The following is a 72,089-nucleotide window of genomic DNA, read 5'->3' as shown; positions in this document are numbered from 1 at the left end:
CGTACGTCATGCTATTCTCCTTAATATATATAGTCGTAAATTTGTGCTGCCTAGTTGCATATTATCAATAATTTATTTATCTAACGCTCCTATGTATGTTAGTAACAAGCAGTCGTCTTTGTTGTGGGCTTAGGGCAATCCTAAAAAACACATTGTGCAGCTGACTCGCGCTGATGCTTTTCCGGAGATATCCATTACTTTTCTTACCGAGGCTCCAAATGAACCACTCGTCCAGGAAATAAAACAGAAGGTACTGTACTGTATAAAACAGAAGGCTCCAAACATGAGGGCTAATAGATGAGCTAATTTATTAGCCAAGTCTTCAACTAGTTGTTAGCCAACTATAGCTAATTTAAGTGATTTTTTCTCTCCAACTAGTAACTAGTCATGTGCATCCAAACAGGCCCTGTATGTGGCAACTCATCAAACCTTTCTGCTCTCATTGATGCAATCATAGATTTCCCTTGCTCATGTACTTCGATTATTTTGAGCACGGGATGAATTTAATTTTCTGATTTATGTCATGTCGTACTGTATGCACAGGTGAGAGAATGTGAGATTATTTTGAGCTTCCTTGAGACCGTCCATCAAGACACTGTTGAATGACGCTGCTAAAGGAAACTCAGCGTGTGACAAGAACAAGTGCAGTGGAGACACACAGCTTGGGCGATGTCTTCGTATCATTCATCTGGTGACATGTATATGTTCCAGTGTTCCGCTTGCAGACACTTATGTTTGGGCTTCGATTATGTTGAGCAGCTTTTGTTAGGGCCTAGCTGCTGCATGCTTCCTTAATTTATCTTGTTCAGTCTTCGTTTCAGCTCTTTCAATTGTTGTCCTGTGGTCGTGTCCAGGCTTAGAGGTGGCCTGCGTAACTTGTTCACTCTCATGCATGTTCGTAATAATGATGTCAAAAGTGTTCACTTCTGTGAATCGGTGTGCCCCCTCTTCTAGTCAATCTTCTTATGTTGAAGTAACCTTTCTCCATCATTTACTGGAATATGATGCATGGGCCCAGCTGCCATTAGCTAGGATGTGTGCAGATATCTTTCCCATGTTGCTTTGCCGGAGTACAAACTCCCCTCCTCTTGCCTCCTAAATACGACTGTTTGATGAGATTTTGTACCACCATATGAGCTATGTATGTTAATATGGATCATGTGTGTCATATCTCTAAGCAAGAAGGAGAAAAGAAGCAAGAAAAAGAGAAAAAGCTAGCAAGCTCGTGGGTTTCATATTCATATGCATGCACGTGACAGCTAATGTGAATGTGGCGTCCTGATACGTGAACAAAATCAAGATAGAGTACATGCGTGTTCATGTACGTACTCGCTCGTGGCTTATAGTCTTGGTCCACCGGCCAGCCTGCTGCCCTGCTGCCATACGAAGATGGAATCCCACGGTCGAAGAGGATTCACTCAACATGCGTCCGCAAAAACGACGACGAGTATGAGTATCTCTTTTGGATGGATATCCCTCCGCAACGACTTCCACGCTGCTCCCGTGAAATAAGCCAACGCTCAACAGAGTCTCGGCGGCGCTCGATACGCGGCCAGGCCTCGGCCCCTGCCCTATCTGCTGCCTGTAAAAAGCCATCACCTCTTCTCGTTAAGGGGACTTCTTTTTTGGGCTGGAGGAGGTTCCCATGGAGGAAAGGAAAGAGTCCGGCCATCAGGATGACGGCGTCGACGCAGAGGAAGAAAGCAGCAGTCACACGAGACCCGGTGCACCGAGGGGCCCTCCTTTTTCCATCGGAGAGGAGCCGGGCGAAGGAGCTGGGGCGAGGCGCGCCCCAGTCAGCCAATCTCCATCGGAGATGCCGACGCCGTGCACCTCCTGCTCGCCTTGACGAGTGGAGGAGATCAAGGAGCTCACGCTGGTGCACGGAGGAGCCAGGAGAGACGTGCTCATCCTCTCCGCATCCATCGTTGCCAAGCCGCCGGCACCAGGGATGAAGTCCTCGCGTAGGAGCAAAGGCAGCAGCACGGCGCCTCCGGCTAGATCGCCGTCGACATCCACTTGCTCGTTGTGGACGACCACTTCGGCTCGACTGTTGGCGGAGCTGCGGCACCTCTCGTCCTCAGTCCTCACATCCACCTGCTCGTCGTCGACGACCAGCTTGGCTCGGCTGCCGGCGGAGCGCCCTCGTCGTCGACATCCACCCGTGCTCATCGTCCTCGCGCCCACCACGTCAAGCACGTAGACGAGGTTTCCGAGATTGGATTGAACGGCACGTGAAGCAAGGAAGGAGAGAGACGGCCAAGAAGCCAGCCATGGTCCCATCGCCATCAAGATGCTGCCGCCGCGGGCCGACGCAGCATGACAACGACAACGCCGGCCAACGCACCTAGACGTCGTGCCATACAAGACGGGCTGCCGAGCAAGCTTGGCGCCGCCAACACCGACACATCCACACTATACCCGGAGTTCATGTATACGAGATCATTGTCGATGACGGCTATCTTGCGGATCTACTACGTGTTCACGACCAACCACTACTACAAAAAACATTAACCGAGGCGGGCAAAAACGCTTAACCGATGCATTTTTGACAACCGCCTCGGAGATCGTCACAGTAAATAAACCATTTTCCGAGGCGGTTGCTTGCCCGCCTCGGTTAATCAAATAAAAAAACAAAAAAAAGCCTGTGGACAGGCCCGCCGAGCCCATCCACAGGCCCGCCAAGCCCATCCACAGGGAGGCCTGCCGCCGCCGCCCCGCTGCTGCCGGGGAGGGCCCCCTCCGCGCCCTGCTAGGCCGGATCCGCCGCGCCGCCGCCGGGGAGGGCCTCCTCCGGGCCCTGCTCGGCCGGATCCGCCGCGCCGCCGCTGGGGAGGGCCTGCTCCGCGCCCTGCTCGGCCGGATCCGCCGTGCCTCCTCAACGACGAGGGCCGAGGCCACGCCGGAGGAGGCCGGAGGAGGCTGCCCGTGGCGGATCCGGCCCTGCCACGCCGAGGACCGGGGCCCCGCCACGCCGTGCCCCCTCCACGCCGTCCACGCAGGGGCGCTGCGCCGGCGGGTCCACACCATGCTGCGAGAGGGAGAGGGGAGAGAGAGGGAGGGAGAGAGGGAGAGGGAGGCGGTGGAATGAGGGGAGTACCGGAGACCTAGGGTTATGTTTGTTTTATACTCTTTTTCAGGTATTGGGCTCATATGGGCCGCATTTGGGCTTGATCTATTAACCGAGGCGGACTATTGTAAGGTGACCGCCTCTGAAAATAGAACTATTAACCGAGGTGGTTACTTTAATGTTGACCGCCTCGGTTACTCTATTTTGCGATGCGGTTTTTTCTGACCGCTTCGGTTAATAAAGAATGACCACCTCGGTTAATAGAAGGCATTAACCGAGGCGGTTTTTTAATGTGCCTGCCTCCGAGGCCTATTTTAAGTGCCTCGCAAAATGGAATTCTGTAGTAGTGAACTCGACCACGACAAGCTGATGAGGCATGTGATTCGGTCCAACTCCCGGCCATGCATCTTCAATCTACTACTACAACTGCTCTGCCGTTCGAGACCGACGAGGCCGAACGACACGAGTGGGCGCCGCTGATGTTCCAGCTGCGCTACACCAGCTCATGGACACTGACAAGGCAATGGATGACCCTGACGCCCACATCTACACCACCACCACCATCATGCATGGTGAACGTGAAGCGAAGACCGAAGACAACGACCACAGCAGCAGAATCGGAGGTACTCCAGCAAGCCAATCTTGCGGAGGTAATTAACCGGAAGCTTTCAAGGCTCCGAGAACCAGAAGACCACATCGCCCAAGTTAGATCTGCCCAACGGCAGGCTATGGAGCGCACATACATATAAGGGAACTGGTATTTGTATTTTCTAAAATATGAATACGAGACATTCTCACTATACCCGGAGTTCATGTATATGAGACAACGCCGGCCAACACAGCTAGACGTCGTGCCATACAAGAGGGGCTGCCGAGCAAGCTTGGCGCCGCCAACACCGAAACATCCGCACTATACCCGGAGTTCATGTATACGAGATCATTGTCATCCGCGTCAAGCACCTCCCGGTCGACTACGAGATCATTGTCATCCGCTGCTCCATTCCCCCTCTAGATCCCCTCCATTGCAGCACCAATACTTCGAAAGAAGCAGCAAAATGGATCAAGGAGGAAGAGAGGATCGAGGAGATGTGCAAGATCGGTATTTCCCTGACCTTCCCTTGCGGATTCTCATGGGGAAACCCTAGGTGAGGCTTGAGTCCGACTGGACATTTGCTTTGAGGTTGCTTGGGCGTGGTAGTTCATGGTAGGGAAGGGTTCGGTGTGAAGGGTTAGTGGTAGATCTTGAATTGATGTTTGTCAGGAGTTTCTTGACTGGGGAGAGGTAATTTCGTGGCTATTTAGGACTGTGTATTGGAGGATAAAATTATAAAAAAATTATATTATGGTAGTAGACTCGAGTATCTTTCTTTTGATACAAAAATCGTGTTTATGGCTGCTGGAAGTTTTGGTCGATTTTTTTTTGTGACCCAGCTTTTCTGACAAATTTCTGGACAATTTAAGATCTATTCCATTTGAGCCACTTTATGGGCATAATTGGTTCACACAATGAATACCAAAGTTGTAGAGAATTTAGTAATCTTACTAAAGTGTGTCTATTTGCAATTTTTGGTGGAGTAGAACTCGACATATAGCAGGATTATTGTGTCTGTTCATGTTTGCCCAGCAGATCTAGCAGTCTGTTCATTGGTGTTTTTCATCTAGTAAATGGCCTAATTGTGTTATGGTCGTCCAAGTCTATCGGAGGAGCCTAAGCCCAGCCACATCCAGACGCTCACACTACTTGTAGTTAGTTACTTTTGCATTTGAATTCTGTAATCAGCAGTTGTCCTATGACTACAAAAGCATGTACTGAATGTTAATGAAGTAAGCTTGGAGATCAATCTGATCTCTCGGGCCTCTTGTGTCCAACTTCCTCTCTGCAACACGCTCCTTGCTCGCCGCCGGCCGCCAGGACGGTGCTGCAACCTCGCCGCCGCCGCCGGGACGCGAGTCCCCGTCCTCCAGTCACCCACGAATACAACCTGAGGTACATCAATCCTAACAAATTGGCTCTTCCTAATGTGAAGACTTTTGTAGAGGGATAAAATTTCTTACTTCCAGAAAAATTTCATATTTGTTTATGGTATAATATAGGAGATATGATTATTTTAAATGTTGGTGCCTGGGCTGTTAGGTAGTTTGGAAAGCGCTGTTTTGAACTGTATATTAGGTGACCTTAGAGATATGATAAAATTATGATCTTGCTTCCAAAGTTGTAGTTTATTCTCTCTAGTTTCCAAATATATATTTATTTGGTACTTCATCCTTGGTATAAAAATAGACACGAAAAAGAGAAGCATTGCTGCTCTTTACCAATGTTGTTGACAAGGAATGCAGTTTGTCTATTCTTATTCATATTGGGTTTGGAGCATAGTAACACTTCATATTACCATATGAGAGTCTATTCTGGAGTGGTTATGCTAATACATGAGTGGTTTAGCAGGTGCTATTGCTTCGAGGCGTGTATGCCATATCAACATGGTCGGTAAAGGCAAGTGAACATAGCTGTTGCATTGCTACAGCTTTAACATTCTATTTATACTGCCTCCACGTATAAAATACAGAACTCATATTTATATGTGATAATACAAAAGTTTAGACATGACTTATAAAATACAGAACTCATATTTATATGTGATAAGTCTAGATGTGGTATGGCTTTTTACTTCAGCATGGGTGGATAGATAAATGAAATGGTCTATCTGTGGTAAATTTTGAATTTATGGTTGGGGATTAAAGTAAATTTACATATGACATATACTTGGTGATTTATCCTATGACATGTTCTCTTGTGAGTAAAATCTATGTAATCCTTGGCAGTTTACTAGTGAGTGGGCTTGTTTAGTAGAGGTACATTAATCTTGGTGTATGAAAAACTCTGTGGCATTTATGCTACTTTATGTCTCCTAGTGCTATCATGTGTGGATAAATTGGAGTTTGGATTACGAGTAAGGTCCGAAGTAGTTTCCTACTATTCTTTGGTATAGGTGTTCAGATTTATGATTTGAATCTCAGGTTGACTAATTCTACTTAGAAATATTTTTATATGATAGATATGCTTGGAGCTTGGATTATAGAATTATTCATCTATATGTTTAAATTGATAATGGCTACACACTATCCTACTTCTGTTAAGACTAAGGAGATCTATAGATCTGATGGTATGAATAACTGTTTGATTGATATTTGCAACATATGATTATTCAGTCTTGGTTGGTGCGGTTTATGTTGAAGAAGTATTGTTTGCATCTCTTGCATTAACTATCAAGGATTATTCTCTTTTTTTTCCAACATGGAGTACCTGGTATTTGAATTTGGAGTATATGATATCTGACTTTTGGAGATCATGTTGCATTGCATTGCATTGCACTGCACTACATGGCATTTGGAGTTATGTCGCGAACCTATGGCATTTGGGCATAACAATGCAGCTTCATACCTTGTCGGGTATGAAGGCAGAAGTTCATATGTATCCATATGCATATAGCATCATTGGTTTGGTATAATGTTGCAGCTTCATACCTTGATGGGTATGAAGGCAGGTGTTCATCATGGGCATTGCTATGCTTTTTTTTTGTGGCTTAAGGTTGGATGTGGTGGAGATATGTCGTTACATACATATACTGTGCTCTTATGGTGACACGCACTAAGATGTGGCTTATACCATATGTATGCCTCTTATATTCATTTGTTTTATTGTGTTGATGTTTGGCTATTGGTTGATATGGGTGTAATGAAATTAATTTGATTGTGATGCTTCTCCATGGTGATAGGCATTTTGTATGACTTACTGGATTGTGGAGATGTTGTAGGTGTTGTTTCCTTGCATTCCTTTGCACCTTAATCGTATTACAAATATTATTCCATTTTTCTTATAATATGATCAACACATTGCTACTTTTGTTTCTAGTTACTATGGAGACCTATATGTTATGGTTGTGTTAAGGGTTGCTTACTATCGATCTATTCAGATCTTATATTATTCATTATTAGTAGCTCTAAATCAAAATAATATTATTTTATCCCAGTTATGCTCTTGGTACATCTGGCGAATGGTGGAGCTATCTTTTGATACTTGCTACTTTGTCAAATGATTAATTAATCTATTGCAGTTTAAATAGTGTGCTAAAGTAGTTCACTTGTTGAGATTATTCAATCTCACCCTTGTTTATCCATCCCCAGGTTATCCTTTGAAGCTAGCATGAAGGAAAGTGGGTTAGTTGCATGCCGCACACTTCTATGGGATCTCATAATGATGCGGTGTTTAACTTTGAGTTTGATAGATCTTTTAGTGCCCTTTCTAATAATAGTAAGGATGTAGAGATGACTTGTGTAGCATTCTAGGGTTGCGTGATACTTGGAGTGTTACATCCATCCACATCAACATGCAAGCATGTGCAGAGCGTCACTACGTGTGCGCCTGAGTACGAGCTACCACAAGCTAGCTCGCTAGCTAAAGCTTTCACGGATGGAGTCTTCCCATCTGCAATTCGACGACGGCTATCTTGCAGATCTACGTGTTCACGACCAACTCGACGACGACAAGCTAATGAGGCGTCTGGTTCGGACCAACTCCCGACCATGCATCTTCAATCTACTACTACGACTGCTCCGCCGTTCGAGACCGACGAGGCCGAACGACACGGACGGGTGCCGCTGATGTTCCAGCTGCGTTACACCACCTCATGGACACCGACGAGGCCATGGATGACGCCGACGCCCACATCTACACCACCACCACCATCATGCATGGAGAACGTGAAGCGAAGACCGAAGACAATGACCACATCAGCAGAATCGAGGTACTCCAGCAAGCCAATCTTGCGGAGGTAATTAATCGGAAGCTTTTCGAGGCTCCGGAAACCAGAAGACCACATCGCCCAAGTCAGATTTGCCCAGCGGCGGGCTATGGAGCGCACATACATATAAGGGAACCGGTATTTGTATTTTCTAAAATATGAATAAAGTTTGTGTTCCCTTAATCTTTTTTGTCTATTTATTTTTGTGTACTTGGTAGACTGGCACAGCCGCACTCTTTATTTCCCTCACAGAGAAATCCCCAGCGTGTGTGATTTTTCTCTCATCAAACAACGACTAGCAAGTTGCCCCGCGCAAATATCGTAGGCATCTCGTTTGCAAATAGTTTTATTCATTTATTTGATTATAATTGTTTTATCTCGATGCATCTTTACTTCATCTATTGGCATGAACTCCATCTTTGACTTGGAATGTGCTTGGTTGTGTTTTTGAAATGTGCCTGCGGTAAAAAAGTAGAAAGCCAACCAAACATGTAAAACCCGAAGCTTCTTTTTGCAGAAGCAGCTATTTTCCCGTAGTACAATTTTGAAAGCAGTTGCTTTCTCATAGTACAATGTTGAGCAGCTTTTGTTACAGTAGGGCCCAGCTGCTGCATGCTTCTTTAATTTATCTTGTTCAGTCTTCGTTTCAGCTCTTTCAACTGTTGTCCCGTGGTCGTGTCCAGGCTTAGAGTTGTGTAACTTGATCCCTCTCTCATGCATGTTCGTAATAATAATAATCTATATCTATTTATTCTATACTGTCCAACCTAATTTTTTCAACCTATATCAGGACCTTTACATGACTCAATATCTTTATTGGGATGGCGGATCCCAACAGAATAGAAAAGCAAGCGGATCTCGGCCCGCCGAAGGCTGACTCTCGGAGATCCAGCCTTCGGCGAGTCGGGCATGATTGTAGAGGCAATACTCTTCTTGGGAATAAAGCAAGGTAATCTCTGATTTTATTGGGGTTTGAGTCCCCTTTTTATAGGGTACAGTTTGCCAACTGGGGAATATTCGCTCATCCACGAGCTTTTCTTTGGACGGGTTAAGATAAATGCAGGGGAGGGCAATGCAAAGTTGCTTGGGATGAAGTCAGTCTCCCAAATGACAAAGGTGGCCTTGGTGTCGCTGATTTGGCCAAACGAAACAAAAACTTACTTAAGAAGTTCCTCTTCAAATTCCATTGCGCTCCCCCCGCACCGTGGATTGATTGGCTCCGTCAGAATTATGGGTGGAATGACAACTTTGATTTTGGCGACGACACTATGGCCATTACTCCTCTATCTTTTTTTTTTGAAACTTGGCAATCTCATTACTTGTCTGACAAATCGTCAGGGACAATTACATGGACATCTCTAGGGACAGAACTAGTGATTAGCTCATCCCCTTCGACGCACTCAGAACCCAAGGTGGCCATGACGTTTGGCTGGGCGAGATTCCTTTGAGACTTGAATTTCCCAAGCTCTTTAACTATGCAACTACCCGCTCTGCGACAATTGCAGAGTATTGGGCGGGGGGTGAATGGATTATCCCATTCCGTCGTACCTTTGGAGCTGATGACTTAGTTGCCTGGGAACAGCTAATGGACAAACTTAGGGGTGTTAGGCTACAAGGGAGCAAAGATTACCCTATATGGATACTAGAGAAGTCAGGCTGCTACTCAACCAGGTCAATGTACCGGTTCCTCTCTCATAGGGGTGTGATCAACAAAAGAATGGAGCGACTCTGGAAATCTAAACTGCCGCTAAAACTCAAAATATTTATGTGGCTAGCCATTCAGGGGAGGATTCAGACTGGGGTGGCTCTAAAACAAAAAAACTGGAAGGGTGATGTTAACTGTAACCTTTGTGCTTCACCAGAAACAGTAAATCATGTTCTCTTTCAGTGTGTGATGGCCCGCTTTGTTTGGGCTAGCTTCAAAGAAGCTTTGGGGTGGGATAGAGTTCCTACTAGCTTAATGGATATATTCGATCACTGGATTCCTTTGGGGTGCAAAGATTATGAGCTTAAACTCTTTACCTTTGTGATTATTGCTTGGGCTCTTTGGGCGTCGAGAAATAAAATCAGAATCCAAAAATGCTTTCCTGATTCTCCAATCTCGATCCTTTATAAAACCAAGTTCTTCATGCAGAGGTGGGCGGTGCTACTGCGGGCTACTGATCGGGAGAAACTGGCGACATGCTATTCAAGCTTGGAGACCTGGGTGAAGAGCTTCGAAGAATTAAGGCCTCATTGCTCGGAGGATTGGTGGAGTTAATTTTTGTTCCTAGTCAGGCTGCGCCCTGACCTCGTTTTGTCATGCTTTATTTTAGCTTGTCGCTGTTTCTTCGCTTTTGCCTAGCTACTGTAAGTTGGTGTCCCCAACGTTGGCCTGTAAACAACCTCTTATATGCTTTCTATAAAAGCAGGTGATCCTCTTTTCAAAAAAAAAAGACCCAAGGCGGCCAAAGCATGGGCAGCCTTATTGCCAACTCTACTCAGAAAATTACACTTGAAATCAGAAAAATTCACACGCACTAAAAACTTTAGCTCCTCCAGAGTAACACCTTCAGCCATCGCATCAAAAGCATCCGAATTCATTGCTTGTACTATCATCAGTGCATCGGTTTCCAAAAGAAGCCGGCCAATTCCCAAGTTCAGCGCTGCCTGAACGCCTTGCATGCAGGCAATCAGCTCCACTTGAAAAGCACTCAGCACGTGATTCAGTCTTCCCCTCCCCGTGTGAACTACGTCTCCATCATGGTCTCTGATGATAAATCCCCAACCCCCTGTGTTTTCATCAGCTCTGAAGGAAGCATCACAATTCAGTTTTAGAACACCTTCAGGAGGCCTGCACCACTTTACGTTGGCCTGGGATCTCTGAACATTGGGCGCCCCTTGGTTTAGAAGCAGCTCATGGCAATATGATTTGATTCCACATGCTAATTCAGAACCACTTCTGCCCCTCCCCTCATGTCTGATGGCATTTGTATTTGTCCAGAGAAACCACAAAGTGACTACTGCATGAGTTCTGATCGGTTCCTTCTCTTTCAGAATGATGGCCACTGTATCATGTGCAGAAGCTTGGGCAGCGAGGTTCTGACGGAGCCCTTCCATGGACTTCAGCTCCCAGACTTGCTTGGCCGCTTTGCACTTGAAAAATAAATGACCACCATCTTCACCCATCCGTCCACAGACCGGGCAATTAATATCTATCTTCATGCCTCATCTAGCCAGGTTGCATCGCAATGGATGGCTGTTGTGAGCAAACCTCCAGCGAAAGTGCTTTATCTTGTTTGGACACTGAATCTTCCAAAGTTGGTTCCAACAAGTATCAGTGTTTTGTCCACTCCCACCCTGGCTTGCATCAATACTGCGCCGCCTGAGAGTATCATCCCGACAGACCCTATAAGCACTTTTGACACAGAACTTCCCGTGTTTATCATAGTGCCAAGCCAAAGAGTTTTCACGGCCTTCAGACACAGGTAGAGCCAGGATCAACTTGTAGTCCTCCTCCCAGAAGATGTCGCGTATTAACTCTTCATCCCATGTGCCCATCACGAGATTGATCAGTTCATCCACATCTGTGATTAGGTTCATACCTCTTGGAGTGATCGGTCTTCTGGAATGATTTCTCGGTAGCCAGGGATCAGTCCAAATCTTCAGTCCCCTTCCATCACCCGCACGCCACATAATCCCCTTTTTCATCACCTCAGCTCCCCTCAGGATGCTCCTCCAAGTATAAGACATGCCCTGTTTCGGCTGGGCCTCAAGAATAGTAGAAGATCTATAATATTTCGCCTTTAAGATTTGCGCCAAAAGCGAGTTCGGATACTGCCACAGTCGCCACGCCTGCTTTGCCAACATTGCTAGATTGAAGGAATGTATGTCCCTAAAACCCAGTCCTCCCTCTGCCTTCGGTTTCATTAACACATCCTGGTGAAGCCAATGAATTTTGTGCTTCCCTTCTTGCTGATTCCACCAATATCTACTCACCACAGCACTCACTTGGTCACAAAAAGTCTTTGTAAGATCAAAGCAACCCATGGCATAGGTGGGGATTGCCTGCACCACGGCTTTGATGAGGATTTCCTTCCCAGCCCAAGATAAGAATTTTTCCCTCCACCCTTGGATGCGCTTCCAAATTCTATCCTTAATATAAGCAAAAGTCCCGGCTTTGGATTTACTAACTTGTGCTGGGAGCCCTAAATATTTCTCATTCATCGTCTCCTTTGTGATTTGCAATCTGGTGCACACCTCGCTCCTTTTCTCAGCACCTGTATTCTTACTAAACAGCACAGCTGACTTTGATTTATTAATCATTTGCCCAGAGCAGTTTTCATATAGATCCAGAATGTCCTGAAGCTGATTAGCGTACCCCTTTGTTGCTCGAATCATAATAAGAGAATCATTGGCAAACAAAAGGTGTGAGACACTAGGTGCTTGATGACAAACCTTCACTCCAGCCAACCGCCCCTCCTGCTCCACCCGCTGAAGAAGAGCCGAAAAGCCCTCCACACAAAGAAGAAATAAGTATGGTGATAATGGATCTCCTTGCCGTAGGCCGCGCTCTGGAACAAAACTCTCAGTCAAATCCCCATTCACTTTTATTCTGTATGTGACTGTTGTCACACAACCCATGATCAGATTTATCCATTGCTCCGAGAACCCCATTCTCGCCATCATGTCCCTCAAAAACTGCCACTCCACTCTATCATAAGCCTTGCTCATGTCCAGTTTAATGGCAGCATACCCCACCTCCCCACCCCTTTTATTCAGCAGAAAGTGCGTTAACTCATAAGCAACAAGGATCTTGTATGAAATTAGGTGCCCAGGTACAAAAGCACTCTGAAACGGGGAGATGAAATCAGGTAGCACATCTCTCAACCTGCTGGATAACACCTTGGACACAACCTTGTACACAACATTACACAAGCTGATGGGGCGTAGATCAGTCACCTTCTCTGGTGTGTCGACCTTCAGGATCAAGGAAATAATTGTTTCATTCCATCCTTCCGGCATGGGTCCCCCATGAAGCACCCCCATCACCTCATCAGTCAATTTCCGTCCAACCACATCCCAGAATTTATTGAAGAAAACTAACGGCATTCCATCAGGGCCAGGTGCCTTCAAGTCACCTATGGAGTCCAATGCCCTCTTTATCTCCTCCTCCGAGAACTCAGCAGTGAGATGATCATCATGGCATCCGTGACACGAGGCTCCACAGCTTCAAGGACTTGTTGTTTCTGTGCTTCAACATCTGCAATTCCTGCTGTGAAAAGCTGCATGAAATGATTAGTTACAAAAGCTTTTTTCTCCTCTTCACCTTCCACCCAACTCCCATCCTCCTTCTTTAATTTTCCTATTCTATTTCTCCTCTTCCTCTCCGAACACGCATTATGAAAAAAGCTTGTGTTCCTATCTCCAAACTGCAACCAATTTATATGGGCACGTTGTCTCCAATACGTGTCGATTTGCTCCTCCAACCGATCCACCTTGAAACTCCACACCACCTCCCTTCCAACTGATTCATCACAAATAGGAGCCCTTCTCCACCACTCCCGCTCCGTCTTCGCCTGTTTGAGACACTTCTCAAGGCCCCCTAGCACGTTGGAACTCCAGTCTTTCAAGCTGCATGCTACGCCTCTCAAATGTGAGCTAAGATTTCCCACTCCATCAACTCATGAGCTCCAAGCTTCCTCCACCACTCCCCTACAATCCTCCTCATTCAGCCAGTTCGCCTCAAACTTAAAAGAATTTGAACCGCTCGCCCTCCTAGGATTTTGCCATGTTTCTGTGAGAACAATGACTGGGTAGGGATCACTACCCAGCCTGTTAGAACATTTTGGATCGCCTAGGAGTAGATCGAGTGGGTAAAATGTTAACTGTGGAGAAATACCTTGTCACTGTTGTCACCATCGAGGGTTCCGGCACGATCTCGTTCGTCGATGGAGGCAGCGCACAGGCAGCGACGGGCGGTGTAGATGCGTGGCTCAGGGACGGCAGGCTTCCCGTCGCTTCCTGCACCACCTCGGTCGGTCGGTGGGAGTGGGGGCGACTCTCTTGGCGTGCATGCCTTTGCGCCCCCCACCTCCTCTATATAGCGCCGGCGCGACAGGGGCCCACAACCCAATTGGGTTGGGCTCCCCCGACCAGGGAGCCAAGTCAAGGGCCCAACTCGGTCATTGGACCGAGTCGGTGGAGATCAATACTAACATTCTCCCCCTTGATCTCACCTTTATACTTTAAACTTCTCAATTTGAACTTAACTCTTTACTTTTTCTTTAGTTGCTTTGCTATTGGCCTCATCTTATTGCAGATCAGTACGTAGAGCGTGCCTCATCATGACGATTATTAGTTACCGTCAGACTTAACAGCCACAATGTATCTTTCTGTATTGAAACAAGACCTTAATCTTTCTTTGGGCCCTTTAGTAATCCAGAAATCGTAGGCCTCCCGTAAAACCCATGTCGACTTGGGTGGTAGGCCTTTTGGTAAGCGGATCCGCAAGCACTTGCTTGATACTTTGGTGCTCCATGATTTTATATGATTCTGGATTTTCTCCATTGCAACATATAACCCATTGTCAATGTGTTTGGCAGCACACTTGACATGTTGCCATAGGAGTGAAAACAATCGAATGGTATATTGTTGTTGTCTACCATTATCAATTCCGGGTAATGGTTTCCTTAACCATTTTGCATGTCCTGTAGCCTCATATAATACTAAACTTTGGGTACACGACCCACAATATCACAACTATTTTGCTTTGGAGCTTTTCCACAATAAAACTCCAAACTCGAGTGTTAGCTACTACTGTGGGCTTCACTAAACTCGCCAAAACTTGATTCTTTTTACTCACAACATTTTGAGAGTAAATGTTTCTTTCTTACTTAGCATGAGGCTGACAATATTTTATAAAATTGCAAAACATTCTATAACTCCATTCCAGTGATCTATTGCTGGACTGGACTTCTACCAAAATGTCCCGGATACTTGCACTATGTCAGGGTAAATTCTTTTGAGCACTAATTTTGCTTACAACAGCTGAAGCACATAGAACCTTTTCTTTTGATCGATCATATAATGGTTCCTGAAATTCTAAAAATTCCAAACCTATTACCCTTGACAATAGGACAGGCGTAGGCTTACTCGCATGCATACTATGTATCTTTTAGAACTCTTTTCTAAGTATGCTCTCTGCGATAGTTCTGATACCCCATTTTTCTTTTATCCCGGTGAATTTCCTTTCCTAGAGCGAATGACTCTTCACCGAGATTATTCTTATCAAAACTAGAGGTCAAAATAACCTTCTTTGAACTTTGCGGCAAAAGGAATTTCCCAACATTGAACTTTGCATATTTGCAATTTGTCATCTTGAGCTTTACTTAAAACCCAAAACTTTCTTTGTTCTTATAAACATCAGATGGTATTCCGATGTTTTTTTCTTTCCACAACAAAAAACCATTTGGTTATGTCATGTATATACTTTCTTGTGCAAATCTCCGTCGGGGATATTGCTCCAACATCCATCTGATGCGATTCTAAAAGCAGTATGCCATCAATTGCATTATAATTCTAAAAGAATCATTTCATGAGGCTGAATAAAATGTCTCATTATAACTTATTCTTTTCTTTGCACAAAATATTTTTCCATAAGTCGTGCTTAGCAACTTTTCATGCTCCCTCCGGAGTCACGTTTCAATCTTGTAGACCCATGATAGCCTACTGTCTTGGCTCCATTAGGAACTTATTCTATGTTCCAAAATAAATTTGGAACTTTTAGGTCTCATTATATCTTCCATGGCTTCTCGCCACGTCGATGCATGAGACAACTCAATTTATGACATTCATACAACGTCAAAACATATGTTGAGACAATTTCAGTGCATGAATCATATGAGTGAACATACAGTCCCACTTCTCTTCAAGCCTTAGTTCTCGGAATACTATACTCCCCCAGATTATCCCATCTATTGCAAAGATGGAATATCTTCAAACTTTGGGTTTGTTCTTTACAAGCCTCAAAGGATGCTTTAAGCACCACCTTTTTCTTTCAGTTGCTTTGAGACTCAACTATCTTTTCTTCCTATTGGAGCTGAAAAACTCTAGGAATTTCACTTATTTTTGTGATTAGGGTATCAATGTTATGACTGTTGTACTCCCTTTTCGGTTATATTCTACTTTAATAGATCATTCTTGCTTTAAAATGCATCGCATTTAATTATGACCGTTGTACTCCTTTTTCGGTCATATTCTTTTTTAATAGATCATTTTTGCTTTAAAATGCATCGCATTTAATTTTGCAGGGAATTTCTTTCTAAATGTCAATCTTTCTTGTCTTTCTAATCTTTCTCCCCCTCGAAATATGGCAGAAACTTTGCTGCCATAATTTTGAAACTATTTTTAACCCTTGTGAACGAGGAGCCTTTTCATTACTTGAACTTTATTCATATGACCAAATCATGCAAAATAATGGGAGTACCATTTCCTCGTTCCTTTTCAAGAGCTCCTCAGAGTTCTTCATTTGTTGCACTTTTAAGAACTCATCAAGTTGTTCATTTTGTTATACTTTTGCAAGTTATGCTTGCAATCTTGGTTCGTGTACATCTTTCCTTTTGTCCTTCGACTCTTTTCAAGTCACTATCCAACATGCCACTATAGTAGTGCACGGGAATTGCTGGGATAGCTTTAAAAAACTCCCCTAGACTTCTTCACTTTTATGTGATACTCAAGTAGCACATGAGTCATCACAAAACTTTCCCTGCCATGCAGGATATGAATGGCACAAGTGCCAAAAACTTTTTCGACATGCGGTATAAAACTTTAAAGGCATTGGTAACACATGTTTAATTCAACGTTGGTCAAATTGAACATGCGTCTGACTCATTTCAACTAGTATCTTTACTGTTGAAGGACAAAGAAAAACACTTTATAGTGATAACACTTTAGTCACAATGACTAAAACATGCACGTATACTTTCTTTTCTGATTAAATCTTCCCGTTGGTTCCGATTTAATTAGAAAATTTAATAAATTACAATATCATGAAAAGTTTAGTGAGAGAAAAACCAAAGACTTTTCGAAACATTTGCGTCTCTTTTCCTTATCAACTAAAAGGTCAAAATGACTCAAGCACTTTTCTTTCTTAGCCTCAACTATACAGCTGAGTAAGCACAAAACTTTATCTGTAGCGTTGATCGAAATCAACTTTGTCTACAGATTTCTCTCTAGTGGGAAGAATTGAATGTCTTAATTTAACGTTGGTCAAAATTAAAATATACAACTTTCTTATACTTTCAATTCTGTATCACCGTTGGGCAAAAATAGAACAAATAACTAGAATAAAGATTATAATATTGCCATCATCAATGTTGGTCAGAAAATGACAACATCATAATTAACTTTAAAATTTCTTTTCTTTTAAAAGCAAACTAATGCTCAACTTGACACTTACAATGGTAAAATGGTGCCAAAACACCCTTTCTTTGACATACAACAGCGGAAGCTTTTCTTAACCTTAAACTTAAAGGCTCCTTTTTCCCACAGGGAAAAAATTTATCTGAGCTTATCTTTCTTTATTGCAGCGGAAAACTTTTCTTTTCAGAAGCAACTCTTTGTCTTTCTCTATTTTCTGAAAAATTGATCATATTGATGCAAAATTTGTCAGAGATTTAACCTTGAACTTTAAACTCACAATAAAATTATAATATTGTTATCATCAACGTTGGTCAGAAGATAACAATACCATAATTTAACTTCAAATCAATATCATTCTACTCCTCTATTTAAATTTTCCCATTGGTTCCAATTTAAATAGAGGATGAGACTTTTACTTTGCAGCGAAAACATGAAAATTCAATATTCAGAAGCATTATTGTACTCTATATTCTCTAAACAATATACACGTTGGTGCAAAAAAATGAATAGAGGTCAAAATATAATCAAATTCATCAAGACATTATTCAAAAAGCTTCTGAAACAATGAAACGTCTAAAACTTTCATTACTGTGCTTTTGTGGCCCGGCTAATCAATTCGGCCTGCAGCGCTCGGCTCGGCCCGCTCGAGCGTGCGCGGCCCACGGCCCGCTCCTTCGCCTGCAGCCCACTTGCGCGCACTGCGCGTGCGCCCACTCTTCTGGGCCGGAACGACAGCCCGTTTTGGTGCCAACAGTTCCTGGCCGTCGATGGCGGAGCGTGCTTATCGCAGGGACAAAATCCCTGGCCGGTCATTCCTCCCCCAAACCCTAGGTGATTGCTCCTCCTTCCTTCCCGATCCAAGCCGCCGCCACCGCCGCCACCGCTTGGCAGGCCAGGGGCGGCGGCGGCGCAGAGCCCTTTGCCAGCCGCGCGCTCGCCCGCGGCCCAGCGGGTGCTAGCGCCCTTCTATCTCCTCTTTCTTTCTCTCATCCACAAGTGGCGGCTCCCATCACTGGAGGCTGGAGGGGATGGCGGCGCCGCCGTGGGCCCCCTTGCCGGTGAGCGTGTCCACCGGAGTGTGAGCGCGCCGCCGTCGAATTGCTCCACGTCGGTGCTCTACTCCCCGCACGCCGGGGTCATCGTTCCGAGCGGTGGTTCGGTTCTTTCCCTTGCGACGGTGGTCGTGCGCCGGCGAGCCGGTGCCTCTGGGGTCTTTCCCATGCGGCACCGGCCGACGGTGGTGCGAGCAGGTACATCCCGCTGCCTCTTTTCATTATTCTTTTCCCCATCCGATTCGATTAGGGTAAGGTTAGCTTGGGTTTGTGTTTCTTCTTCGATTTGCATCGAATTGTTTCGATCTGTTCTCTGATCCTTTCGATTCGAGTTCGAATCCATCTTTTCCCATGTCGATCTACTCACTAGATCGGCTCTGGTACCATTGTTAGAACATTTTGGATCGCCTAGGAGTAGATCGAGTGGGTAAAACATTAACTGTGGAGAAATACCCTGTCACTGTTGTCGCCATCGAGGGTTCCGGCACGATCTCATTCATCGATGGAGGCAGCGCACAGGCAGCGACGGGTGGTGTAGATGCGTGGCTCAGGGGCGGCGGGCTTCGCGTCACTTCCGGCACCACCTCGGTCGGTCGGTGGGAGTGGGGGCGACTCTCTTGGCGTCCGTGCCTCTGCACCCCCCACCTCCTCTATATAGCGCTGGCACGACAGGGGCCCACAACCCAATTGGGTTGGGCTCCCCCGACCAGGGAGCCAAGTCAAGGGCCCAACTCGGTCGTTGGACTGAGTCGGTGGAGATCAATACTAACACAGCCGACTCCCACTACTTCCACTCCCTGATCCTCCTAAACCCCGTCCCCGAGTGCTCCTCCACGGGAGTTGAGATCGCGGCTCACCACCCCTCTTCCACTGCTCACTGAATCTCTTCTTTTCCGGTATGAAACGCAATGCCTTACTGAACTGCTGCGGTGTTCCCTTCTCCCAAGGGATCGTACAGTTGCGATCCGTATGACCAATGAAGCCACATGTATAGCAGGAGTCCGGCAGATACTCATACATGATCGGGCACCACTTCTTTTTTTCTTCCTTCTCATCGCCAAGATCTAACATCACACCCCGCATGAGTGGCTTGCAAATATCTAGTTTGATCTTTATCCTCATGTACTGCCCTATCGCCATATCATCATCGTCCGCATCAACCTCCATCACCTCACCAATCAGTGCCCCTATCACTTCACCCGCCGCCTTATTCATGAGGCCCAAAGGCATCTTCAAAATCCTCACCCAAATTGGTATGAAATTGAATTCGATCTTGTCAATTGTCTTTTCCCCATCAAATTCTGCCACCACCACCAAATCCTTCCCAAACATCCATGGACCATCCTCTAGTGCCCTCCTTTTCCCGGATCCTTGTAGAAACGTGAACAGGATGCGGTTATCTCGCAAATCCTTGCACTCGACCCCTTTGAGGGGACACCAGATTCGTCCGAGAGACATTTCCAGTGCCTCCACCTGCACAGGCTTCTCAGCAAGGATCTTTCCCACCGCCTGCGGATCCATCCCCCGGCGAAATCATACCTTATCGCCCCCGATCTTCACACTTCTCCTTTCATTCTCCGACAAATTCATCTTCTCCAACATCCCGAACACCTTATCAGCTTTTGGATCCATGGTGACATCCAAAACAAATGACTTCTAGAACCCTAGACTCTACTGCCCCTCGCTCGGTACCCCACGTCTCAGCAGGAAGAGATGAGAAGGCCCCGAGCGGTGGGACTTGAAGTGGACACGAGGTTGGAGGTGGAGAGGTGGGTGTGGACTCGAGATCGGATTCCTGGGAGGGAGTCAGATCATTGACAAGGAAGAAGACAAAACCCTAGACTCCGCCTGGGACACTTTCTTGAGTCGCCCTGGAGGCGCCGAGACCCATTACTCCTCTATCTGGAAGGATATATATGTGTGCAACTGCCGTCATTCAGAGCGCTGAGACAAGAGTGTCTATTGGTAATGGGCCAATGACAGTGTTTTGGGCTGACCTTTAATTTGGTTTGGTTCTCAGACCTTAGCTCTTACTTTTCCTGCCTTGTTCTCGCACACTCTTCGGCCAAATGCAGTTGTGGCCCGAGTCCTTTCGACACTGGATTTACTTCTCTCCCTCCGCCCCGACTAACCAATGTTGCAACAAATGAACTATTGGAGCTTCAATCACTAATGGCGTTGGTCACTCTTGATCCCGACAGAGCAGATACACTGGTTCTTCGAAGCACTGGGAAATTAAATTTCCCACGGCAAGGGACCATTACTTTCTTTCTTTTGAATCCTACCCAGATGGCCCTTTTTCCAAAACAATCTGGAGGAGCTATCCCCCCAGAAGTGCAAATTCTTTCTTTGGCTACTTCACAAGCGAAGGCTCAGTACAAATTCCAGGCTGCATCACTGCCACATGCACCCAACAGGGCAATGCCCTTTCTGCAATGCCCAACACGCACTACTACAAAAAGAGCTATAGGCACCGGTTGAAAAGAGTCTTAAGTACCGGTTCTACATCCGGTACCCGGAAACCGCGACCAATGGAGTCTGTCTTTGGCCTATGACCTCCTTTAGTACAGGTTGGAATACCAACCGGTACAAGGGCTGCTACGCTGTTCGCTTGCATCCTCCCCCCGTTCCCCGCATCCTCTCTCCATTCCAGCGATTCATTCAAAACAATCAAACACAGAATATTGAATTGATGAACACACAATACACATAGATCCCACAAATTATTCAAAAAATTGTTCACAAGATAGATGCAATCCATACAACATACATCTCTATTTCAGAAATCAGAAAAGTAAAAAAAAAATCCCACGGCCACGGCCGGCTCCCGGCAAAGAAGCCGCCCCTCCTTCGCGGCCACCGCAGGTTCCACCCGCCGCCCCTGGCCGCGCGCACTAGCCGCAGTTCCTTCTGGTTCTTGTCCCCAGGGGCCGCGCTTCCTTCTGGTTCTACGTCAGAGAGAGAGAGAGAGAGAAAAGTCAAATCAGGAGAGGGTTCGGGGGGAGGAAGGGAAGGGGTCGGACTGATACCGTAGTGCTCCTCGGGGTGGTAGTCCAGGATTCGGAGGTTGTGGAAGATGCGGTCGAACGGCGGAGGGAGCTTGCCATGGTGGATCTGGTGGGAGAGGAGGTGGATGAGCTCCAGCTCCGTGGGCACGAAGCGGCTTCACCCGTGCCTCGTCAAGGACCCGTCTGCTATCGCCGACGACTTCTGCGTGCGAGGTCATCTCGTCGAGGTGAGCCCAGTCGTCGGAGAGGGAAGTTGAGGGAGGATCTGTTGGACAGGAGTTGAAGCCGTCGCGGCAGAGAGGAGAGGTCCCCTGCTCCGCCTCCGGGACCTCGCCGGTGGATGTGCTGCGGCGAGCAGGGCCGGAGCAGGGGAGGGGCGGCGCGGAGGGAGCAGGGGAGGCCGCTCCTCGGCACTGCCCCTCCGCCGCCGGCCCATGCGTGGTGGCGAACTCCAGGAGATGAGAGAGATGAGAGTTAGAGAAATGAGGGGTAGAGAGATGAGAGCTCCGTTACCGACGGCCAGGGACTTTAAAATATTGCGACAAGGCATGCATTGGCACCGGGTCATGACTGGACCCGGTGCTAATGTCTGCTTCAAAGGCACCGGTTCGTGCCATTATCCGGTGCCATTCATGCTTGGGCCAATCGGAACCGGCTCATGGTATTAACCGGTATCTTTGATATTCAATTGGTACCGGTTTCTGACGCGGTGCAATTTTCCGGCGCTTGGCGCAGGCCAAGAGTACCGGCTATTGTTTCAACCGGTACCAATGCCTAGTATCAATACCGGTTGCAACATGAGCTGGTACCTTTGGCCTGGACCTTTGATGCACCCAACAGGGCATTGCCCAACAGGTCTATTCGTTTCTTGTGTCCTCGTAGTGACAGCTTCTGGTCATTCACCGACCTCCAACCTGGTTCACTAAAGCAGCCCATGGTTGCGGACCAAATTTGGACGGAAAACCCCATCGAGGAACCTTGCCCAAGAATTCGAAGCACGGTTATCACTTGCATCCTCTGGAGCATATGGAAATGTAGGAATGCGAAAATTTTCAGGCATGAGGATGAAACAAACTTGACGATATCTAGAAGATGTAGGGATGATCTGACTTTGTGAGCAAATAGATGTTCTTTCCCTTCTGCTAAGGCGAAGTTGCTAGCTCTTGGAGTAATTTTTTCCCCATGTAATTAGGTCTAGTAGTTTTTATTTACTCCTGTCCCCACCTTTCCCCACTTTTCTGAACCTTTTGTAAAACAGTTGTATTTATCTGTCTCGGAATTAATAAAGATCAGGCATCGTGCTCCAGGGTTGCCGTAGTTCTTCCTTTCCAAAAAAAAAAACGAATGAGCTGACAACCGAGAGTCACATGCATGCATGAGTCTGATGACAACTTTATCCTTTATTCCGTTGCGTGCTCATACGTCTATCTATAGTAGTATTTTCCAGTGAGAAATTATATACATATTGTTTCTGCATGCCATGCGTGCCCTTTACCAGCGTACCGCAGCGTGCATGGCGGCTAGCGCGCGCGCTTTGTCTAAACATAACGCTGTTTCGACCTTACTTTAATTTCTCTCCCATGCAGGCATGCAAAGGCTCCCGGCCTGCCTAAAAAGGCGAGTGTGTACGCTAGCTTTCGCTAAATTCAATCCAATCCAATGCTGTTGCTGCTAGTTGTCTCTACACTAATTTTGTGCCCATAAGCTTTCACGTGTGCTCGCATCCATTAACATCGGAGGTTACTATGTATGTTTGTCTAGCTATATATATAAGCTAGCGGAGCAGTAGCCGGAAGTATGTAAGAGATAAGTGCAAGGTCTACACCGCCACCGTCGTCGCTGCTTCCTACTCATTCGAGTCAAGTAGTGTCACGCATGGCGCAAGAACAACAAGGTACATATGCATGTATAGTAGAATATAATGCTAGCTATCTCCATGTATTCATAAATTATACATTTTTATTTGTACAGCATGCACTACATAACATTTATATACCTGTCTAGATACATAATAAAAATTATACATCTAGATTTGCCAAAACCATCTACAATTTGGAACAAATGGGGTAGCATATATTCTTGTTGAGTATTTTGGTTTTATTATCATTTCTACAGTTACTCTTTTGCATGCATTGAGGTTTGTATGGACAAACATGTTTTCCAAGTGCTGGCACACCACCCAGCCCACTTAGCAACAGCTCACATTTAATGCAAGCAGGGGAAACCTGTTCTCCATGCTGTGGGTTGTTTAGAGGTGTGTGGGTGGAATAAATTTATCCAAACAAGCCTACTACTGGGGCATATATATATACACACACACACACACACACACATATATATATATATATATATAGGTTAATTAGTTGGATTATATGATCGGGAAGTTCGGGTATTTCACTCTCAGCCGGTGAGCTAATTAACATTTTGTAATCTTGTTTCAAATATTTTGACCATTAAATGATCAATGAAAAAAATTAGCTACAAAGTTTTAGATCTTGTCAAGAAATACATCTTTGGTATATAGCCCGTCTACATCAGAAAATGTTCGAAATTTTTGAAAAATCAATCTCAAAATATGAGAACTTAAAATGAATATTTGGAACTTTTCAACTACGAAATTGTAGATCACTTCGACCACTGCAAATTAAGTATTCATTACCATGTCAACATTCAAGATCGATCATTTGAAAATTAAATTTTTTTAATTTTCAATCTAAGAATTTCAATCATATTTTGGCAACTCCATAAAAACTTTGGTATAGACTATGTGTACATCTTACATTTCAAATTCTAAGAAATTAAAATGAAAATTTGGGACTATTAAAACATTTCTAACAAAAACTTGTCAACTAAAATAATTTTGGTATAAAGTTCATCTTCATCAAATTTCATATAAAAAAGTTAAAAATTATGTTTGATGTAAATATTTCTAAAGGCGGTCCATTTAATAGTGCCGCCTCTATTAATCGATATCTAGAGGCGGTATCCTTGAATGCCCACCTCTATTAATAGACATTTTTTGGAGGTGGATATATTAAGATGTTCATTTCTATATCTCTGTAAATAATCGATTAACATAGACGATCTCCTTAAAATGGCCACATTAGAGGCGGGTGTTTGCCTGAAACCCACCTGACAATTTATAGAGACGTCTCCTAAAATGTCCGCCTCTGCTAATCAAGGGTATATCTCCTAGAATCTCTTTTGCAGTACTGGCCGTGGAATCCCACACATGTATATAGCTAAACTAATATATATATATATATATATATATATATATATATATACATATATATATATACATATATATACATATATATATACATACATACTCGCGTGTAGCTACTCTCACCATCAGTATACTATCATATGTATGTCCACATACTCATTTATCACTTTGAGTATGTTCGCATACTATTTCTAAGATACTTCAAAGGGATATGTATGAAAAATTTCAAAGCATCCCTATTTTTTAAATATATTAAAATTATACCTTAGTATTAGTATATAAAAATAAGTATGTCCATATACCCTACGTATAGTCACATACCCAACGTATATACCATCATAGATATTCTAGTATGATCACATACTTCATGTACATACTCTTCATTGGATCAGATACGTCCTATATCATGAGATACACATATAGGAGTAACTACAAGCGAGTGTAGAAAGGAATTTTCCAAATTGTTCTCGTTATTACTGAAGACAAAATTGTATACGTCCTATATATATGACTAATAACTGAAAACAAAATTGTTCTCGTTATTACTTAGCAACCTATGGTCTCATGTTTTTGAGGGTTTCATTGTATCTGTGCATATTTTAGCACACCTCTGTTGGTTGTGTTTTAATGAAACACTTATGATGATCCATTATATAAACGATGCACGATTTTCACATTTTTGTTTATATATTGTTCAAAATGCACTCAAATCTGAAGGGGTAAACTTGCTGATGTGATCAACTTTAGGTTTCTTGACCATTGTTTTCTTGACAGTTGCTGATATGATTAAAAAGTAGGGACCTAGAGTAAAAAAAATCTACTCTAGTAGGGTCCCTACTTGAGTCCCTAAAGTAGGGAGCATCCCAAATCCACCCCTTGAGCCCATCATCTCCTATGGGTGGCTAGAGAGGTCCCTAATTTTATTTTATTTTATTACTATTTCTCTCCCTTGCGCGCTTGCAAACTGCCGCCCCGTGCTGCCACCACCCTGAGCTTGACCGCCCCCCAGCCTCCAGAGCTGTGGCACCAGCATCACCGCCACCCCTAAGCTTAAGCACACTGCCACTCCCCGAGCTGCAGCACCCACGTCGCCGCCCCTGACCTCAAGCACCCCATCGTCCCCTGAGCTGCAGCAATCCCACCCTGCCCTAAACCTCCAACACCCCCCGCCCCATCCCTACATACGGGTTTGACCATGTCGTGGCCCTCTCGCCCCGATCCCGATCCGACCGGAGCCTCACCAGGCAGCTATCCTGCCATTTATCGCTTGCCTCACTGAGCCAAAGCCCTCTCCTTTCCCGCCACCAGGCTCCGCGGCGAGATTCCTCAAAAACTCGAGCTGGACCAGCGCCACCGAGCCAAGTCTGCTGGCCACCAAGGGAGCTCGAGTGTCACCACCTAGGTTCGCTCTGAGCCTCATTCGCTACAACCCGAGCTCGATTCGCCACGCCGCCCCCCTCCTTCACACCAGTGCTCGAGCTTCTGCCGCGGCAGACATGAAGGAGTTGCAACGCCCCTCTTGATCCGCCGGTGGAAGGCTAGATCTTGTCGGCCTGAGCGGTTGCAACCGGCACCCCTCCTCTCCCGCTGAATTTGCCCCGCTCGTGGCCCCTTCGGCGAAACAATAGGCTGCCCAGGTGCTGCGGAGTCTGCGGCAGAGGGGAAGGAGAGAGAGAAGGGAAAGAGGAGGAGATAAGCTAGCTTTGACTACCGACCCCACATGCCATAATAGAAAGGGTGGACAATAGATTGGTAGGTGGCTCCCACTTGCACTACTGGAAATCAAAATTTCTGTGTGTGCCAACAAACGCCAGAAATATAGGGGAAAATTTTTCTGACGGCCAACCAATAGGCAAATCCCGACAGGGATAAAATGACAGAAATTAAATTTGCCTGTCGGTCTCCCGATAGAAATAATTTGCCTGTCCGTCTCCCGACAAAAATATTTTCTCTGACGGGATTTTCCTGAGGGCCGCCTCACAGAGAAATTAGCATCTGTCAGGTTTAGGAAATCATCCAAAATCATTACCCTGTGGGTCCTGCCCGATAGGAAAATCTCATTTCTCTGTCTGTTCTCCATCAGTGTTATAAATTGTATCCCTGACTATAGTTTGACAGAAAAATAATAAACAGACCGATAGAAATAGAATCACAGGCATTTCAGGTGCTAATATAGCATCTTGCAGTATCCTTCACGGTATAGTTTTGACAGAAAAATAATGAACATACCAACAGAAATATGGTCCTGATACATTCAGCTCAAAGATACATATATGGTCCAGATCACTAGCATAGAGGTTCAACCAGATTACAAAGCTAGAACTAAACTAGATACATCAACAACTAGATAAAGAAATGTCTTTTCCTTCACTACATAGAGCATAAAGGTCCATGATCATTCTAGTCTAAGTTATCATTGTTCAGCCATATGCTGTCCAAAAGACAACCATGTGTTCAAAAGACAAGTCAGCTGGCATGATATTTGTTGCTGACTGATGATTGCACCAACAAAAAAAATGAGTATATAACACTGACTCACAAGGTCCATGATATTTGTTCAAAAGACAATACATGAATATTTAGTAGTCAGAATAGATTCATAAATATACCACAAAAAAAAGAGCTTTACCTTGAACAAGGACAATTCAAGCCTCTTCCTTATGTGTAATCTGCTGGTTGACTGCATATGGGGACCCCCAGGTCTCATCCCTGGAACAAGCTGCTACTGGAAACCAAATTCCAGCTGGAAGAATGTGAATATACCATCAATATCCATTTAGTTCAGCATATTAGCTAATGTAAATGAAATGCTTGATGCAAAGAATGAGTATATAACAGGACTGATGTTGCTAACTAACTGAAAGTCATAAGTGCAAAACAATAATAAACTATGCCTCACTTTGTATGCCAGTACAAGATAAAAATTTCATAACCAAAGATGCAGTAGGAGAAGGGCACCTTATCAATTGAGTTTAGTGCAAAATAAGACATCAGTATCACAATAGGAAGCAATACAATGTAGTATGCCTCTTAGACTAAACAAAATGTTCAGGTTCTGAACTCTAATTCTAAAGTTTCAGAAGACATATTTTAAAAGTTAAAAAAGACAGTAGGAGAAGGGCACCTTATATCGTAAAATAGAGGTTGTATTCCCTATATGGTCAACATTTCTTTGTTGCTTCAACATTGTTCTAGATGGCAAACGGCCAATCATTTGCCAGCTCTTCTTTTACATGAAGCTTTAAATAAAAATACTGCTATGTGCTAATCTATAGTAAACACTTGCACCAATCTATACTAAACACTGGCACCCTAATTTCACATTTAATATTAGCATAATGCAGACTCGGCTGGTTTGAGGAATATACATGAAACATTGCTTTTCTATCTTCTTTGCGCTCGAGCCAGGGGGAGAGGTGGGAACGCCCAGGGCTAGGGTTTCCAATAGTAGATGCGATCTGAGCCATCCGATTAGTGATGAATGGACAAAAAAGATTGGGTCGTATGGGTACAAACGGCCCAGTCCCATGTTTTTGGCCCATTTAATCTTTTATTCTTTCTCCCAACTAATTAAGGCATCTTTATTAAGTGACAAAAAGATAATAATCTTATATGTACCAATACATTTTTCACATGTATTAGACTGCATATAGGTTGCCTTGCAGAATATTCAATAATTTTTTAGCTCATTTACTATTTTTAATAGTTTAAATGATTTACTGCATATTTATTGAAAGTAATTACAATTTGAACTACAGGTATCTCAACTAATATTTAAAAAATTACAAAAAATATATTTTAAGAATTTCCGTTCCATTATAGCTCATAGCCTAAAAATAGATGAAAAGTCAAAATGTTTGTTAGGAAAAATTCAAACTTCTATTTCTAAATGATCATATAGTAATTATAATAATATATAAATTTAGTTAGAAAATTCTAAAAATTAACGTGGCAATATATTCTTTATCCATAAGATTTCCATAGAAAAATGAATAATTTTAATAAAGTAAGATCATATATTATTCATAAAATGGTACATCTCTCATATAGTTTCTTATAACTCAAAGCAAATTTTGAGATTTGCATACCTCATAATATTTTAAACTCGTATGCACCTCAAATTTTGACACAATCCCAAGTTTGTTGTAATATTAGAAAAGATAAAGTTATATTAGCAATTGTTATGCAAAACACGTGTATATTGATTTTAGAAAAATATCACTAAATAAAATATATTGATTTTAGAAAAATTTAGAGAAAAGAACTATCAAATTTGGAGTTCATATGAGGGATAAATACCAATTATAAATTTTAATTTCAGATTAAAAATAAAAAGATGAACCATACACGTATTCTTCACCTAACTCTAGATGGCGCAATTTCCCTATGAGTTGCACATAAACCGATAAGGAAATTAGTATTTCCCTATGAGTTTTATAATAACCGACAAGGAAAGTGCAATTTTCCTGTGAGTGCAGGAAGCCGACAAGAAAATTATCATTTCCCTGAGAGCCTTGGTGGTACTGTCAAAAAAATTTAGCGGCACAAAGGGAAATTTCGGTTTTTAGTAGTGTTGTCATGACAGGTGGCTCCCATTTGTCATAACAGGAGTAGGGGTTGGGCAGTAGGTGCAATTGATGGCAAATAACATGGCCGTAGAAAGTTGAGACATCAGCTCCTACTCAATAAAGTATGGGCTGGAAGTACAGACTGTTGCTGGAGATGCTCTAAATGTAGAGTATGTTGCTGGAGATGCTCCAATCAAAGAGAAATATACAAAATTATTCTGTACACTACTACATAAAACATTTATAGGGGCGGGTAAAAATGTATTTTCAGGGGCGGGTGCCGCACCTGAGAAATATACAAAATTATTATGTACACTACTACATAAAATATTTATAGGGGCGGGTAAAAACGTATTTTTAGGGGCGGGTGCCGCACCCGCCCCTAGTTTTCGCAGGGCGGGTCATGGGCTCACCCGCTCGTACAAATCGATTTGTAGAGGCGGTGAGCCCATGACCCGTCCCTACAAATTATTTTTTGAAATATGAAAAAATACGAAAATAGCAAAATAAAAATAAAAAATATCTCTGCTAACCGGCCACCATCACAAGGCCCTATCCTAGGGAGATACGATTTTTTGACGATATATGCCCATTTGCATAAACTGGGATTCAAACCGCGTACCTCAAGCCTCGCTTGCGCGAACCTTACCTACCACCACACTACGCAACCACTTGTGACTTAATGGGTATGCTATTCTTTTATACTAAATCTGAAATCAATTTGTAAGGGCGGGTGATGCCCTCACCCCCCTACAAATGATTTTTAGGGGCGGGTGATGCCCCCACCCGCCCCTACAAATAATTTTTAATTTTATTTCAAAAGTTTGTTTATTTCAAAAAATAGCAAAATACATCAAAAAAAGGTCAAATTTTTAGCATAAGCCTATTATGATATATAGAACTAGGAAAAAAATATCAAAACTATATTTCAGCATATATAGTACCTAAGAGTGTGAAACCATAGTGTATAATTCACTCACTCAACTATCTCATACAACTCAAGGCTAATTTAATAGTTTCCACATCCATAATCACTTTATTCGCTGAAATATAATTTTAATATTTTTTCTGATTCTATAGATCACATTAGGCTTATGCTAAAAATTTCACCTTTCTTAGATGTGTTTTGCTATTTTTTAATTAAATAACTTTCTATAATAAAACTAAAACTCATTTGTAGGGATGGGTGAGGGGGTGATCCGCCGCTAAAAATACATTTTTTGGGGGCGGGTCACCCCCTCACTCGCCCCTAAAAATATCATTTGTTGGGGGTCACCCCCTCACCCGCCCTAAAAATGGACCCATTTTTAGGGGCGGGTGAGGGGGTAATCCGCCCCTAAAATGTATTTTTAGGGGCGGGTCGGTTTCTACAGTAATTCCACTATATTTGTAGCAGTGGGTCAAATTTTGAGCCACCCCAAAAAAAATTTGGGACGTTGGTATAAATTATTTTTATAGTAGTGGTAGCCGCATGCATGCGTTTGGACTCCAGGAATTAAAATATTGCAACGCAATAAGGCACGATTTGGTGAGACCACCGTACCTGAGACCTGGGATAGATGATTTAGCTCCGTTCATTAGCCGAGAATAAGTTATTACTGCCGGTTCTAAACTTCTCATCACATACCAACTGGGCTACACGACACATGTAACTATATAGCTGACGTTATTTTTTTAGCTACACATTTTAGAATCTTATATTGTATATTTAACTCGCAAAACAATCTTAAACGAAAAAAGTTTGCAAAGTTGTAGATCTTATCAAGTAATATAACTTTGATGTTGACTTTGTCTCCATTCGACATCTATTATCTTAATATAATAGTGTTAAAAGAAGCCACCAAATTCGCCGAGAGGGTCTAGAAATTCTCATATTAATCGAAAAAAGAGAAGAATTTGCACCGTTAAATTTTATGAAGATCTAAGGGCCTAAATTAATCTAAATAGTTTGTATAGAATACGATATACCAAAACTCAGAATTGAAAAAAAAAGAAAGCTGATGCTGATTTCAATACGGATTGGAGCCAATGACTGATACATGCCATCCATATTCAGCTATTAGTTACCGAATGTAACAAAGAACGAATTTGGCAAGCACATGTACTCAAAAGCTTGCCAAGCACACTACCCGTACTAACACATGTCCACACATAATTTGCTATGCACCATCGTGATATATCCACCGCCGTGAGACATTTATTCTTTTCAGCTAACCCAATCAAATAGAGTTATCAAATGTTTACATTAAAAAGAAGGGATGGACATCAAGTGATCGATGTTGTTACGTAGATTTGCGTGTATGCTAACTTATTAGAAAATCAATATCCAGTGTTTCTTTGAAAACCCGGCATGTATTAATTATTTTAATACTTAAGTGTGATACAAAGTCATGACATTCGCTATAGAGCATATAAATTACCATGTTAGTCAATGAAAAATATACTCTATTGTCGGTCTTCCGAATCACCGGCGAGTAGATTAGTGTCGCGCGTCACAGGTGCGAATGGAATCGCAAGGGAAGACACAAGGATTATACTGGCTCGGGCAGAATGTTCCTACGTCCAATTCGCACCGCTCGTGCTCTTGCTCAAATTTGTAGTAGGGGGTTACAAATGATCGAGAGAGGGAAAGGGCTCCCAAGTCTCTGGGTTGCGAGAGTGCATGTGCGAGTGCGAGTGTTGATGGTTCTATTGTTCCATCGTCCCCTTCCCCTGTTTCCCTCCTCTCCTTTTATAGTCCATGGAGAAGGAAAGGGTCAGATACAGGAGAGGGGAGAAGAAAAGAAAAGAATAAAGTGAATGGGTCGGGCACCTCCCGACCCTCCTTCGTTGTTCATACGCCGTAGCAGGCCCGCAGTCTTTGACGATGGCATTAGGCTGACCCCAACAGCGCGAGACAAAAGCAATTTTGCCTCGCGCTGGTCACTGTGCATGCCTCCGCCAGCTTCCAACAGAGGAGGCATCGGCCGATGCATTTTGCGTTTGGAGGAGAGAGGGAATGCAAAAATGCATCACCTCTCTCCTCGAACGCATCAGCGGCCTCCAACCACCTTGCCTTCGCGCCACCGCTCGGAACGGAAGGAGGGGCCGCTGTCCACCGTTCCCGCCGCCATGACCGCAAAGGACCTGCGCTCGAGGTTGCTCTGCCGTGGAGCTCGACCGGCGGTGCGCAGATCCGAGCCCGAGCTCCGGCGGGTTGAGGCAGCCGGTCCGGCGGCAGCGGGAGCTCCTTCCCCTTCTCTTCCCCTGCTCCGGCGGATCCGAGCCCGAGCTCCGGCAGATCCGAGCCCGAGCTCCGGTGGGAGTCCACCACCAGGCACGCCGGCGCTCCACCGCGGCAGACCAGAGGAGGAGGAGGTGGCGGAGGACTAGAGGAGGCGACGGCGGAGGACCAGAGGAGGCGGCGGCGGCGGAGGACCGGCTCCGGGCCCTGGCAGAGAGCCGGCGAGGGAGGTGGGGCGGAGGAGGGAGGAGGGAGCCGCCACCGCTCGGCCGGCGTGGCGAGGGAGGAGGGAGCCGCCACCGCTCGCCATGTCTCGTCTCGTCCTCGCCTTGTCCTCGGCCGCGCGCGAGAGGAACGGCCCTCGGGATGCTTCTGCCTTTGCCTCCGTGTGTTGGAGATGAGATTTTTGCGACACTGCTGCATCCACTATAGATGAGAGGCAAACTCGATTTGCCTCTCCAAAATGCACATCCACTATTGAAGTCAGTCTTAGATTGCGTGAGTCAACCGTGCCTGGTCCTGTTGGAATCATGGTGGATGGGATTTGGCGTGCGTACTGTTAATGATGCCCCATGGATGATCTCACGGCCTGTAAGGGTTGGTGGGTCCTATCACATCCTCGTCCGGACGGGTCATGATGTTCCTGGCGCAGACTTCGTGGGGGAGTGGTTGAATCGTACCCCCTCGGAATGGTCTTGTCTTATCGTCGTCCTCTCTTCTCATGCTGATGAGTGAGTGGTTACATCCCTGCGCATGAGTCTTCTTTCTGACCAGAGGGTGGCCCCGTGCTCAGAGGGGGTGATATCTCGACCCTGTTTGGTTTGCGTAGTATGAGTAGCGCACATGATTTTTGAAAAAAAAATTTCATGTATGAAGTACTAAACGAAGTTTATTTGCAAAATCTTTTTACGGATGGGTGTACTTTTTCACGACGAATCTAATGATATCAATTAATCGATGATTGGCTACAGTGATGCTACAGTAACCATCCTCTGATCGTGCGGTCAAATGTCTCATTAGTTTCGTCTCGCGATGTAGCGCAGGGTTATAGAATTAGTTTTGTAAATTACCTTTATTTAATATCTCTAATTATTGGCTAAAATTTTTTGTACTAGTGCTACTTCAAACAAACAGGACCCTCATCGTGTGGCAGCGGTGGCCCTTTTTGCTGCGAGTTGGCGCCTGGCCCTCTGGGTCGGGCGAGGCGGATCGTCCCCCAAGGGTTGGCGTCCACCCCTTGGGTCGGGCGAGGCGGAGCTCGCTGCCAAGGGTCGGGCGAGACTGTTCCCTTCAGTTGAGTCGGGCGAGTCGATACTCGGCCTGGCCGTGGGCTGTCCCCGGCTTGATGGGCCGTTGCCAATCGTTGAGACCCTATCTTGATATTCGTCTGTGATGTCGTTTACTTGGCTAATCCTCGGTGGCTTAGCATTTTTTATGAGTGATTGGGGGTACCGTTAATTTTATCCCCAACATTTATCTTGAACAAAGAATTCAAAAATATAATATAAAAATATAGTCATGCTATCTGCGCGGTTGCTACACTTGGAAAGTGCAGTAATAACCCATATATGAAGATTAGGGGCACAATAATATCATGGCCTAAAACTATTAATTTATTTATTTTCTCATTGAAGAATAGTGGGCGGTCACTGCCCGAATTTGCAGGCTCGATATAGTTGATTTTGAGCTAAAAAAATAAGGTTTTTTATTTGTCCAACCCAAGCTCGATTCTACCCACAAAATGATCAGGTGTATTTGTCATGCGTGTCCGTCGACCGCAAGCTAAAACACAATTAAGCATTCATGTTTCATGATGGTACGGTAGCTGGAAAGTCTACTTGGAAGCAAACATAGGAGAGAGAGTAAGACTATCTGTTTACTGGTACTTCGCATAAAAAGAAATCATACCATTTAGGAGTATCAAATAAAATCTGTTTATAAATTTTTTTGCATAGACGAGTGCTAATTCGCGAAACGAATCTAACGAGCCAAACTAATTCATAATTTGCTATAGTGGTGCTACAACAACCATCCACTAATTATGGATTAATATACCTCATTAGATTCATCTCGCAGTTTTTCCCCAGGGTTCTGCAGTTAGTTTTATAATTAGACTTCATTTAATACTTATAAATAACAAGATTCTCTTTAATGTGATATAGTCTAAAGTGTAGCCCCTGGATCCAAATAACCCCTAAGAAAAGGGGGAGGACATATGTTACCAAGAGAGAGAGAGGACGAGCACAAATGAGAAGTCTATACAACCTATCTCAAAAGTAAATTAGATGACCCAGGAAGATGAGTCGTGCTGGGACAAAGATGCAAAAGATGCAAGAAAATATGGGAGTATAAATGCAATAGGGTTGTGGCAGATTTAGACTGGGGATTACAGAAAAGAAAAGAGATTTGGATATGATGAAAACTAAAGAGGGTGCATTCACTTCTCACAAAGATTTCAATGCAAACTCAAAATTAAATTATGAATATTATTTCTGGTGGTACACACTTAGGGCCTGATTGGTTCTCTGCTGCCGGCAGCCTGGCTCGCGCTAGCCATCCAGACCCGTGCTGGACAGGCTCGCGAGGTGCAGCGTCAAGTTGTTTAGTTCACGTTTCCCCAGAGCTAGGTCAGCCAGAGCAATTGATTGGTTATATGCTTAACTAGCTTGACCAGTCACTTTTGTTTGTCTGGATGCTGGCCCCCACGCTTGCTCCTGCATCACGGCAGCCAGGCTCACCGCGTGCGACCGATTTCCACGTTCCTCGGGAGCCAGGCTCGTGGGAACCTTTTGCACCGCCGGAGCCAGGCTCGTTACCTCGTGCAGGTATCCAAACAGGCTTAAACTGCATCCCGTGAGCCTGGCTAGAGGTTGATGCAGGGAACCAATCAGACCCTTAATCACTCGCCTAGATATTCTTCTACAAACCCTAAGGATAAATTATCACCGTGAAAAAAACGTACATTGCTGGTCCAAAAATAATCAAATATGATCCTATTAAAATGTAAATATTTATATATTTTATACAAAAGTTTTTATTTTCTTTTATATTTATGTTTTAAAAAGATATGCTATAGAATATGACGATGAAAATTTTTTGATGATACTTTGATCTGTGCCGTTAGAGAAAAAGAAATAAATGTTACTACTAAACAAAGACTATTTGAAATAATTTATTTTGATGTAAAATTGCATATACTAATATAAAAAACCTAGCCACCCGTGCTATTTGTGTGGGCCATCTTGCTAATTATTAATCATGTCAAATCTGATTCAAGAACTTGTAATCCATCTCAAATTAAAAAAAATTGTCAACTACAAAGTTCTAGATCTCTTTAAACTCTACAGATTTTTTTTGAAAGAACAAATTTCTACAATTTTAATATAAAGTTCATTTCATCCGATCTTATATGAAAAAGTTAAGATTTTTTTGTGCAAAACAGCTATCATTGTCAGTTCAAGCCACTCAAAGTAGTGCAGGTGATAAGCCGATAGTAAATGTCAGTTCTGTAGTGTGGCTATACTATATAATAACAATGAATGACACACGTGGATACATGCAGGCGAAGATGATATAGAGATGCAAGAAATCCGAGAGGAACGTAGTGGCAGCAATTTCCACACCACGGACGCATTGTTATTCGAATTCCCTACTATCAAGAAGGTCCTGGACAAATCACGTGCCGCCATCCACGACAGTGCTAGCTACTACAAGCCATGCCATGTGTCGATCGGCCCGCGCCACCGATGTTCCTCCCACCTGTTGAGGGAGGCCGAGAAGCGGGAATGGCTCCGCATTTTGAAAGCAGTTGCTAATAAACGGCCAGAGGTACAGGTGCGGTATTGGTCACTCTCCCATTGTGATTTTATTTTAGGGTTCATAATTTATTATCCAACAAAACCTGTCACTGCATGTCGTTTTTGGACAGGTACATACTAGTACATGTCTAATTAGTCCATAAGGCCGGCCGGCCAAGCCTTAGTGGGGCTTTTATATCTCAATTTTCAACACTATCATATTCGTTGGAAATAGCTAGTGTATATAAGTTTATCCCCATAAAACTTATTTCATTTCATGAAACTTTCATCGTCTTTTTCTTCATTAATACTATAACATGTTAACTTATCATCAAATTTCTATGAAACGCCCACTAAGAATGACCTGAATATATAGCGTTAGTCGATCTATGGTCATTTGACTTACATTACTGTTAGGAGATGCTCATAGTATGGATGGGATGAACCATGGGCCAAGTATACCTGCCAGTTTGCAGCCCAAGGAAGGTACGCGATGGAGCCTGAGTCAGTACAAAATAGGAGAGCATCGCCACAGGGAAAAGGGGGATCGATCAAATATTCAAAACTAGAACACCTTCTCCTCCTGTTACTCCCTTGTATCTGTTCCTCCTCCAGCAGGTTCCCGGCCATGTATCTCTGATTACCATATATATTATTGAAAGTAAATCAGACGCATGAGCATGGGAGAAGCGCTGCCCCTAAACTCAGGGTGCTAGCGTATGCATGTTTATCTTGATGTGCAATGCACCAGAGAGTTTACAATATATAGGGCTTTAGAGATTAGATCGGCCAAACTAATTTACAAGAGATATGTTACAACAAGAATTCAACAACTCAATCTATTGGCTGCCCATATCTCTAAGAGTCCTAACAGATTACATCATCTAACACTCCCCCTCAATCTGATCTTTGTAGGTTAAGATTGTTCTTGAAAATTTCCATCTGTCGAACAGTCAGAGCTTTTGTAAACCCATCTGCCACTTGGTCCTTTGTAGAAATATATTCAACTTCGAGCAATCTTCTTGCTACTCTTTCAAGCACAAAATGATAATCAACCTGTATATGTTTTGTCCTTGCATGAAAAATAGGATTAGCTGAAAGATACTTAGCTCCAATATTGTCACACCACAACTTTGCTGCTTGCGGTGTTTGAATACCCAATTCATACAACAGTGTTTGTATCCACATAACTTCTGCTGTAGCATTTGCCACTGCTTTGTACTCAGCTTCAGTGCAGCTTCAGTGCTTGACCGTGACACAGTGGCTTGTTTACGAGCACTCCAAGATATCAGATTTCCTCCTAAGAAAACAGCAAAGCCACCTGTTGAACGCCAATCATCCAAGCAGCCGGCCCAATCAGCATCTGAGAAGGCAGTAATGAGCGATGACGACGACCTGCAGATCTTAAACCCAAGCTTAGTTGTGTGCTTCATGTATCTCAGAATCCGTTTCACCGCTGCCCAATGAAGAGTAGTTGGCGCATGCAAATATTGGCACACTTTGTTCACCAAATAAGATATATCCGGTCTGGTTAGTGTCAAATATTGCAAAGCTCCAACAACACTTCTATAATTTGTAGCATCACTTGGACCAAGTGGAGAACTTTCATTAGCTGACAGTTTTTCTGAAGTAGATAACAGTGTACTCACCAGTTTGCAGCTCATCATGCCAACACGTCTTAGGACATCATTTGCATACTTCTCTTGAGTCAGGAGGATGCCATTCTTTACCTTGTTTACCTCAATTCCAAGGAAATAGTTTAGATCACCATGGTCCTTCAAGGCCAACTCTTTATTCAAATCTTGCAAGAGCGCTGGCGTTGCATCCCGTGTAGAACTAGCAACAATAATATCATCAACATAGACAAGTATAAACATCATAATTGTTCTCTTACTGTAGTAGAACAGAGACGTGTCGGCCTTTGATGATTTGAACCCGAGCTCATGCAATTTGGTACTCAATAATGAATACTAAGCCCTTGGTGCCTTTTTAGACTATACAAAGCTTTCTCTAAATTGCAAATATAATTAGGAAGTGATTGACTCTCATATCCTGGAGGTTGCCTCATGTAGACTTCTTCTTCTAGAAAACCATGGAGGGAAGTATTTTGCACATCTAGTTGTCGTAAGCTCCACCCTCAAGATACATCGATTGACAATATGATTCTAATAGTAGTTGTTTTAACTACAGGGCTAATGGTATCCTCATAATCTATTTCATACCTTTATTTAAAGCCTATTGCAACTAATCTAGCCTTGTATCTGTCAAGACTACCATCCGATTTTCTCTTGACTTTATATACACATTTGCAATCTATTATATTTATGCCTTTCTTTGGTGGAACTAGATGCCAAGTCTTGTTCTTCATTAGAGCCAAATATTCTGAATCCATAGCTGCTTTCCAATTTCTATCATCCATGGCCTCATCTAGATTTTGTGGTTCACCAGAAGAAGTAAGAAAGCCATATTTAATAGTGCCATCAGTGTATGCCTTCTCCTTGCGAATTCCACTTTGCAGCCTTGTTCTTGGACATGTATCCGCTGTTGGAGCAGAAGATCCTGAGGGTGCAGTGTCCGATGTGGTCGTTGGAGCGCTCCACGTGTCCTCTGGCGCATGCTACTCCCTTCAGCTGCAGCCGCGCTAGGCCGCGCGGAGGCTGCTAATTCATGCGGACAGAGAGCGGGCGGGGAGCGGCCGACAGCAGGTGTTGTGGCAGGCGAGGATTAGCACGGCAGATCCGCCACCGGTGGACCTAGATCCCGGGGCGAAGCAACACCAGGATCATCACCGGATTCTCCCGCCTATGGAGCCGCATCATTCTTGTGCTCCGGGCAGAAGTTGTTGTCATCACCTTTGCAATTATCTGATGCTCCAGGGCTTCTGTTTTCTTCAGGATTTTCACACAAATCATCAGAGAAATCAGGAGGGTTAGTCACAAGGTCAGCTATATGTTCCGGCCCAAAATTATGAGAGAAAAGATGGGAAGGGAGGAGGGCTATCTCGGACCGAAGACGAGCTCCTGTGTTTGGATGAAGAGTAGAAAAGGGGAAAATTGTTTCATCAAAGATAACATCCCTAGAAACATTCACACGCCCCGTGGATATGTCAAGGCACTTAAAGCCTTTGTGAAGATTATTGTACACAAGAAAGGCACACTGTTTTATCTGAACTCGAGTTTGTGTTTGTTGTAAGGACGTAAGTTTGGCCAACAAGCACATCAAAACACTCGAAGAGACTTGTAATTTGGTTTTTGTTTGAAGAAACGCTCCAAAGGATTTTCGAAATCAATAACTTTGCTAGGAACTCGATTAATGAGATATGTGGCAGCTAGAAAGGCTTCATCCTAGAATTTCAATGGCATCGAGGCATGAGCAAGACGAGCAAGACCCACCTCAACTATATGGCGATGCTTACGCTCAGCTGAACCATTTTGCTGATGAGTATGTGGGCATGACACACGATGCAAGATCCCAACTCGATCAAAGAAAGCATGAAGCTTTTGATATCCCCCCCCAGTCTGCCTGCATAGCAATGATCTTGCGATCAAATAATCTCTCAAACAAACTTTGGAATTCATGGAAGTTTTGGAAAACTTCCTGTTTGTACTTAAGAAGATAAATCCATGTGAATTTACTGAAGTCATCTATAAAGCTCACATAATATTTTTTTCCCTCCTACAAAGGTGAGGGTAGGACCCCAAACATCCGAGTAGATAAACTCCAGAGGATAGGATTACTAGAAACACTGAGAGATTTGGAATAAGGTAACTGATGACTCTGAGCTTTTTGACAAGCATCACAGACATACTCTTTATTTGACTCACTAGAGCAACGTAAACTATTGCTATTAACTATTCGAGTAACAATAGGAAAAGACGGATGACCCAAGCGACTATCCATCGATCAAAAGGGGGCTTGACAGCTCCAAACGCTTGCTTCATTGGCGATGCTAAAGGGAGAGGATAAAGTCCTTTGTGGCATCTTCCTTTAAGGATCGTGTTCTTCGTGGCCTGATCCTTGATAATAACCGGGATAAAACTCAAGAAAAGCTGAATTATCTTTAGCTAGGCGATGAATAGATACAAGATTTTTGGCAGCTTTTGGAACATGAAGAATACTGTTTAGATGTAAATTGCGAGTATGAGTTGGAACAATAGCATGACCTATATGACTAATCTCCATACCTGAACCACTTGTCGTGTGTATCTGATCATTGCCTTTGTACTTCTGATGAGTTGAGAGCTTCTCAAGATCACTAGTTACATGATCAGTACGTAGCCCCCGAATCTGTATACTAGTTGTTGTCAACTGTGTATGTGCTTGTGGCCGCAGCAACCAGGTGCTCATCCAATACATAATTCTCATCAAAGTGATGTCAACAGTCAGTAGCAAGATGTCCTTTTTTAAAGCATACCTGACAGAGAGGCCGACTGTGGTTGGAGTTTCCACCCTGTGAACCCTAGTTGAAGCGCTGCTGATTGTTGGACTTTCCATGTCCTCGGCAGAGCCATGGCCGCGATTTCCTAATGTACCACGACCTCGGTTGGAACCTTGAGTGCCACACACTACTACAAAAAAAAACATTAACCGCGACCTTTAAAAATAGCCTTGGAGGCGGGCAGCAACTATAACCGCCTCGGTTAATGCCTCGAAATTAACCGAGATGGTCAATTTTTTATTAATGGAGGCAGACAAAAATAATCGCCTCCTAAAATCAATTAACTGAGGTGGGCAATGTAATATAACCGCCTCGGTTAATTGCGATTTATCGAGGTGGTCATTAAAATGAAACCGCCTAGGTAAATCAATTAACGGAGGCGGTTATTTCATAAGGCCCGCCTTCTAAAATCTGGCCCAGCCCAATACTAGAAAGCAAGCCCTTATATATAAACATGACTTAGGGTTCCGCTGTCTCTCCCTCAGCCCGCCCCTCTCCCTTCGTCAGCCGCCCCTCTCCCTCCCCTGAGCGCTCCCCGACGCGGCTGCTCCTCTCCCTCCCTCAGCCGCCCCTCTCCCTCCCCGAGCGCTCCATGACTCGGCTATGGCGCCGCCCGGCGCAGCTCGCCCCGGTGTCGGCGCCCCGCCATGAGCAGCCGGACCCGGCGTTGCCGCACAGGTTGGGGGGGCTTCGAGCTACGCGCCCCTCGGACGCGGGCGAGGCGAAGCCGGTAGATCCGGTGGCGGCGTGACGCGGCGGCTTGCACGGGGCGGTGGCCTCCGTTCGCATCCGGCAGCGGCGTGGGACGGCGGTGGTGGCGCTCCCTCCCTCCTCCGGATCTGGCATGGTAGGGCGGAGCCGCGCCCTCGAGCGGCGGCGGTGGCCCAGAGCTACAGCGTAGGTGGAGGGCGGCGGATCTGGGGCCGGCGAGGTCGGATCCGGTCGCGAACCGGTGGATCCGGGGGCGGGGAGGTGCGTGCGGCGGTGGTGGGCAGGAGCTGCCATGTAAGGCGTCGACGTGCGGTGTGCGGCGGGATCCGGCATGGTAGCTGCGGGTGGGATGCGCGGCGGAGCTACCGATGGGCTGGGCGGGCCCGTGGACGGGCTCGCCGAGTTTTTTTTTATTTTTTGTTTTCTATTTACTGAGGCGGGCGTCGGCCAACCGCTTCTGATAATGCACAGATTAACGGTGACCTTTTGGTAGAGGAGGTTGCCTTTGCCCGCCTCCGGAAATATAAAATGTCTGCCTCGGAAAAGAATTCTGTAGTAGTGACGGCCCCCTCTGTTGACATTATTTGCAGAGGAGCATGAACCATCTTGCTGAAGATCAAGGCAAGTCTCAAACCTGAGTAGTTGGGCGTATAACTCACCAACCGAGATTGGTTCAACCCTAGTGATTAGGGCAGATACCAACGGATTGTACTCAGCTCGAGCCCGCTGAGGATGTTGGTGACGACTTCATCATCTAGCGGCTTGCCTGCAGCTGCCATCTCGTTGCTGAGAGCTTTCATCTTCCCAAAGTACTCGGTGATGGTCATTGATCCCTTCTTTGTTGTGGTCAACGTGAGGCGCACGTTCATTGAACGGGCACGCATTTGTGCAGTGAACATTGCCTCCACGGCACTCCACGCCTGAGCTGCTGTTTTTGCGACGGCGATCTGCGTGAGCATGTCCTTTGTGTCGGACATAAAGAGGAAGCCAGGGATCTGTTGATCCGTAGCAAACCACTCTTCATAGGCTGGGTTGGACACCTTGACGAACTTGCCGTCGGTGCCCTTCTCTTCTACCTCAGCCTCTGGAGCACCGGTCTTGCCAATGATATGGCCTTCTAGGTGATCACCGCGTATGGTGGTGAGGACCTGCGCTTGCCATAGCGCATGGTTGCTCTTGTTCAACTTCTCCGTGATTTGGAAACCGAACAAGGGGTTGGTGATATTGGAACTGGACGCCATGATGAAGATCTAGCAAAGAGAAGCAGTTTAGGCTTTGATACCATGAAAGTAAATCAGAAGCGCGACCATGGGAGAAGCGCTGCCCCTAAACTCAGGGTGCTAGCGTATGCGTGTTTATCTTGATGTGCAATGCACCGGAGAGTTTACAATATATAGGGCTTTAGAGATTAGATCTGCCAAACTAATTTACAAGAGATATGTTACAACAAGAATACAACAACTCAATCCATTGGCCGACCATATCTCTAAGTGTCCTAACAGATTACATCATCTAACACATATGCATCAATAACTCACTCTACTACTCTATGTCCACTTGATATGCTTTCTTCCTCGAACTCTTATCCTTTTCATTCTAACAACCACTAATTAATCTGCATGGAAATTTCTGCATTCGTAGCATGGCGGTGAGTCTTTCGGGACGACGGAAGGAGCACAAGATTTGGACGATGAAGCTTGGGTTAAAGAAATTAGTGCACAGCTGAATAGTGCCCCTGCCACGAGGTACTACGACCACGACCACGCTGATGGAAGCTGGAACAGTACTGGGGAGGACTTGGCACGTGTGCTCTTACTTGATGGGTGCTACCTCATCGCTCAGTACGCCGATGTTGCGAAGACGCTGCAGCAGCACAAGAATGCACATGCATCGAGGTCATCACAGGGACAGGGAGGCCCTTCGAAGAAGCTGCGGCAGATTAGTGCGGAATTCTTGTGCAGCGGCATCTGCGGCAGCGGCAGCGGCAGCAGCAGTGAGCAGCAAAAGGAGGAGGAGCAGCAAAAGGAGGAGGAGGAGGAGCATACCCGTGCAGGGAGTGACGAGCAGGTTAACGATGCACTGATGGTGCGGGACACCTGGTTCATATTGGAGAATCAGATTCCGTTCTTCGTGCTTGAGCAGATCTTTAAGCGTGTAATCGGATGCGCGGCCGCCGAAGTCATTGTTCGCAGGAACTTCACAAATCGTGCACATGACCAGTTGAATATCCAGCGGATGTGCATCAGCAGAAACCACCCCGCCGCTTCCAAGCTGCTGGATGAGACACCTCAGACTACTACATACCATCTCCTGCACCTGCTGCACAAATTGTTGAAGCCACATAATAAACCAGAATCAGAATCGCAACACAAATCCAGATCCAAGATGAGGAATGGCGACAGAAGAGCAGCAGAACGCCAGTGGCACCGGGCCACGGACTACAGCATGTACGCCAACGTCGACTTCAAGGGAAGAGATATTATTGAGGACAACAACCACAGTGCTGCTGCCGATGTGCTCTCTGTGCTCGACGTGCGCATCGAGGGACGCAACGTCGTTATCCCTTGCCTGCGCGTCGACGGGGACACCTGGACAATCCTGCTCAACCTGATGGCGCTGGAGGGGCAGCACCCATGGCTGGGCACCTACGTCACGGCTTACTGTCTCTTCATGTCGCAGATAGCCTGCACGAAAGAGGATGTGGAGCTCCTGGAGGCCAAAGGTGTCATCGACAGGCATCTGAGCACGCCGGAGAGTGTCGCGGCGGACTTCTCCAAGCTCTGCTATGGCGTCGTCTTCGACAAGAACGACCCCGCCGCAAACTATCTCAAGCCCCTCTGGCACCATCTGGACAAACGCTACACGAGTCGACGGCAAAACGCTATAGCATGGCTCCGTCTGAATTACCTAACTTGCAGGAATGTATCAGTTCTCCTCGGGGTTTTCTCAGCCATCATTCTTCTTGGCGCTGGAGTGCTTAGTGCAGTCTACCAAGTTCTCTCGTATTATCACCCACAGAATATCGCACCGGCACCACCACACGGGCACTAACTTAAATTATTAGTTTCCAATATCAATACCGTTCACCTTTATTTTTATTCTAATATACACGTTTTAGCTTTTTTACGATACATATAGCTTTTATTATGTGTCTACACATAATATATATATATATATATATATATATATGTATAGATGCATATATAGCAAAAGCTATATATAATCTATATCTAGATGCATAGCAAAAGCCTAAAAAAGCTGAAATGGAGAGAGTATGCAATAGGTGACGGGTACTGGTGTGTTATTACTCCTGCCGCTTTCAACTTCAATGTATTGTGTGATTTTATGCACCTTTTATTTTATTCTAACATGTAATGTATAAGGGGTACTTGTGTGTTATTATCCCTCACACTTTCGACATCAATATATATATATATATATATATGTGATTTCATCCACCTTTTATTTTATTCTAATGCATGTAATAAGTAAGGGGTCATACTGGTGTGTATGTTATTACCTCTCCCAGTTTGCTCTGTCACCACCATGGCCATGTCATCCCGGCGCTCCCGGGAACCCAACCATGACCATGTCATCCAAAATTCCCGGATCCCTATGATAGACGACTGACGGTTCAGCACTTACAATTCGACCATGGCCATCACTACTGGAAACCGATTTCCCCCTGTGGGTGTACCATATCCCTGAGGGTTTTTTCAAGAACCCACAGGGAAATCCATTTTTTCTTGTGGGTTTGGAAAAAACTCCCTGGAAAATATTCTAGCACACAGGGAATTTAATTTTTCCTTGTCGGCTGTAGGATAACTCACAGGGAAATTCCCTAACACATAGGGAAATTTCTGTATGCTTTGTCGATTGCGACAAAACTCACAAGGAAATTTCCCAACACACAGGGAAATTCCTAATTTCTTTGTCGGTTCTGAAAACACACAGGGAAGGACGGGCAGCAATCAATCCATTGTTCCCGCGCTCATTTTTTCCTCCCGCGGCACGTGATCAGGTTGGCGCACTTCTTTGGCACCCACAGGAAAGGAAAAGTGATGGAAAAAAAAAAAGAAAAAAACAAACCAGCGGCCTTCATGTTACTAACCCTAGCAACCCCTCCCCCCCTCCCCCCGTACTCCCTTTGTCCCTCACCTCGCCCCCCCCCCCCAACCAGCGCCGCCAACCTCATCCCCAGCCTCGCGAGGGAGCGCCCCGCCGCCCCAAACCAGTGGCACCTCCCAAGCCTTGCAACCCCCTCCCACTAGCCGACCAGCGCCGGCCCCAAGCTTCGCCCTTCCCTCGCGACCCTCGCCCTCCCCTCCTCCCACCTCGCGACCTCCCTCCCCTAAAACTTGCCAGATGTACAGCTTGTGACTGGTTCTCCTTGCTTGCAATCCTGCTAAGGTAACAAATCCATGGATTTCCCCTAAAATTGTTGTATTGGTTCTCCTATATTAGATCGAATCTGATCTGTACAATGTATTAGTGATATCTAAAGCTGTGATGCCTCATTGATTTAATTATTTTACCTCAGTTTCTGTTGTAATATTGACATGGCTGCATATTTTGTGATCGATTGCATACACATGATATTATTCTGGAAGTTCTAATCTCCTGCCCTTTGTACATTGTATTGAAGACCTGTGGCTGAACAAGGACTGGAGGAACCAGCTGGTGGGAAGATGCAGTGAACCAATGGATGAAGAGGAAGAAGAGACTTATGATCCAAATGATTTCTGAATTTGTAGTCTAAAAGAATCTGTACTTGCATTTTCAAATATGCACCTGATATTTTATTATTAATTATGTACTTGTTATTTTATTATATCATCACTTGTTTCACTATTAAATCTGCAATTTCTGTATTATTATTAAATCTGCACTTGCTGTTTCAGATTCTTCTTGTGTCTTGTGCTATTATTCTCGGTGCATCTACTAACTGCCATTATTGCCAGTGAGCTATGACTGTTGTATTCTATTGTAAAATGGATCTAACTTGCTGTCCCTTTGCAGATGGCCCGCGGTATTCGTCATGCACGCATCAATCGTGCCATGGCCAGGTCTGCCTCTCAAAGGATTAGCGCCTCTCATGGTTCAGCCACTACTGGTGATGCCTCTCAAAGGACCTGCATTGCTGCTGCTCCTCAAGTTGAGCAGCCTAAAAAAAAAGAGGAAGGAAGCCAGGGCCCCAAACAAAATTGGCGCTGCCACTACCAGGAACCAAGGTGGCCCTTGTACCAAGTGGTGACCAGTGAGTACATTAGTAATTGATGCTTTTAATTAGGTTCCAGTCACTACTAGAAAACGAGCCAAAGATCCAGGCCAAAAGTACCGGCTAGTGTTGCAACCGGTACTGATAGGAGGCATCAGTACCGGTTGCAACAACAGCCGGTACTCTTGGCCTGCGCCGAGCGCCGGCCAGGGGTGCCGCGGCACAAACCGGTGCCTATTCAGTAGCAAAGGCACCGGTTTATACCACTAGCAGGTACCGATTGGCCCATGCATCAATGGCACCGGGTGGAGGAATGACCCGATGCTTATGGAGCAGACATTAGCACCGGGTCATGCCCTGACCCGGTGCCACTGCTGGCCTTCGACATAGGAACCGGTTTGAACTTTTAACTAATGCTGATTAATTAATTTTAGCACCGGTTCCTTTTGCATCCAATCGGTGCCTTTGGCCCGCCCCTATAAATACCCCACCCCCTCCCCCACTCCAAGCTGCCGTGAACTCACTGTTCATGGCAGCAGAGTGAGGGGAGGGGAGGGGAGGGGGATTTTTTTCATTTTGTTTGTTTAAAAGGTTAGTATTTTTTCTCCATGCTGGAGCAAATTAATTTTTTAGATGTGGTTAGCAATTGATTTAGTTTATACATGTGATAAACTAAATTTAGATATAGTTAGCACCTAATTTAGTTTATAGTTGTTATATTAATTGTTATACATCTGATAATTATTTTTAGATGCAGTTAGCACCTAATTTAGTTTGCTATTGTTTTATACATGTGCTATTTTTTTAGATGTAGTTAGCAAGAGATTTAATTTATTATTCTACTATAATTAAATCTGCGATTATAAGAAGTTAGTGATTTATTAAAGTTGAAAATATGGTGTGTCATCGTTTTGATTATAAGAAGGAATCGGCGATGTCTCCATTCTTTCTCTCTCTCATTCGCGAGAGACAAATACATAGACACATATATAGAGAGACACATAGAGAGAGTGATAATGTTATTGTAATTATGAGAAATCTATATATTTGATATGCGTAGTGAAATCTATCCATTTGAACATACGAAATTAGTTGATTTACTCTTTATTTTTCCAGATGAGTCGGCAATGGATGTACAATGCCGACCGGCGTTCAATGGAGTTTATTAATGGTGTGCATGAATTCATTGATGTGGCCAAGAAAAGCATGGAGGTTTCTTTCGTTGTCCATGCCAATTGTGTAAGAACGAGAAGGATTACTCTTCAACAAGAACCATTCACAGTCACTTGTTCCACAATAGTTTCATGCCCAACTACAATGTTTGGACCCAGCATGGAGAAAGAGGGATTATTCTGGAGGATGGTGAAGAAGAAGATGATTTTGTACCTCACTTTGAGCACAATTACCATGATGCCTTCTTTGTAGATACTGCAATGAGTGAGCCTGAAGAAGATGCTAAAGGACACATTGTAAAAGATGATCTTGGTTAGATGCTGCGCGAAGTGGAGGAAGTTTGCGAAATAGAAAAGGAATCCAGAGATCTGAAGCTTATGTTGGAGGACTACAGAACATTGTTGTATCCAGATTGCAAACAAGGCCACAAAAAGTTGGGTACCACATTGGAATTGTTGCAATGGAAGGCATCAAATGGTTTGTTTGACAAGGGATTCGAGGAGTTGCTGAAACTTATAAAAAGCTTACTCCCTAAGGGTAACACCTTGCCCGAAACAACATACGAGGCAAGAAAGGTTGTTTGTCCTTTAGGATTAAAAGCACAGAAGATACATGCATGTCCTAATGACAGCATCCTATATCGTGGTGAGGAGTATGAAAATTTGGATTCGTGTCCGGTATGCAACGCACGTTGGTATAAGATCCCTCGAGATGATCCAGGTGACGTTGATGGGATGCGTATCAAGAAGAGGGTGCCTGCCAAGGTGATGTGGTATTTCCCTCTAATACCACGTTTGAAATATTTGTTCATGAACAAAACGAATGCTAAATTGATGCGATGGCACAAAGAAGATCGTAAGCAAGATAATATGTTGAGACACCCCGTTGATGGGTCCCAGTGGAGAAAGGTGGATAGAACATTTCCAATATTTGCAAATGATGCGAGGAATATAAGGCTTGGCTTAAGTACGGATGGCATGAATCCTTTCGGTGAGTAGAGCAGTGGCCATAGTACCTAGCCTGTGACACTTTATATATACAACCTTCCGCCTTGGTTGTGTATGAAGCGAAAGTTCATTATGATGCCGGTGCTTATCCCCGGCCCGAAGCAACCTAGTAACGATATTGATGTATATCTGAAACCACTGATTGACGATCTTCTATTGTTGTGGAAAGAAGAGGGTGTTCGTGTGTGGGATGCGCATGCAGAGGCACATTTTAACCTACGTGCATTGCTTTTCGTAATGACCAACGATTGGCCTGCACTAAGTAACCTGTTCGGATAGTCCAATAAGGGTTATAGGGCATGCACCCATTGTTTAGATGAAACCGACAGCACGTATCTGAAGCACTGTGGGAAGATAGTGTATATGGGTCATCGTCGATTTCTTCCTATCAAGCACCCATTAAGGAGGAGGCATGCTCACTACGGTGGAAAGGCAGATCATCGTACGAAACCTAGGCACCGTTGTGGGAAAGTGGTGTTTGAAATGGTCAGAGATATAAAAGTAGTATTCGGAAAAGGACATGGCAGCAGAACAGTGCAGAGTGATGACGGACGTGCACCTATGTGGAAGAAGAAGAGTATTTTTTGGGAGTTACCTTATTGGGAAGTCTTAGAGGTCCGCCACGCAATTGATGTGATGCACCTAACAAAGAATCTTTGTGTGAACCTTCTAGGCTTCCTTGGTGTCTATGGTAAGCCAAAGGATACAATGGAAGCGCGGCAAGATCTTCAATGTATGAAACAATGGGCCGCCCTACATCCAGAAAAAAGGGATAAAGGACGTCATTACCTAGGTCCTGCCTACTACACTCTTAGCAAGGAAGAGAAGAAAAGTATGTTTGACTGTTTGAACAGTATCAAGGTCCCATCAGGCTACTCTTCGAATGTAAAGAGGCTACTAAACCTGAAAGAGAAAAAATTCGCACATGTAAAGTCCCATGACTGTCACGTGTTGATGACGCAATTACTTCCAGTTGCACTTAGAGGTATTCTACCAGCTAATGTTCGAGCAACAATCATAAAGCTATGCGCATTTCTCAACGAAAATTTCTCAGAAGGCAATCGATCAAACAAATCTAATCAAGCTACAAGAGGATGTTGTCCAAAGTTTAGTTAGTCTTGAGATGATATTTCCTCCATCATTCTTCAATATTATAACACATCTTCTAGTTCACCTGGTCAAAGAGATTGGTATTCTCGGTCCTATTTTCCTTCATAATATGTTCCTTTTGGAGCGATACTTTGCAGTCCTAAAGAAATACGTTCGTAATCGGGCTCGTCCAGAAGGAAGCATTGCAAAGGGTTATGTGATAGAGGAAGTCATTGAGTTTTGTGTTGACTATGTGGATGGACTCTGCCCAATTGGGGTTCCGGTGTCACGGCATGAGGGGCGGCTGATTGAAAAGGGCACACTTGGAAGGAAATCAGTAAATGCCACTGATCATGCCACGTTGAGCAAAGCACATCTGACATTTCTGTAACAATCAGCATTGGTGGCTCCGTACATGGAGGAGCACAAGCAAATGGTGCAAAGCAGGTACCTTTTGAAGTCTGAGATATGGATTACAAACCATCATAATGATACGTTCACCACTTGGTTGCAGAAGGAAGTCATGGGCAACGATGAAATTCATGAGCAGCTAGCCTGGCTGGCCAGGGGTCCGGCTAATTCAATCATGATGTACCAAGGATATGATATTAATGGATACACATTTTACACAAGAGCCCAAGATAACAAGAGCACCAATAAAAATAGTGGTGTCCGCATAGATGCCACAGACTCTAGTGGCCAAACGAACTCATATTTTGGTTACATTGAGGAGATCTGGGAACTCAACTTTGGGCCGCTGAAGATCCCTCTATTTCGTTGCCAATGGGTTAAGCTGACGGGAAAAGGTGTCGATATCGACGAGTACGGAATGACAATAGTAGACCTCAAAGAGCATGGCTATCGAGACGAACCATTCGTCCTAGCTAAGGATGTCACTCAAGTTTTCTATGTGCAGGACATGTCTATCAAACCCAAAAAGGACAAGTCAGATGGAGATGAGCCAAAGCGCCACATAGTTCTGGCAGGTAAAAGAAAAATTGTGGGGGTCGATGACGTCATAGATGAAGAAGAATACAATAAGGTTGAAGATATGACTCTGTTCGCAGTAGAAGTTGACACAAGTATCCTTTTAGCCCAAGAGGAGGCTCCCTACGCACGCCATGATCATAATGAAGAGACGATTGTGAAGCGAACCATTGTTAATATTCTATTAGATCAATAATTGTCTTTTAATATTTTTCATCAACATTTAATATTTTGTTTGACCCAATCAGTCGACCAGATATATGAGAGTCATTAATATTATATTTTTACTCATCATGTAATATTATATTTTTACTCACTCTGATGGGGACTAGGGTTCCCGATCTTTCGAAAGCTTCTGATAACTCTAGATTTGGTGAAGTGAAACCCGGATACTCCGGCCGGGTGTCCGGATACTCCGGACGGACGTTCGGACATCCGATTGTCGGTCCGGATTGTCCGGACGAGTGCCCGGAAACTCCGGACAACTAGTTTTGGCCCGGAGACTAAGTTGGTGACGGCATGTTTTTCATGCAAATAAACACTTTCTGGTAAAAAAAACAATGCAAAAAAATAATAAAATTAAATAAATATATTTTACCCACTTAGATACAAATAATACAAAATAGTCCCACACTTACACACATTCATCAAATATATTTTACCCACTTAGATATAAATAACAAAACACTGAAAAAAATACGACATATACAATTTTTTGGTGAATTTTTAAGCCCATATATGATTATTTAGGGAAATAAAAGACTAAAAAGAAAAGCAAAACAAAACAAAAAAGAAAGAGAAATGAAACGGCGAAAAACGAATTCTTTATACCCCTTAGGTACCGGTTGGAAATATTAACCCGGTACCTAAGGGGGAATTCATTCCCACCCGTTGGGGCCTTAAGGTACCGGTTGGAATTGTACCCGGTACCTAAGGGGAATTCGTTCCCGCCCGTTGGTGCCTTAAGGTACCGGTTTACTTATTCACCTGGTACCTATGGGTCTATGTATATATCCCCGGCCCCTCTCTTCCTCGATCCATACTCTTCCGCACTGATCCTCGCGTCTTCCGCCGCCACAACGCCGCCGGCCCTCACCTCCTCCCGCCACGCCGCGCGCCTCCTCGCCGCGCCCTTCTCCCCGCGCGCCTCCTCGGCAAAAATCCTCGCCGCGTGCCTCCTCAGTGAGTGCCTTCTCGCCACGCCCTCCTCGCCGCCGTGCGGAGCTCGCCATGGAGACCCCTCCTCTGGCCACCCTCCGTCCCTGACAACGCCTCCAGCAGCTCGACCCCAACTCCCTAAACCTCACCGCCCGTTCCTCGAGCGCCGCCGAGCGCCGGCCTCACCGGAACACCAAAGCCGCCACCGCTCCAAAGCTCTGCTCCGCCGCACGACCTCGCCGGTGATCTTCCCCACCCCGAGACTCCCCCAAACCGAGCCATGGTGAGCCACTAGCCCTTCCCGTGCCACACCCTGGCCAAGTCCGGCAAACCCTCGCTGGAATCAACCCGCACCGCCACTGTGAGCCATGGCAGGGGCCACATTGCGATGGTCAATTTTCTTTTAGGGTCCTCAGTGCAAAATTCTAGGGGCACATCTATAAAACCACATTTCCATGTCTAGTTTCAATTTAGTGAACTTGTAAAATGCATTAAAAATCACAAACAAATTATAAAAATATGAACTAAAATTCTATGAATCAGTGGAGTATATATTTGTTTATAACCAGCAAGAATTTTTCTCTAGAGCAAGAACAATGACACCAAAGACCACACCATCTTTTAGGGTTTACAATTTCATGTTTTATTTATATTTACAATTTAGATTCTAAAATACATATATGTATTAGTTAATGATGTTTAAAAGATGTAATAGATGTACATATATGTATTACAATTTAGATTCAAAAATACCAATTCCCAGCAAGATTCATGGGGTAATATAGCAATCAAGAATAACTAATTGGTAAGCTCACCTATGAGGATAATTTTGAAAAGCATGGTATTCGGAAGGGTGGCTCATGGGAAAATGGTGCAACAATGAACTCGAGTTGGGAGCAAAATGCAAGTGCTGGTAATGATTCGGGTGACTGGGGAGGTTGGAGTAATGGAGGTGCCGCAGCTACCAAACTAGCTACTTGACCAACATAATTCATGCTGGCATGTGCATGGTAGGACTCCTGGGACAAAATAGCTCTAACGGGTTATAGCAATCCAGAATAACAACACCCTTAATGCAGTAGATGATGTATGCTTGTCGCCTGAACCGGTCAAGTGATAAGTATAGATCATCTACTGCATTAAGTGTGTTGTTATTCTGGATTGCTATATTACCCCATGAAGAATGCGGCACAAAATAAGTACAGCCACCACCTTGGGGCGAGTGGGTATAAGAAGGCAATTAAGAAATGGCAGAAGATAGAGCAGGACTTTATGGATAGAGGCATCCGGCCGGCGACTTGGGACTGGCCGGATAGATCGAAGTGGTGGTTATTTGCTAACGGTGTGACACTAAACCAATTGGATGGAAATTTGGTCGTGCCGGAGCAAATGCAAGAAGTGGCCCGCGATTTGGTCACAGCAGTAGATGAGGCCAAACAAGGAACATTCCAGCCTCAATGGGAGAATGATGAGCTGACTAGGGCATTAAAGAATCCCAAACACCCTGGACTAGCCCGCAGCATCGGCGTGGTCCCATGGAAAGTTGCTTGGACCGGAGATAGCTTATACAAGACTCATCGAAAGAGCAAGGCAGAACAGGATGAGAAAATCCGTGCCTTGCAAGAAGAGATGAACAAGAAGGTTGCGTCACTGGAATCTCAGATGGATGCAAGGGTCAATAAGGCAGTGCAGCTTGCTCTGAGCTAGCAAAGGGCCATTGCTGGGTCACAGCCGGATGTTGTGATAAGCCCGGCCTCTCAGCGACGCAGCAGCTGTGCATCCACGGTGGCGCCCGACATACCAGCTGAGCACCCCCAGATTGAGGCACCGGCGGTGGAGCACCAGAGGTACCCAATGGATGATATCACCATTCCGACAGCATGCAAGCTACATGTTCGAGCTATGAATATATCCGTTCATGTAGCATATGGGTCAGTCCTACCACTGAATTCTTGTACTACAATTCATGGAATGCCGATACCCCCTGGCTACACCTCCGTCACAGTTGAGCAGATAGTTGGAACGAGCGGGGACAATGAGAATCTTGAACTCGATTTTGTTGGAGGGGATGGAGAGAAGACATTGGGAGACGCACTCCACGGGATTGTTCTATAGCGCAAGGCCGACATCAAACTTATTGGAAACACAACGGCTCCCGTGGATCCCCATCGTCTGTCTTTGCAACCTCCCTCACCACCGTCCCCACAACCTCCTTCACCGCCATCTCTGCCCGTGCAAAGGGCTATGAGTACTCCAGCCCCTCCAGCACCGGAAAAAGGAAAGAAGAAGACATCATCCTCCCACCGACCGGACCCACAAACAAGAAGTAGAAAACGGTCAAAAAGAAAACATGCCCGCTGAAGAAATTAGACTACGAGATGACCGATGAGGAAAGGAGGGAGGAACTGGCTCAGTATGTGAAAGAACAGTTGAAACCTAAAGTCCCAGAGAAGAGGGAACCAGTAGATCCAGAAGTAGTAGCAAAGGTTTTAGTAAATCTGAGCAACCCACCACCACCAAAAATATTATCCTGAGACTATGACTGGACACTGATAAAGGCCCACCGACAGAGAAATAAGAAATGTGGAAAGACCATTCCTCAGCTAGGCACACAACAAAAGGAACTCGAGCCCCTCCAGGTGCCGACGATGCCCAACATACACGTGGTGGAATTTCTTGCCGAAACAGGATTAATGCTAGCACAGGCAACGGGGGCAATGGAGGATATCCTAGTCGCTCCCATTGTTGCTGTTTCATACGAGCATGGAAAACCTTTTGTCACCGACGAAGAGGAGATGAGTCTGGGCACGCTGATGTACAATTTCCATAAATGGTACCTGCAAATGTCGAAGAACGAAACGGTAATGTTTGGAGTCAAGCTTCGCGACCAAGATTTCTTCCACGGGGAGGATGACGTTTGGATGTACATCGAAGTTCTACATCACATATACCGTCGACAAGCCCTCGATGTCTCTATCATCACCATTTGGGCTCTGTAAGTATCACTTATCTCTAGATTAATACTTTTTGTTAACAAGCGATGTAAGTATCTGTGTGCACTATATAATTTCTATTTTATCGTTTAGTATGGAGCTTCAAAGATGCCAAAAAGAACAAAGGAGCTGGTCAATGGAGGAAGGAACTGAACGTTAGAATGGATTTTCCGGTATGTTGATTCACGAACCTTTTTCTAATTAAGTAATCCCAATTGTTTTGTATAGGCATACACAAATATTGAATAACTACTTTATTTCTCCTTAAGTGTGGGAGACAACAACAAGGAATTGATTGGTGTGGGTACTACGTATGCGAGTTCATGCACCTTCAAGCTCCATGCGGGAAGGCTACTACGGAGGATCTAAGAGTACGTACAATCCGTTCACAAGTATATTTTCCTAATTATACTAACGCGATGAAATTAATATATCAGTCCTTTTTTAAAAAAATGATAGATGCGTCGAATCAGGGAGGAAGTTTACTCTACCGATCGGATTAACGCCGTGTGCGAGCAGCTCGCAGGATTCATTATGAGGGAGATCCTGGATCCTAGAGGCGAGTTCTACCACGACAATCACATTCGTAGGCAACCATCCGCATCGACGTCGTGAGGGTCCTACTGCACAATAAACATGAGTTCTATATTTATAAATATTTCTAAACATGATGTCCCATTGTTTGTATATTTGTAAATATATTATTATAGCCAAATAACTTAATTATATGCTTGCCTTTGACTTTTACTTAATTTCGAATATTCTATGAACTCAAACAGAACCAATGGACGTATAGTACTCGAATATTTTGAATAAATTAGAAATTTCAAAAGAATAAACAGTAATAAGTAAAATACATTGCACTGGATTTGGTTAAATTAGGGAAAACACATTGGTACAGGTTAGAAATACCAACCGGTACCATAGGGGCTACCAGCTTGCGTCAGCATGGCAGCCTCTGTGGTACTGGTTGGTATTTCCAACCAGTACCAATGGTCGCCTAAGGCACCAGGTGAAAAACCCGGTGTCCTAGACCGAGGCCATTGGTCTCGGTTTGGGGGAACCAGTTGGAAAACCGGTTCCTAAGGCTGTTTCCAACCGGTTCCCATAGCCCGTTTTCTAGTAGTGAGTATTGAACAGCTAAAAGAACCCACTATTTCTGTACAGGCAATTTAGTTATGTCAACTACAAGCCCCCTTACAAATACACTACTCAGCTTGGAGTCATCCTCAAGAGAGAATACCTAGGATTGGTTGAGGACAAGGATGAAGATGGTACTGTTATAGGGGATCCACGTCTAGCTTTGGATTGGGGTGATTATTTTCTAAGCACCCCTGATGAGTTGGGAGTGACAAGTGGAGATCGTGTGCTTTCTGAATTTTGGGTAAGCAACAAGTACTTTGCAAGTGAATTTTACTACTAGCTCTGCACCTTTATTACCATAATTTACTGATCTGTGCTTACTATTTTGGCACCCATGCAGCGCTTGTTTGAGGTTGCAGAAGATAAACAACAAGAGGCTGATCGTGTTCTAGAAATCTATTTGAAGAAAAGGGTGAGCGACGTGATGTATCAAGCACGTGTGGATTCTGTAAAGGTGTACTATGCGAAACGAGATCAGATACTCGATGATACACTAGCCCGCCCAATAGAGCTTGAGTATGGACAATACTTGGATGGCTGGCTCAAGTGGTGCGATGATGAGGTGTGGCCTAAACTCTACCGTTATTGGTGCTTAGAAGAATTCAAAAGAAAACGAAAGAGAGGGCAGGCATGTCGCTTGAGTTGTGAAGATTCTGCTCAAAATCGTGGAGGCTCAAGACCGTTTACAGAGACACAACAAGTTCTGGTATGTTCTGTAATGTCATTTGTAGGCCCTATTGAATAAGCTAGGTTCCTACCTCATTCTACTATTTGTTGTCTTTGCAGAAAGCTAGGTTTGGACCAGAGAAGGCAACCCCTCTTAATGTATATGTTGTGATGAAATTTGGCATAAATGGTGTTGATAGCAACGGTAGTATTGGTCCAATCAGGAGCCGCAAAGTGCAAAAACGTGTGGTATGTATGTTCAACACAGATTCAACACTGATTCAAATCCTATTTTGATAAAATACACTCTGGAACTGATTCAAATATTTAGCTGTTTGATGTATATACTATGGAACTGTGCAGCTCTATATAGAGACTTCTTACTATTTTGATCACTAGTCTATGTACATGCATGCTGATATGAATAATTTTGCCACAATAATACTCATACATACATAGACGTAGTGCAATTATTTTTAGCCTTAGATGTTTGTTTGGTTTCTGAAAGTTCCAATATCACTACTCCTTTAAAATGCTTCAACAAGGATTATTTGGCACTATTTGTAGGATGACTACATTGCAGGTGTTAGGAGCATTGCACGGACAGAAGATGAGGATGAAAATCATGAGGGCATGGGAGTGGAAGATGAAGAGCTAGGGGAAGAGCAGCAGCCGCGGCGGCTGGAGCCGGAGCAGCAGCCACATTTGAATGGGAAGGTGTTGTATGATATGTCTGGTAGCACACCACATGGGCATTTTCCTATAGGAAATGGTGCTGTAATAAATTGGGAAACTATATGCACATATAGTTACTATAGAAACTAATTGTAACTTTGTGGTATTCAGAATGGCAACACACAGCTGCAGCTGTGAGGAAGTGGCCTCTTGTTGATTCTAGCATATCATCTGGACTTAACTTGCATTAGTTCAGATATCATGGTAAGGTAGATAGACCTCATGGCTTTAATCATGACTAGTTAGTAGTCTGTGCTAGGCTCCAGAGGTAAGTCAAAGAAAAAAGAGCAGATAGTTGCATATCTGAATTTCATCAAGTGTAGGTACATAATAGTTTTATTTGCATTTTTATTATCTCTTTTCACATAGCATTTTCTGTCAAGAATTGCAGTACATTATATTTGCCAAAGACAATCAGACTATCTTATTATTCTCTTACATTCTTCATAAAATTCTTGAATACTTACCTAATAGTATCTGCTTATCTAAGTCTCATTCACAAGCAGGCAACTGGTTCCTCGCATGTTGGTTCGGAGTCCGCTAACATCATGGATGTTAATGACCACAATGGTGAGGACCTCGGCGGCACAAATATTGTTAACATTCATGGCAGCAACCAACATAGTGAAAACAATGCCTTGTGTGATGATGCAGCTTGATAAGAGTAGAAGCAATGCATTGTCTGACGGTTCAGCTTCATCTTTTGAAAATAGAATGACAGCTCATAGTTCATCTTTTGCAGTGTTGCACCTGTATATGCATGCAAGCACTTTGGTAGACTAGTAGTATGATTCTAGATAGTACTATGCTAGAAGTTTATGGGTTTGGTGGGCTGCTTATTTTGCTAATGTGTATTGATTGATGCCAACACTTGGACACGATGTTATGATATCTATGCAATGGTCAATGTGGATTTTATGTGAAATTTGATTCTGAAGTCTTGTTGAACAATGTCGTTTGGTATTCTGTATCGAATTCAATTTGATAATATCTTATTCAACATTTTGATTTTCTCTGATGACTGCGATTAATTTCCCTGACGGTTGGAACTAAATATGTGCATTTGATTTCTTTGTCAGTTAAATTTTCCTGTGGGTTTTGGATGACAGGGAAACAAGGGCTAGGTCTGGTGATTTCAAAATTCCCTGACGGTTGCAACTAATTTCCCCATGGGTTTAGGTTGATAGGGAAACAATGCCCAGGTCTGGTGGATTCAAATTTCTCTGACGGAAGTGCACCCACAGGAAAATTTTGCAAACCGTCAGGGATAAAAAAACCGACAAGCAAATTGCTATTTCCCTGTCATTTTAGCCCTGACGGATATTCCCTAACGGTTCACCGTTAGGGAAATTGTTTTTGAATTTTACGCTATCGGTAGATTCACCCTCAGCGAAAATCCATTTTTCAGTAGTGCATGTTTGGTTACCTCACAAAAAATTTCGCGAAAAAAAGAATCTTGTATGCATGGAGTACTAAATGTAGTCTATTTGCAAAACGTTTTTAAGGATGAGTGTAACTTTTCACGCCGAATCTAATAATTGTAATTAATCCATAATTTGCTACAGTAACCATCCTCTAATCGTGCAGTCAAAAGCCTCATTAGATTGGTCTCACGAATTTACCAGAGGTCTTGGAGGTGGTTTTGTAATTAAACTTATTTAATACTCCTAATTAGTGGTCAAAGGTGCAAAAAGTTTTTGTGAAATTGTTTTCAGCCCAAACCAAACATGGCCTGTGCTCACCCCGGGCCGCTTCACCGCACTCTTCTGGCTTCCTCGACAAAGGTAGAAACATCTAAAAATTTCTACAGCCTTCTGCGTCCTCCCACATCTCCGCACTTCTCCCTCATCTCCCAGCGCCGGCGCTGTTGTCTCTCCACCGCTGTTGTGCCACGTTCCCCGCCTCCCCTTCCCCTCTCTCTCACTCCCTCTCCCTCTCTCTTGATGCTCCCTGCCACGGCACGGGCTGGCCTTGCCAGTCGCCGCAGCTGAGGCCGCCCCCTGACATAGCTTGCTCCCAACGGAAGCCTCGAATCTAGAGTGGATGATAAGGTAGACTCCTTGTTGACAGCCAAATTTGGCATGTACCGAGGCTGACCGGTCTAATGGAGGAGCTCACCGAGGATGAGCGCAAGGTTTACCTGATTGTTGAAGATCACTTCAAGAAGCAATTCTTGAAGGATTTCAAGAAGGATCAAGGTGGCTTGGTCAAGAGGGTCGAGGAATTCATCATGCCAACCTTCAAGCTGAACCATAATCAGGTTGAAGAAATCCCCAATGTAAGCGATGAACCCTCTGATTTACTTAAGTAGCTATCACTTATAATGGATAAGAAAATTTCTGCTGCACAATTAGCTGCGGGTAATATGCTTGCTTCTATGTCCGATGAAATAGATGCGTTAAAAAAGGGTAAAAGTGTTGTAGATAATGCTTATTCATTGGATGTTCTTAACCCTAGCTCATCGGCTACGCCTATGTCTTCATCGGAGCAGATCTATGGCATGCCGCCAGGCTACTTTGCAGGGCAGACGCCGCCACCTTCATCGGTTCAGACAGAACCAGTCAGGCCGGTCAGACCGGCGCTATGGTGCTTAGTTCGTCTTCACCTGCACCGCTCGCATCGATTCCTAGTTCGGCTGCCCATGGCCGAACTAATGAATTGGTGACCTACACACCCCCTCGCACTGCAGGAGTGGGCATTACACCGTAGGGATCCGGTCCCCATTGTGGACTGATTCCGAACGCTACGCAAACGATGACACCCCCTAATTTCAATGCACATTGTTTTGCTTCTTCAACACAAGCTTCGACTAGCGGGAACTATCAGGCCGATTTCTCTAGGTCCAAAGATGATCTCGCTAGCATAATTAAAAATAAACTTGAAGTAGATATGGGTAGTTCGCATTTATATCAAAGCCCATGTCCTCCTGAGTTTGATCTTGTTTTTTACCCCGCTGGTTGGTGTGTTCCCGAGTTCATTAAATTTAATGGTGATGACACTCATACGACTTGAGAGCACGTAAGTCAATATAGTTTGCAATTGGGAGAAGCCGGTTTCCATGATGCTTTACGTGTTCGTTTGTTTTCTTTGTCTTTAACGGGAACCGCTTTCTCTTGATTTTCCTCGCTTGCGCCAAATTCTATTCAAACATGGAATCAATTGAAGTGTAAATTTTATGATCACTTCTTTAGTGGCGAAAATGAGGCTAAGTTGTCATATTTGACATCGGTTAGGCAAGGCCGGGATGAACCTGCTTCGGATTACTTCCGAATGTTTAAAGATATAAAAAATTGATGCTTTATTCTCACAGTTTCTGAAAAAGATTTGGCGGATTGGCCTTTGCAGGTTTGCAGTCTTATTTGAAAGAAAAACTTGAAGGTTTTGATTTCCTTTCAGTTAATCATTTGCAAATGAAGGGTGTAGGTTTGGAATTTAAATTGAAAAATGCAAAGGATACCTACAAAGCTCATCGGTCCAACACACATGCGGTTGATCATGATTCCGATTGTTCGGACGGTGAGGAAAAAGAGGTATGTGCTACTGAATTTGTTTGGCCATCAAAGGCCAAACCATGTTCTTGTCTTCCACTCAAGCTGACTCAAAAGAATCGACAAGATGAAGTTAAATTTACTTTTGATGTTTTTAAATGCAACCATATTTTTTATGAATTGCTTAAGAATGGAGACATCAGATTATCTCATGCTATACCATTAGCGGAAAAACTAAAGCGGCTGTTGACGCCGTTTTTTGACACGCGTCAAGATAAGCGTTGAATGAAGAGAGTTGCCGATGAAGTAAAGAAGGTTGCCGATTTGGAAGGAGAAAGCGTATTTGATGAGGGGGTCGGCAGGTGATATTGTTGCTGACAGGGATTCTGTTGACCGCCGGGATATCCAGATTTGTTTAAGATTCCGGTGGAGTCCTGGTTTAGTTCGGTTTTATCTTTAAATTAGGAAATCTTTTTCTTTTTCGTCAAGTTTTGTATTTGCCGTAATTGGCTAGGAGTTGTTTAGCTTAGGGTATAAATAGGACCTTGCGGGGTCTGGAAAAAATTGATACACATCCAATCAAACAAACCTTTACAATTTCCATGCAATTTACTTTCAAGTCGGCGACTTCGCTATTTTCTTTTTCCTGCGAGTTCTTTCTAGTTGATCAAGGATGCCTCACATTCGAGCGACTTGATTTGCTGGTAAGCGTTCGTTTACCAAGTAAATCTGAGCTTTAGCTTTCGAGCATATCATTGTTGCTTCGTTCAAATCTATTCAAAAGATATCGAATCTATCTAGGCTTTGATCTCTGGCGCATCGCTGTTTTATTGTCTAGATTTATTCTCAAATTATCGTTATTTGCTAGATTTATAGGTTTTTCCTATCGTTTTAGCTTTTATCATATTTATCCAACTTGGAATACCTCCTATCGGCTATCAATATTGTTATTTCATCAAATTCATCATAAAAGCCGATTAGATCTATTTCAAGCATTGTTTTCGAGTAGTTTTGTTCAAGTTACACATTTGTAGCTTTTACATTGCTCCACGTATACAATCGGCTAATCTAGCCGATTTGTCGCTTTCTGTATCGGCAACGCCTACTGATAGGAATCTGCCGATACGCGCTCGTTACCTTACCAGTCATTCTGTACTTGCATCAGTTGCTCCCACCGATTTGTCGTTTTCTGTATCGGCAGCTCCTGCCGATACGACTTGTGGGAGATATTCGGAAATCCAGCCGATACGCTCTCGAATTTGATGTTTACCAATTCCTTGTAAATTTTCAGATCAAATTGACTGGCACACTTGGTCTCCCGTCCGAGCTTGGCGAACATTGCTCTCAGGCTTCAGTGTGTTGAATTTTGCGTCAACACATCTTTTGGCACGTCCAGTGGGACACGAAATAACATCAACATGTCTAAGTCCAAGAATACTACTGGTGTTGATGAGGAAAATTACATTCCAATTGAAGAAGATAAGCTCAAAGATGATCAAAGAGCTGAATTAGAGAAGGCCATAAAGATGTTCAGGCGTGAATGTCTCAAATCTTTCGGTGCTACCAGATCTGGTGAAGTGGTCAATAAATTTGGCTTCCCATCTCATCAGTCATTGACTGAGGTGCAACGTGAGAACATGATGTTGGATATGATACATCAAGCTGTGGGGCATGCATTTGTCAATCATGCACCATTAATGACCAGTTCTGTTCACAATACCGTGATCAAGACATTGTATGAGAAGGGATATCAAGGTTATACAGGACCATGCTATCAACAGCCTGGTCAAATGGGGTTTTCTTCTATTGGATTGGCTACAATAACATCTCCATTGGTTGCACCAAAAGGGAGTAGCAGTTCTGCTTTTCCACAAACGACTGGTACAACACTACCTTTTCAGTTTCCTCCTGTTTTTACAAATTCTACTACAACAGCCGCATCAGCACAAGGAGGATTTGCATCGGGAGTACCAGTGGGATGGGATCCAATTACAGGCTTTGGAATGCCTCCTGGATCATTTGCTCCATCAACACTGGAGCAAAACAATGCATCGGCTTCTCAGCCAATGAATCCTCAACAGAATGTATCGGCTTCACAGCCAATAGAACAGAATGTGTCGGCAGCCCAACCGACAGGTCAAACCAACGATTACAAAGAAATTTGACTCGTACGCATACAAACCAAATAACTATGTTAAGGAAGAGATATATATATATATATATATATATATATATATATATATATATATATCATTTTTGGAGAATTAGATTCGATATCAGGATTCCAATCATAATAATTCACTGTTTAGTTGATGGATTGGTTATTAGGATATCTGTGCTAAATTGTGTGCTTGTGTGATTATACATTTTATAACTTTCCATCGGGAAGCGTAAAACCACATGCACAGCCTTTGATTTCTCTCAATCCAACCATTGATTCACCTCATCTACCCATATACTCCATCCGTTCCATAAAGAGTGTAGTTTAACCATTCAAATTTTGTCTCACAAAGAATATAGTTTTAGCTTGTAATGAGATCCATCTAATTAAAGTAATACCAAGTACCAAGAAAGCATTGCATAGGAAAACATATAGGGCCAATCAAATATTTAGTAGATATTACTTTTCTAGTTCCAATGCATATGCATTCATTGAGGATCTAGAAAACCAAATAAACAACACGGTTTTCAATCACAATTGGTAGAATTAATTATGGGTAACAAAGTTATTTCTTTGGATGATAGCATGTCTGAAATTTTCTAAAACTATACTCTTTGCGGGACGGAGGGAGTACTTCTTATCTACCTATAATTCATTTACCTACCTGTGATTCATCTCCCCATTAATTCAAAAATGAATAGTTACGATAGCCCATGCAATCATATGTACACGTGGAAAAATCTATATCCCTTTTTGTCAGGAAATTAGCTATGGGCCAAATGTGCACATGGAAAAATCATATACCACGGCAGAAACAGGGGGAGCGAGCAGGGGCCATGGCCCCTCTAACACTGGAGAAAACTTTAATCATCTATCTATGTTCTAAAGTCCAACACACACCTGGTCATCAATACTAAGTCCAATCCAATATCAGTTTATTAACATCTACTCCGTCCGTCTACCTTTATTTGTTGCTCGGGAAGCGACGCTTGCCGAACGACAAATAAATAAAAAGGGACGGTGGGAGTAGTTGTTTGACGGGTGAGGTGTGAGTCTCTGATAATAAAACGTTGAGGTGTGAGTCTCTGACAATACTCCTGCAGGCTGCAGCATGACACAGCATGACAGCAAATGCTATGAGCTAGCACATCCAGCACAGGGCAGCATGCTATGCAGTCATACTATTTAGCCCTTGGCAAGCGTGCAGGCAATGCACATGCATATACGGGCCATTAGGCACAATAAGCTATTGTTATTCTTAAATGCTCATATTTATTTTTCTTTGTCTTAAATACACATATTATAATGGGAAATCTAAAATTTAATTATGTGATAATCTTTTCAGAAAATATGGCTAAACTAAAAAGGAAGACATTTGGTATTATTTTAGAAAAGAAAGAGATTGCAAATTTGCAATACGTTAGCATATATATAGTTTGTATACTACGAGGTCGTATAAGTGCAAATAGGTCATATACGAAGCATTTTTAATATCCAAAATATTGGTGACACGTATATATATCTTGATATAGTACAAGGTGTCCGACCGGCCCCCTTACTCAAAATTTTTGGTTCCGCCACTGACTATATCTATACCTACTTATAAAAAGCTGATTGTTTCTGCGGTACTTTGACTTTTGGTCTGTCATCTGTGATTGATATGTGGGTCCAAACGTCGCCTCCGACTCATCCTACCCGGCGCTGGATTCGGCCACCGTTGGCCCTCCGCCCCTCTCACCGCCGTCTGCCCCCACATTGCGCCGGATCCGGCCGCCGCCGGAGCCCGGAGCTCACCAGCCCCGCCTCCGCGTCCTCCGCGCCTCCTCGTGCGCCTCCGTCGCGCCTCCTCCTCCTCCGCACCCACTACAAGAAATCATTTAATCTATGACAAAACAAATTGATCACAGATTGCTGAAAAAACATCACAAAACATCATCTATGACGATTTCGTGACGATTTCGGATAACGTCATGTATTGAGAGTCACATATTAAATCGAGTGACGTTTTTTCTGTCATCGTCACAGATTGGCACGATCTATGATGTTTCTAAACCGACACAAAATGGCCCAAAGTCCACTTAGCCCAACCCAAGCCCAATATCTATGACGAAAATAAACGTCACAGATAATGCCACGTGTTCAACTATCAATGACATGGATGTTGACGTGGCATCCTACGTGGCGGCTGACGTGGCATCCTACGTGGAGGCTGACGTGGCAGAAGACATGGCGGCTATGTGGCATCCTACATGGCGGCTGACGTGGCATCCTACGTGGCGGGTGACGTGGCATCCTACGTGGCCAATGATGTGGCAGCCAACATGGCTGATGACGTGCCATTTTCTGAAAATCCTGGTCCACTTGTTGTTGGGTTCATTTTGAAACTAGGCCACTAAGATGGGCCGTTTTCAGCCCATTACAATTCTACTCAGATTGAAACAGCCAAGCCCATGAAAAATTTAGCCCATTTATCAAATAATCAATTCAGCCCACAAGATAAAAAATTTATCATCCAAATTACCATCACCAGAATTAGTTTAAATCAGGATCATAATGCTATAGAGCACGGTATAAAAATTCTGTTAACTACAAAAATTCCCAATGGTTAGACTAGCAGTGCACACAAGACACTCTTCAACACAGCAAAAGATGGGCTGCAACTACACAAGTTTGGTTCTAACAAAAAGTAGCATAGCAAGTCAGTAAGCTTTGTCAATTTGTACCCAGCAAAAGCTCAAGTTTGGCCTCCAAGTTTGCATACTTCTTGTTCATCTCTTCTTTGTCCCTTATCCTTGCCCGTTCAACTTCCTCCAGCTGCTTTGATTGGTTGCTGATAATTGATCGAAGACCAGCATTTGCCATCTTCTCTGCTTCTAGTTGTGCTGCAGCATCACATCTCCTTGGTCGTCGTTCAGCCTATAGCCCCACTTTCTGAAGGAACTGATTGTTCTTGCTGTTGCGCTCAAGCACATCAGCTACAACCTCAGCCTTTGACTTGGGTTCTTCACCTTCTGGTGGTTCTGCTGCCAGCTGGTTTTCCATTTCAGTCTAGCAAGGAAGCAAGCAGAAAATATGGTTCAAGATCATGGGGCAGTTTGAAATAATCAATTCAGAATGTAACCATCAGAGGTGACTTACAGCAGGTGTGAATCCTTTTTTTTCTTATTGTAGTGGCAGACTTCGAACAAATCAAATGCATCAGGCACATTATCCTCAAACTCATGTCCTTGGAAAAAAAATTATATGGAGCCAGATCACTTAATTTGTCATAGCGCTTATTGTAGCAACAAATGATAGAACAACATGCTCACTTGTCAAAACATGCATGTAAATAACATGTTCACTTTGTATTTAGGGCATAGGCAACTAGTTAATCAGGAATGGAAGTAAAGTTAAAATTATACAGCATGGGTTCACTACAATCATGCACTTGAGACATTTGAACAGCTAAATATTTGGTAAAACAGGACAGAACATGTTCAATTCAACAAAATAGAAATGCAGATACTACCAGGCAATAGAAATTCTAGTTATGTTCCACATTGTATGACAAGTGAATTATGTAAAGTTGCATAGAAGACAAAACCAGCCTACTCACTGGTCAGAACAGGCATCTAAACATGTTCACTAGGGAATAGGAAACTGATCAATCATGCATGGAAGTAAGTCAAAAATATGCAAAATGGTAGCACTAAAGTCATGCACGTGAGGCATATCTACAATAGCTAAAAATTTGCTAAATAGGACAGAACTTGTTCAATTCAACAAAATAGATATGCAGTCACTACCAGCAAATGGAAATACTAGTATGTACCACATTGTATGTGAAGTGAATCATGCAAAGTTGTACCTTATGTAGAAGACAAAAGAGAAGAGGCTAACACATGACACTTACCAAGTTTTCTACAAAAACCGGGTAGCTACGAGAGCTAGTTGTTTGATGGAACTTGATGTTGCCTCGATTGTCTTTATTCTTTTGACATGCCTCCTACATCATATAAAGAATACATGTTAGACAAGTGCCAAAGTATCATGTACAAGGTGGAGGTTGGTATTTTAGGGATGGAATACCATTTTGTTCGGACTCTTCCATGATTCCATGATTCTACAAGGTCCATCCACTGTTCATTACTTGTTGATTTGATAGGAGAAGTTTTTGAAACCAAATGCAGTGGAAAATGATCAAAATCGTCTTTCTTCAGCCAATGTCGTTGTTGGCGAACTGCAGACTTCATCATTTCAATGCAACCATTTCTAACTATAGCATCATTTGTGTCAATGTCGAACTTTGCCTAATCAGATGGAAGAACATGTATAAGAAATATGATAGCTGAGAAAATGTATAGCTTTCAAGACACTTATGACCAGATTCTATTGGAAAAAACATAAGGAGGGAATCACAGCTGTACTATTAGACATGGCAGAAAATTTACTATACATAATCTCTTTATGCTTAGAGTATTGCAGATTTTTTATTTAGCAGACAATAGGGTGCATGATTTAAAACAATGGAAACTCAGATTTATAAATAGATGATGCTCATAGATTTACAAACAGAGGAAAGGACTTGGAGAATGTACTCACACATAGTATTCTCAGAAAAAGGTCAATCAGAGCCGGGTGTTTCTTGTATTCCTTCCAGTGCTTGAGCACAGGCACATGGTTCCTAACAGTGATGTTGCATTCAGTTGCATACTTTGAAGCAATATCAGGCACCACAGGCCTGATATACCCTTCAGGTATGATAATTGGTAGCTTGCCACGACGAGACCGGTTCATCCTTTGCAGACCATGCCCCATATTAACTCCTCGGTTCCATCGATCCTCTCCTAGTTGTAAGTGATTAATAATATTGCAAGTAACATTTAGCAACTAAACTAGTAATGTAATATCCAATATGGCAAATAAACGAACAAACAATTACCTTCATTAGTCATCAGGGTGTCGCCAGCTGGTTGGGTATTTGCATCAGCTATTTCAGCCACGGTGTTCTCATGAAGCTCATCATTACAATCTAAAAATAGCAGATAGTAAGAACATATTCATCATACAAACAAAGCTATTTTATATACTTGCTTGCTTACTCAAATCACACCATACTGATGTGCTGTTAGTAAAATCTAAATGTTGTCTGAATACATGATTCTTTTGTATATCATTATGTTGTACACTTTTCTGCTATATAACCTAAATGGTACAGCTCTATATAATCCGTCAGAACATTCATCATATGCTATAATGCTATCAACTGAAGGATTGCTTGCTTCTGCAATTTATCATTTTAACTGCCCTGTTAGACTGTTAACTGATGCTTCGCGCGTGTAGCCTTGAATGCTTGATCTTGCCAGGTGACGTTTGCATTGTGTGCTTCTGTTTGCCTGTGCTTAGTGTGCTACTTGTGGTTGTTAACTAAAGTACCAGTTGGCTTAATCCCTCTTGCCTGTGACGTTTGCGTTGCGTGCCCCTGTTTGCTTAGTGTGCTACTTGTAGTTGCTAACCGCATTACTTGCGCCGTCCGCACAGCTTTAAGCACTAAAGTTGTTTCTATTCCCCTCCGCAGTGATCAGGGAGCTGGATTCCATGAAGCAGCGTGAGGGCCTGTTCAGGAGGTCCACCAAGGCGACCTCCACGCTCCAGTGGATCGAGGAGTGCATGTCGACCGAGAGCTGGTGGATCCACGTCCAGAGCTCGTCCGAGATGCTCCCCGTGGCGCCGACCCCGCCCGCCACACCCTCAGCGCAGCGCATCGACGAGGAAATCAAGGTCGGGTCCAGCTCCTTCAACCCGATGGCACTGTTCTCCCCGAGGGGCTTCGAGCTCGCGGACATCGTCTCCCCGAGACCCGAGGACCGCGTCCTCCACTGCGCTCCTGCTGACCAAGCTCAGGACCGACCGCAACGTCGTGGTGCTGTCGGACAGCGTTGCGCTCAAGATCAAAGCCATGGCAGTGATGCGCGGAGCATTCCATCCAGAATGTGCAAAATTACCATGCGTCGCATTCGAAGGATGAGCTCGGCCTCCTCCGCCGGCGCGCCGCCACAACCCGCCGCCGCCACTAACCTGAGATCCGCCACCACGAACTCATCCTCTCCGCGGCGCAGGAGGCCGGTGCTTCCCCTACTCAGGCAGAGATGCACGGGGTCTCCGTACCCTGCCCGGCGAGATAGCTCAGTGGGAGCAGCGACAGCGACGGCAGCCGTGGCCAGGGTTCGGCGGCGGCGGCGGCGCCCGCGTTGTACACGAAGTAGTCGTCCGTCCGTGTTGGAGTCCTTGTTTTTGGAACCAGATGTTTGTTGGTGACGCCGTGGGGGAAGCGGACGCATACGGACGACGCCGCCGGGGGCGCCGCCAGGCGGCGGGAGACGCCGATGGGTTGGCCGGTGGAGGTGCGGGCATCGGCGGCGGAGCAGGAGGCCCACAGATTTCTCCATGCATGAGTGCTCGAGCAGCACCCACCGAGGGTAGGCGGTGGCTGCCGACGAACCGGAGGTGGGCAGCTGCGTCGCCTCGGTTTCCATGGGCGCCGCCGTTGACGAAGAGGAATCTCGGATGATTGGTTGGTGCATGCGGATTTGCCTGTCCGTTTTGTTTACGGTTCTCCAAAGAGATCGTCAACCTTTAACGATTACAAAGATATTCGACTCGTACGCATACAAACCAAATAACTATGCGCGGGAGGCCCTCGTAGGCGTCGAGCGCCCAGAGCTCCGTGGCGTCGACCGTGCCGTCCTTCACCCACTCCATGGTGCCCATCCTCAGCGTCCAGGTGCTGATGACGTAGGCGTCGTGAGAGCGCTGGCACTGGGTGGGGCCGCCGCCGCCGCCGGGGCGGTGACGACGCAGACGTTCCGGTTGGATTTCGGCTTGAGGCAGGGATCCGTGGGGAGCGGCAGGTACTGCAGCCTGCTTGTTGGCGCATATCTCGCGCAGGACGCGGACTCGGCGCACGACGCGACGCGGTCGCGGCGTCCTCGCCACGGCGCGCTCCACGGATCGCCCAAGACTCGGACGCGCACGCCCACGACTCCGCTCTCTCTGGAACGCTAGCGCGTCCTGTAATCTAGGGCAGTATTGATCTCATCGTTGAGCTGTATGTGTATATAAGCTTTGCCAGTGATCAATACAAACTACGGTTGATCCAGTCCCTTTCTACACTGCTGGAGCGCTCCTCGTCGAGCACGTCGCAGAAGATGACGCCTCTGGACAGGTCGACCCAGCACAGCAGCCGGTCGCCGACGGGGACGACGGTGCTGGAGCTCCAGCTCCAGCACGACAGGATTTCCTCGAGCTCACCGTCGTCGCCGGCGCCGTAGCTGCTGATCTGCGGGCGCTCGACGCTCCACCCACCGGACTGGAACATGAGGAGCTCGGGCTCCATCATCAGCTCCGGCGTGTCCTCGCTCACCGCCGCCGCCACCATCGTGAGTTCCGCCATGACGAGCTCATCCTCGCCCCGGCGCATGAGCCCGGTGGCGGTGGTGGCCGGATGTCGGCGCACAGGGCCCGGGAACCGTGGGTCCGCCTCTTCCTTGATGCGGTAGTAACTGGGCTATTTGCTCGGTTGTGGAATAGTGTGGCTTTCTAACTCTTTTATTTTGTAATAAATGGATTCTTTTCTCATCCCACAAAATTACTAGGCGAGATTCAATCGGGCCTATCCCGTCGCACTGCTTCTGCCGCCGCCATGCTCGCCGTCGCCGCACCCCTGCCGCCCCCATTGCCTGAGGCTCGCACCATTGGCACCGCCGCCTTCAAGCGCCGCCCCCTTCAAGCCCCGCCGCCCACCATTTGCCGGATCCCTATCTGACAGCACCCCGCCGCTGCCAAATCACGGATGTGCTGCCGGCGATTCCTGACGTTCCAGGCATTGGGCGGCCACCGCGCCGGCCACAGCCGCCCCAGGCCCTACCAGTACGCTGGAGGCGCACAGCGAGTGCGCGGCGGCGGTCGGGCCGAGGGTGCATGGCCTGCAGGCGCCATTGCCGCACCAACATCAACGGCCTCGCGAGCACAACACCGAGAGCATCACAGTCAAGCTGCCCTGACTCCTCTTGCGAGGCACACCTTCTTCCCCACCTAAAGACCGACCTGCAGTGAAGGTATGGACTCTCTGTCATCCCTTTCTTTTGTCTGTTGAATTTAGCTTCTGAAAAGTGCAAGAGTAGCTTGTTTATTTGGGTTGTTCTGCAATGTTTCATTAGATGGATTGAAGCTGGGTGAATGGCAGATTATTTTCCCCTGAGTACATTGATGGTGTCAATGAATTTATGAGCTTTGTTCAAGGAAAATTCACTGGCAATGTTGGAATTCTATGCCCATGTAGTAGATGCCTTAATCAGAAATACCAATGTCAGGCTCTTGTGAGGAAGCACATATTGATGAATGGCATGGACAGTAGTTATACTTGATGGATTCATCATAGGGAGTCCTTGAATGTAGATATTACTGATCATGCTGCTGCTGTGCATGATGCTATTGATGTTGATGGTGTGACAAAGGAGTACAACTATGGTGCTGATCCTTGGGAAGAGGTTTTAGGAGACCTACACACTGTGGAACAAGCAAGACATGATGAAGAAAATCAGGATGGTGATGTAGAACCTCATGAGCAAGATTCATTTTTCAAAATAGCTATGAGGGAGGCAAAACGTCAATTGTATCCGGGTTGTACCAAATTTTCAAGGTTCTCCTTTGTGGTAAAGCTTCTTCATATGAAGTCTTTCTATAGGATAAGCAATTCGACTTTTTCAGCAGTAATGAAGCTATTGGCTGAAGCATTCCCGGAATGCAATACACTCTCAAAATCATATGATGAAGCAAAGAATCTTGTAAAGGAACTAGGCCTTGGATATGATTCAATACATGTCTGCTACAATAATTGTGTGTTGTTCAAAAAGGAATATGCCCACCATAACAATTGCCCTATTTGTGATCTCTCAAGATGGAAAGACCCAGAAAGAAAGAAGATACCATA

The 72,089-nt window shown here is 44.5% G+C and overlaps 3 protein-coding genes, 2 long non-coding RNA genes and 1 other non-coding gene across 7 annotated transcripts in view; 4 read left to right on the top strand and 2 right to left on the bottom strand.

Annotated features, from left to right (window-relative positions):
- Positions 1 to 933, top strand: part of LOC120643773 — a 2,066-nt gene extending 1,133 nt beyond the window's left edge. For both annotated transcript variants that reach the window (XM_039920246.1, XM_039920245.1), the window contains exons 5-6: positions 134 to 250; positions 544 to 933. In XM_039920246.1, the coding sequence (XP_039776180.1) occupies positions 134 to 250; positions 544 to 606 (180 nt within the window). In that variant the 3' untranslated portion in view covers positions 607 to 933. The remainder of the gene's footprint in view (positions 1 to 133; positions 251 to 543) is intronic.
- Positions 934 to 22,981: 22,048 nt separating this feature from the next.
- On the top strand, positions 22,982 to 44,416 carry LOC120643772. Its single transcript, XM_039920244.1, has 3 exons — positions 22,982 to 23,225; positions 35,914 to 36,185; positions 42,939 to 44,416. Exons 1-3 carry the CDS (start codon positions 23,207 to 23,209, stop codon positions 44,346 to 44,348), a joined length of 1,701 nt encoding a protein of 566 aa, XP_039776178.1. The 5' UTR covers positions 22,982 to 23,206; the 3' UTR covers positions 44,349 to 44,416.
- Positions 41,924 to 42,058, bottom strand: LOC120646582. Its single transcript, XR_005664484.1, has one exon. It is a non-coding gene; the product is annotated as a small nucleolar RNA Z247 (small nucleolar RNA).
- A 1,225-nt stretch (positions 44,417 to 45,641) lies between the features above and the next one.
- Positions 45,642 to 46,197, top strand: LOC120646122. Its single transcript, XR_005664288.1, has 2 exons — positions 45,642 to 45,707; positions 45,943 to 46,197. It is a non-coding gene; the product is annotated as an uncharacterized LOC120646122 (long non-coding RNA).
- Positions 46,198 to 55,238: 9,041 nt separating this feature from the next.
- On the top strand, positions 55,239 to 58,364 carry LOC120643771. The gene is made up of 6 exons (XM_039920243.1): positions 55,239 to 55,293; positions 55,382 to 55,533; positions 56,090 to 56,306; positions 56,406 to 56,771; positions 56,852 to 56,980; positions 57,299 to 58,364. Exons 1-6 carry the CDS (start codon positions 55,246 to 55,248, stop codon positions 57,554 to 57,556), a joined length of 1,170 nt encoding a protein of 389 aa, XP_039776177.1. The 5' UTR covers positions 55,239 to 55,245; the 3' UTR covers positions 57,557 to 58,364.
- A 7,261-nt stretch (positions 58,365 to 65,625) lies between these two features.
- Positions 65,626 to 67,184, bottom strand: LOC120646121. Its single transcript, XR_005664287.1, has 3 exons — positions 67,011 to 67,184; positions 66,254 to 66,341; positions 65,626 to 66,163 (listed from the first exon to the last, which is right to left on the bottom strand). It is a non-coding gene; the product is annotated as an uncharacterized LOC120646121 (long non-coding RNA).
- Between the last annotated feature and the right edge of the window lie 4,905 nt (positions 67,185 to 72,089).

Source organism: Panicum virgatum, chromosome 8K, assembly GCF_016808335.1.
Source record: "Panicum virgatum strain AP13 chromosome 8K, P.virgatum_v5, whole genome shotgun sequence".
Lineage (NCBI taxonomy): Eukaryota > Viridiplantae > Streptophyta > Magnoliopsida > Poales > Poaceae > Panicum > Panicum virgatum.
This window is presented reverse-complemented; position numbering and strand designations above follow the sequence as displayed.

Excerpts from the sequence above, each read along its gene's own strand:
- LOC120643772 (XM_039920244.1), top strand. Across the intron at positions 36,186-42,938 it reads ATAAACGGCCAGAGGTACAG|CATGGCGGTGAGTCTTTCGG; the intron begins GTGCGGTATTGG and ends CTGCATTCGTAG.
- LOC120643771 (XM_039920243.1), top strand. The coding sequence starts at position 55,246 with ATGCACCTTCAAGCTCCATGCGGGAAGGCTACTACGGAGGATCTAAGA. Across the intron at positions 55,294-55,381 it reads CTACTACGGAGGATCTAAGA|ATGCGTCGAATCAGGGAGGA; the intron begins GTACGTACAATC and ends AAAAAATGATAG. Across the intron at positions 56,981-57,298 it reads GCAAAGTGCAAAAACGTGTG|GATGACTACATTGCAGGTGT; the intron begins GTATGTATGTTC and ends CACTATTTGTAG.